Genomic DNA, 51,835 nt, shown 5'->3' with positions numbered 1-51,835 from the left:
TATCCTCTCATGCCTACAGAACACACAAAACTCTGTAACCAAGATTCCTTTAGACGTCACTTAATCTGCAAAAATGTTTTCCACTTGAGTGTCTCACACCATTAGAACACACACAAAAAAAGAAAAAACCTACCTGGATTTCCTTTGGAAGTCGGTGAATTTAAAACAAGATCTTTCCCCCTAAAACCTTACAATAGCACATACCAAATTATTTGGCTATATGTTATGCAATATAACTGAAACACTTAAGACCCATAAATCCTTCAAAATGTTTCTCAATTTACTAAACAATTTCCAGCTTGTGCGCCTATATCGTCAATAATAGTAGTATTAATTAACATCTATCATACAGTCCATTATAAAGATCTCAAAGATTAAGGTATCAAACATCCTCAATTACAATTCGTTCTTTACATAACTATCCCTTCTTAAGACAACACCTCTCATCACCATAATAGAGGTACTTGCCTTCCCATATTCCTAACGGAAGTTTCTTGTCATAAAAGTTGTATTCACAAGATCACTCCAAGTATGACTTCCGCTTTCAAATATTACTACACACTTCAACCACCATAATAGATGTACTTGCCTTAACATATTCCTAACAAAAGTTTCTTGTCATAAATATTGTCTTCACAAGATCACTCCAAGTATGACTTCAGCTTCCAGAACAGAACGTTCCATTACTACATCCCCTAGACCCTCAAAATCCCATCTACTCTCGACATAAATGCATCCTCAAATACTACGAATCAATAAAATTATATGCAATCACTTCAAAAGAACTCCCAGCTTGAGATCGAAATTTTATCCAATTTGTTTGTTGAAAATTTAACTATCCAACAATAACAACAACAAAGCCTTAGTCCCAAAATGATTTGGGGTCGGCTAACTGATTTAACTATCCCAATAAGTAAATTTGTGAACCCTCGGGTACGACAAAATTTAGCACAAATTCGTTCTTTCATCTCTCAAAAAAATCACCATATTCCTCAAAAACTGGAAATTTCAATCAAATAAACCCAAAGATCATAACACAACTACTACTACCACCTTAAACACACAAAACTTAACAACCAGGATTCCCCTTACTTCAAAAAGCTTCTCCACTTATACCTTCAGGACAACAAAAACTAAACAGTGCAGGTTCCCCTCAAAAGACCGTTAATACAAACCAAACTTTTTCCACAGAACTTAATAGCAACACCTTACTATTATTATCCTTTCAGAACAAAATCCCTTACTAAGCATACACCTTCTATCTTGTTCACCTATATCATCTAATATAGTCACTCATTTCATTCCATTCAAAAGATCTTGTTCCCTCCTATAGTCAACACTATTGCTTCCCACCACCTTCAGGAAAAGCAAAACTTAGCAATTCAAATTTCCTTTAATCTATAAAGAGGCAACCCACACATAGTATAATCTTCATACAATACAACTTCCAACTTGTCCACCTATATTATCCATCATTATAGTCACATGTTTCATCTATTGCATTCAAAAGTTCATATCAACTTCTCCATTCAATGTTATTCACGATATAACATTCTCTCCTTAAACCAGCACTTCAATATTATTAACCAAAATATCCTATGCAACACAAAACTATCATTAATGGAACTAAACTTCCAATAAACCTATCAAAATAGTAAAAAATAAACGATGTCTCAAAGACTTACTCGAAGTTTGATTTCCACGTTGGAAATAGAATATTCCTAAACCACCAAATATAACACAACTCCTAGAACTCAACTTTCACACATATAAATAGATCATGAAAATATAGACTAATTAATATAAACGTAAGTGGTTAAATATCAGAAAACCTGTAATCAAATAAAACCGAAGACCATAGCACAACTACCAACCACCTCCTCAACAATAAACAAAACTTAGCGATCTAGATTCTCTTCATGTTCCATAAAAGCCTTGGTGAAGGCAAAATACAACTGTCTTTTTTTTTTTTTTAACAGGACAAAACACAAAAACCTAGTTTTTCCTTTCAGAAGTTGGTTAATCTACACAAGCCTTTTCCAATTTAACTGTTAAAAGCACATTTCTTGGCATAATTTTCAGGTAATACACTACAACACGTCCATCATAATGCCCCTCTACTTAGTACACAATTTCCAACTTTGTTCACCCATATTCTTATAATATTATGCTTTTACATTCACTAATTCCATTAAAAGATGGCATAGCTTAAGGTGATCACAAACTCCTCCAATACAAAATGTTCTGAACATGACACTCATTCCTCTAGTCAACTCTTACCATAATTTTGACCCAATAAAAGCACAGAAAAAAACCATCAAAACATATTGGACTTGATCTCCCATGTTCCTCTCAAAAGTAAACATAACAGGCGACTCACAAGGACTACTCCAAGTATGTAGAACTTTCCATAAACCAGAAAATGAACACGACCCTAAAACCTCAAGAGCCCTACCTACGCTCGTCAAATAAATGTATGCTCCGGAAAAAAAAAATCAACGTAACCATAAGAAGTTACTCCAATCACTTGTAAAAGTGTCAAATGACTCAAATCAAATAACCCAAAGATCTTAAAACAACAACAACCCACCACCCCCGACTACAAAACTTAGCAACCTCGATATCGTTTACCTGAAAAAATTAACTTCTCCACTTGTACCTTTAGAACAGACATAACACAGCAATCCATATATACCCCTTAAAAGACAGATTCTTAGCAAGCTTTTTCCATTACCACCTTTATAACAGCACCTTGGCACAACTAACAAATATACTATAGGTAATTCGACTCCTAAAACTCTTTCCAGGGTAAAATCCTTAACTTATTGTACAGCTTCCAACTTGCGGACTATTCATCAATTCACTCACTGCACTCTTCCCATAAAAATGATCTCATCTACTCCTCCAATTAACTGTTTTCACAATATAACATTTCCTCCATAAGTCAACAATTCTCATAATTTGGACCCAAAAATCATGTACAAGAACATCATCCGACTTAAGGTACTTATCTTCCGATATTGCTATCAAAAGTGGTCTAAAATAAACGACCTCCCAATGACTTTCTAGAAGTATGCTTTCAACTTTTAAAATAGACTTTCTACCGGCCACAAAATGAACACAACTCCTTGAACCTGAAAAGCCCCATCTTTTCTCCAAGTATGATTTCAACTTTCAAAATAGACTTTCTGTAAACCACATAACAAACAAAGCTCTTAGAACCTCAGAAACACCATCTACTATCACAACATAAATATATCCCTTGAAAATATAATATAAATGTCAGTGGTCACTCCGATATTATTCCGGACAGACAGAAACCTATAATCAAATTAAGCCAAAGATCGTAACACTAGTGAACACTACCTTAACAACAAACATAACTTACGATTCGGATTCTCTTAATACGCAAAAAGATCTTCCACTCATACCTTTAGAATACGCAAACCACAACAACTTAGTTCCTTTATAAGACAGTTGATCTACATAAGCCTTTTCCAATAGACCTTTGCACATTTCCTGGCAGAATTATCGAGTCCATAACTTAGCTATTCGGATTCTCTTAATATGCAAAAAAAGGTTCTCCACTCATAGTTTTAGGATACGCAAAATACAACAACTTAGTTCCTTTAAAAGACAATCAACATAAGCCTTTTCCAATAGACCGTTGCACATTTCCTGGCAGAGTAATCTAGTTCATACACTATGTTTCAAAAATCCCTCAAACTTACTATATACCATCCAACTTTGTGCATCTTATCCACTAATATAATCTTGATTTCCATATAAAGGTCCCGTAGGCTTAAGGCATCACAAAGTCCCCCACTACACAGGGTTCTCACCATAAAATTCAACACCTCTCATCATTTTGACCCCAAAAAATCAGAGAGAACAAAAACCATCAAAATATAATAAACTTAACTTTCCTTACTCCCCTCCAAAGTTAACATAAGCAATGTTTCACAAGAATTACTTCAAGTATTAGTTTAACTTTCAAAATAGAACTTTCCATAAACCAGAAAATAAGCACATCCCCTAGAACCTCAAAATCCCTAACTAACTCTTGTCACATAAATGTATACTCCTCCAAGAATGTAAATCAACAAACTGTAAGTAGTCATTCCAGCATATTTCCCGCCACACTAATATATCAACCAAATTAACCCAGATTGACTTCACAACACCCCTTACTATGTAGACAACATTTAGAAGTTGGCTGAAAAAAACACCCAAGCTATTTCACGGCAAACCTTCTCACACACAAATACTATCCTAAAATATCGGCTATCATTTAGAACTTTGGCGACCATTCAAATAACTACAGAATTAGCATCAGTGTAACAACCAAAAGCCCATAAAGTGAAAAGTATTACTTGCTTTGCAGCTTCAAGGAGATATTCTCCACTGGGACGAGTATCTCTTCCCAGCAAGATCTCTGCTGAACGGACATTATCAAGCGGGATGATCTCCTTACTCACAAAATCACTAATAAGCTGTTTCGGAAAGTGAATTAAACTCAGCACAACCCACAACCAGCAAATTCTTGCTTCAAAATCAAATTTCTCACTTAAACAAGATGGTAGTAACAAATTTATACTCGATGCAATCCTATTTTCAACAATAGAATACAAGCAATGCAAGCGACCAACAAAATAGCAGCAATGATTCTATCTTATTCTTTGCCTTAAACAACCAGAAAAGAGAAAGATAGGTCCAACAAAATCAAGCATTACAACTTCCACAACCATGAGGCTGATCCACTGTTACCTGATTCGCTAATATGAGACTGGGTACGGGATCGCAATTCGTTACCTACGTTGCTAAGTTAGACCAAAATTGTACCATTTTCATGTTGTAATTCGTCTTTTCAGTTTGCTGTTTGTGGGGGTAATTAGAGAATTAGGTAACACTATGTTAGTAAGTACTAATAGTAAATTAGTAACTCATTCATTTCATCTCAAGCACCCGTATCAGGTCCAGAAGCACAAAATAGGTATCAACACTTAACACTTCATCTTGGACCAAAAACACAGATAGAAAGTGTCTTTCATAACTAGCCGAGTCTATTACTTGGACACATACCCGTGTCTGACACAAGTACTGAGTTCGAGTAACATAGAGATAGATGAAGGGTATTCTCAAAGACACTCCAATCTCAAATAAAACTTCAGGTAACATGATATTCATCAAACCCACAAATTAGAAGGTGCACCCGGTTGTATATAGTTCAAATCAAACCCAAATTCAAAATTAAAAACAATTGAACAGAATTCCAACATTGTGAGAATTGACAAAATAAACAAAACCCAAAACTCCAATAACTGTTGAAAAATGAAGGGAGAGAAACCTGAACAAGTTCAAAGGGATCAGCAACATTGGCAAGGGAATCAGCAAAGGGTTCCCAAAGCTGAGACAACATTCCACCATTTGGGTCAGCAATTTTGATGCCATTATCAGACACTTGATTATGGGAAGCTGTGATCATCAATCCAATCACAGATTTGGTTTGGATTGATCTTAAAGCAGCCAAGATTCCAACCCTGTACACCGTTGATTTTAGCAGGGTTGCATCTGCTCTGAACCCTGCTGTTCCATACGATAACTTCACCCCTGCATTTATTTTTTAATTGTTTGAATTGTTTGATTGATTCAAAAATGAAATCCACTGAAATTGAAATTGAAGAGAGGAGATCACAGAAAGATTGTACCTTCGGGTGGTGAGAAGTTGGAGGAAGATTGTAGAACAAGGGAGCTTTGTTCTTGGTTCATCCTGGGATTTGAAGAGAGAGAATAAGCAGGCAGCACCTTAATTGCAATCTGAAGATGTAGCAAGTGTCAAAACTTGTTGGGAAAATCCCAATTTTGCAATCGCTCAAATTTTGAAGTGGGAGTTGTCTGAAAATTTGAATTGCTATCAAATTGAAACTGTGTTTTAGGCATTTAGCAAATTTGGACTTTTTAAAAGAAATTAACTTTGGAGATTTTTTTTTTATTTTGGTATAAAAATTAGAAAAAGATTATTTTGTTGTTAGCAACATTGGTAAATTGCAGAGCAGTGAAAAGATACACTGGACCTGTTGTACAATAAAAATGGTGGTAAAGGTAATTTAACTATCTTTGTCCTTTTTGTAAACGGTAAAACCTTTATTGTGGCTCATTTGGATAAAAAAATACGAAGTAATAATAAGCTAATCAATTTAAGTTTGTGGCGTTTGGTTAGTCTACTCGCTTGCAAATTGGAGTAACTAACTAGTTAAAGTTTACGGCTTTAAATCCTTTAAACGGTTTCTCAAATCATGTAAGGTAATAATTTAAGGTCAAAAAACATGTTGTAAACTTTGAATTTCCTTGCATATCCCCTCCATGTTCCACTTTCGGGAGAATATGTGTCCAAGTGTTCGACACGACAATTTTGTGAAAAAGTTGCATAATTTTGGTCTAAAATGAAGTGTCAAAGTGTCCATATCCATGTCAGAGTGTTGAGGATCCGGCACAGATATTTGAGGTAAAATGAAAAATCCATGCAACATAGATCGTACGTATATTACTTGTTTAGTCTTTACCATTCCACGTACATATCATCAAAATCAGGCAATTGTAGCAACAAAGTAATGCAAGTCTAGGCAGGAAAAAGAGCAATTCATTGCTCTAGGAATTACTGCACCAGAAAACCAGCAGTTCAGCAATCCATTTGAGACTTCAGAATTACTTTCTTCAGAAGATCATCACAGAAAAGAATCATCTGAATTAAACAAAACTATTGCTATCTAGTAAAAGAATCACAATCTTATGATAGTCGTATATGAAATCGAGTCAAATAGATCACCTGTAAGTCTGTAACAGATACATTTATTCAAAAATTTCCACTTCACAACAGAAAAGAATAGCAAAAATTTCATCATGCAAAACAAAAGTCATTGTGTTATGTTCTGACAATCTTCTGAAATATTTCACTCTTCTGATTTCTGCCTTCCATTTTCAGAAATCAGAAAACCGCGATAATCTCAGGTTAAAACTTAATGAACTAACTTCCCAAGTTCTCCTCGGAAGTAGTCTAAAACAAATGACGTCCCAAAGACATACACCAAGTATGATTTTATCATTCGAAAACACCGCTCCTAAAAACCTCCAAAGCGCCATTTACTTCCACAACAATATTTTGAAAATAATATAAATTTAAGTAATTGCCAAAAAAAAAAATACTTCGTATATAAATTCAAAGTAGTCACTCCAAGTTCCTGTCAGGCCGTAGCCTGTAATAAAATAAACCCAAAGAACATAAAAGAAACTACTAAACACCACCTTCACACATAAAACTTAGCAACCGCCCTAGAACCTCAAAGCCCCATCTACTCTCGTAACGTACAAGTATACTCCAAAAATATAAATCAACATAAAATGTAAGCTCTCAGATTGCCACACCAGAATATTTCTTGTCAAGCTGATGCCTCGAATCAACAATCCCAAAGACTACACAACTTCCCACACCTTCATAACACACAAAACTAAGCAACCCAAGTTTTATATTCCGCAAAAAAGTTACCCACTCATACCAGCAAGTTGTGATTTTCCACTCCAAAATATTCATGTCAAATTGATGCCTTAAATCAGTAATTCCAAAGAGAAATCTTAACACGTTTACTTCCCAGCCCTTCAAAACATTCAAAACTAAGCAACTCAAAATTCTTATTATCTGCAAAAATAAGTCTTCCCGCTCGTGCGTTTAGAACATACAAAACTCTGTAACCTAGATTCCCTTTAGAAGTAAATCTGCAAAAAGATTTTCCACTCACAGTCTCACACCACTAGAACACTCAAAATACAGCTACCTGGATTTCCTTTAGAAGTCCGTGAATTTACAACAAGATCTTTCCATCAAACCTCGTAAAATAAATAACCCATGCCAAAATTATCTGGATATGGTGTTGTACAATATAACTATTAACACTTAAGACCCATAAACCATCCAAGCAACAATAGTACTACGTAAAAGATTTTATTTCTCAATTTACCGAGCAACAATAGTACTACGTAAAAGATTTTATTTAGTCCATTAAAAAAGATCTCAAATATTAAGGTATCTAAAATCCTCGAATACGGAGTGTTCTCCACATACTATCCTTTCTTAAGCCAACACCTCTAATCATTTGGACCCAGAATCACACAAAAACCGCCAAAACAGATGTACTTGCCTTCCCATACTTCTAACAAAAGTTTCCTATGCCAAAAGAGTTGTCTTCACAAGATCACTCCAAGTATGACTTTCTTCCAAAATAGAACTTTCCATCAACCACGAAATATTCATGCAGCACCTAGACCTTCAAAATCCCATCTATTCTCAACGTTAATGCATCCCTGAATACTACGAATCAATAAAAATGCAAGTGGTCATTTCAAAAGAATTCCCAGCTTGGAACCGAATTTTTATCCAATTTGTTTATGGAAAGTCAGATATCCCAATAAGTAAATTTGTGAATCCCGCACATAGAGTACGACAAAATTTAGCACAAAATTGTTCTTTCATCTCTCAAAAGAATCATCATATACCTGTAAAACATGAACTTTCAATCAAATAAAACACAAGATCATAACACATCTACTACCACCACCTTAAACGCACAAAACGTAGCAACCTGGATTCCCCTTACTTCAAAAAGCTTTCCGATTAAACCTCCGGAACATAAAAAAAACTAAGCAGAATAGGTTCCCCTCAAAAGACAGTTAATATAATCCACAGAACTTTATAGCAGCACCTTACTACTCAGTATTATTGTCCTTTCAGAACAAAATCCGACTAAGCATACAACTTCTAACTTGTTAACCTATTATCATCTATTATACACTCATTTCATTCATTCCATTCAAAAGATCTCAATTACTCCGTGTTCATAACATAACATTCCCTCCTATAGTCAACACCCCACGTCATTTTGAGTCAAAGATCTCATAATGAATTTTACATAAACCACAAAAGAACCTCAAAAGACCCATCTAATAAATGTACACTCAAAACATATAAATAACATGATAACTGCCACAACAACAACAGAAAAACCATAATGCACTTGGCTTTCCATATCCCTCTCAAAAGTTGCCTAATACAAAAGATGTCTTCACAAGATTAAGCCTCACGAACCTCAAAATCTATAAATTGAAGAAAGTCGAACACTACAACTTCCAACTTGTGCACCTATATTATCAATTAATACGTTCCATCACTCCTCCCAAAAGATCTCAAAGATTGAGGTACACAAAATCTTGCATTTCGAAGTGTTCTAAACGAAACATTCCCTCCTTAAATAAACACATCTAATCATTTTGACCCCCCTAAAAAAAGTACACAACCACCATCAAAAAATGTACTCAACATTCCTCTCAGAAATTGTGCGACATAAAAGATGTCTTCACAAGATGATTACAATTCTCACTACAAAACTTTCCATTAACCACAAATTAGGAACCCCTAGGAAACACAAATCCCCATCTACTCCACAAGATAAAAGCATCCTCAAAAGCTATAAATCAATAATACAACTGCTCACACCAATTACACCGAAACCCTTCTCCGCTCGGAACTGTAATTTTTATCCAATTTGATTTTTCTTATGGGGAATGTTGGCACAAAGTTGGATATCCCAATTAGTAAATTAATGAACCCTGCACATCAAGCTATGATAACATTTATAGCCAAAACTTTAACTTGACCTCAAAACAAAACCTCATATTCCTGTCAAACTGAAAATTTAAACCAAATACACCAACACGCTCACCTACCTTAACTTAGAAATCCAGATTCACGTCATTTGCAAAAAGTTTTTCAACTCATACCTTCAGATCACACAAAACTTAACAACACAGATTCCCTTAATCTACAAAAAGCTTTTCCACTCTTACTTCCTAACAAAAGATAATACACACTAAGACCTTCTTAATAGCACCTACATGTCATAATATCTATATTGTACACTATAACTAAAGCACTTGATACATATAAATACTTCCAGAATAAAATCCTCAACTTACCTAAGAACTTCCAATTTGTGCACATTCAATCTATTAAAATAGTTGCTCATTTCATTCCTTCCATTCAAAAGATCTCACCTGCTCAATTAATTACATTATGTTCGCAATTAACATTCACTTCTTTAAGTTCATAACTCTCGTCATTTTGATCCACAACACACACCAACAAAAACCATCAATTTCATAATACACTGAACTTGCCAATTCCTCTCACAGTGGCCAAAAATAGACGAAGTCCCACAATATATACTCGGAGTATGATTTCAATCATCAACATAAAATTTTCCAAAATCACAAAATGAACATAGCCCAAAAATCCCCATCACTCTCACACCATATAAATACCCTCACATAAATAATTCAATCAAATGTAGGTGGATCCACTCCAATTAACTGCTGCCAATCTGAAACCTCAAAATCAAATAAACCCAAAGATCATAACACTTGCCCCCACTTTCAGAACACAAAAAGCATACCAATGTGAATTCCTTTGAAGTACAAAAAGGTTTTCCACTCATACTTCGAAACACACAAAACCTCACTAGCCTAAATTTCCTTTCGGAGTTGGTTAATCTACAAGAAACTTATTCCACACTAACTGTTAAAAAATGACACTTCTTCAAAAACGTATCAAGTCATACACTATAAACCCTGCCAGAATAAAATCCTCAATTGACTATTCAACTTCCAACTTAGGCACCTTATACATTGATACAGTCACAACCTGAGATCCCATAGCTTAGCATATCACAAACTTCTCCCTTCATGTGCATTTTATAGCCTCCATCCTTATGTCAACACCTCTTATCATTTCGAATAAAAAAAACGCAAACAATAGAAACTTATCGAAGTACAATGACCTTAACTTCCCATATTCATTCTACATTTCTATTCAAAACATCTCAAAACATAACGACGACTCACAGGATTTTCTCCAAATATGATTTCAGTTATAGTAGTAACTTTCCATAAACCACAACATTGCCACATTTAATATATCCTAAAAAAAAATACTCGTAAATCTGATACCTCTAATGAAATAAGCTCAAAAAAGATCATAATGCAACTACTCCCACCACCTTCAGAACATACAAAATTTTAATTCAGATTTTTTTACTCAGCAAAAAGGTTTTCCACTCCTACCTCTAGAAGACACACACACACACACACAAAAGCAGCTGGCTTTCTTTTAGAAGTTGGTTAATCTACAACAAGATTTTTCCCACACAAACTTTTAAAGAAGCATATTACTCTGAACAATTATCAAAACAACAGTTATGACCTCTAAATACTTCCAGAATATTTCTCAATTTACTAAACAATTTCCAGCTTGTTCACCTATATTATCAATTAATATAGTCAACAATTACGTTCATTCCATTCAAAATATCTCAAAGATTAAGGTATCACCAAATTCTTCATTACTTTGTGTTCTCAATGTAACAATCCCTGCTCAAGTTAACACCTCTCATCATTTAGACCCAATAATCACACACACACAACCCTCAACAGAACAAATGTACTTAACAAATGTAATGTAGTTCCCTTCCCATATTTCTCTTAAAAGTTTCCTGCCATAGAAGATGTCTTCATGAGATTACTCCAAGTATGATTTCAGTTTTCAAACCAGATTTTTCCATTAACCATAATAATAACACCTCTCCTAAGTCCTCAAAATTCCATCTACTCTTGCAACATTAATGCAACCTCCAAAGCTACAATTTAATAGAAATGTAAGTGGCAAAAGAACTCTCAACTTGAAATTGAAAACTTCACAAAAACTGAGTTATCTTATAGGGAAGGGAAGTATAAAGTTGGGGGTATCCCAATAAGTAAATTATGGGGCCCGCACATTAGGCTACGTAAATTATGAACCCCGCACATTAGGCTACGGAAACATTTAGCACAACTTTTGTTCCTTTATCTCTCAATCGAATAATCATGTTCATGTGAAACTGAAATCAAATTAACCCAAAGACCATAACACAACTATACCCACCACGGTTGGAATTAAACAAAGCTACCCTAGATTCCCATATCAGAAAAAATCTTTTCCACTCATACAGTCATACCTTTAGAACATACCAAACTTAGCAACTTACTTTGTTCAGAACCATTTTATTCCACTAAGACCTTACTTGTTCCTAACTTGTTCACCATATGATCCATTTATATAGTCTTTCGTTCCATTCAAAGATCTCACCTACTCTTCAATCATGTTTCCCATTTGCAATATAACATTCCCTCCTTAAGAAAACAACTATCAACATTTTGACCAAAAAATATACTACGAAAACAATCAATACATAATGATTTCACTAGTATTCCTCCCGAAATTGGCCAAGATAAACATCGCTCACAAGAGTTATCCCAAGTATGATTTCACTCATCAAAATAGATCTTTCCACAAAACCACCAAATAAACAAAGTCCTTAGAACCTCAAAAGAGACATCAATACATCCACAAAAGGTTAAAAGCACTGTTATAAGTGGCCGTCACTCCAATATAATACTCAAACACGCTACACCCTTCCACAAGAAAATACTCAATTTCCTATTCAAAAGTTCCATAGCTTCAGATATCACAAACTCCTCCATTAAATAGTGCTCACAAGAGGTTAGCCTCTTTCCCCTCAAACATGGCTGCCCGGATTATCTCTGCCAAATACCTCTACAGTCGGGCTTGCCCCTTTAGCTTTAAGAAGGACTCTTTCATCTAGAGGGGTCTTAGAGACCCTTGGGACTCCTTTACTAAGTCTTGCAATTGGGTTGTGGGTAAATGGTATTTTGAAAATTTGTGCGTACCCCTCCGCTTTCTACTGTTAAGTCTATAGAATGCATTCCCATCCCTTATACCTATCTCCCTGACAAGCCAGTCACTAGGTATGTAAGAAAAGATAAATTTTGTTTTAAAAGAGCCTAGAATGATCTGTTTTGTTTGATGAAAATCGAGCAAAAGAGTTTAATTTAATCTGGAAGTGTCAGACTCTTCCTAACGTTAGATTATTCTTATGGCAAGCCTGGACTGGCCTCCTCCCGTCTAGGCAAACTCTTTAAGCAGAGGTTTTAACCTCCCTCCATCATGCCCTTTTTGCCCTAAGGTCATAAAATCCTTGATTGTGTTCACAACAAAATATTCCCACCTAAAGTCAACACCTCCCGTCATTTAGGCACAAAAATCACACACGACAAGAACTGCCAATTACCAAGACAAATGAATTCTGGCTTCCCATGTTCTCTTCAAAAGTTGAATATTACAAAAGATGCCTCACATGTTTTACTCCAAGTATGGTTTCAGTTTTGAAAAACAGAAACATTTCTTTAACCATAAAATTAATACAACCCCTAGTCCCTAGAACCTCAAAATCCCCATCTACTGCCAAAACATAAAAGCATCCTCAAAAAGTACAAATCAATAAAAATGTAAGTGGCCACTCCAAAGTAATCCTTGGCTTGTAACCGGAACTGTCATCCCGTCAGAGTTTGTTTATGGAAGAGTGTGGTATAAGTTGAACATCCCAATAAGTAATTTTTTAGTCCCACGGTTAGTCTAAGACAACATTTAGCAAAAGAAACAATTTTTTGATATCTCAAACAAACCATCATATTCCTGTCAAAACAAAAACCTCGAACTAATACAACCTAATGATCTAAACACAACTGATGCTCCCACCACCTCCATAACGTGCAAAACATAGCAGCTTTTTCCATTAAGCTTCAGAAAGCTTTCCCCATTTTTACCTTTACAACAGACAAAACTCAGCAACCCATATTCTCATTAAAAGTCAGTTAACATACGAGAGCTTTTTCCACTAAAACCTTTTAAGAGAGGACATTACTTGACATAATAATCAAGATATACACATTACTTAAAACACTTAAGGCCCATAAATCCTCCAGGAAAAATTCCTCAATTTACTTTAAAACTTCAGTTTGTGCACCTATATTTTCAATTAATATGGTCACTAATTCCAATCAAAAGATCTCAAAGATGGTAACACAAAATCCTCAATTTCATTGTGTTCCCGGACCCAACACCATGTACACAGTCAACGCACTAGTCATTTTGACCCAAAATAACACAAATTCGAACCTTCAAAACATATATAACTTCCTCTATTCCACTCAAAAATTAACTAAAATAAAGCTCTTCACAAGATATACTCCAAGTATGATTTTAATTTTGGGGAAAAAAAAAATCCGTAGGCCACAAAATAAATAGCCCCTAGTACCTCAAAGTCCCTTCTAGCACCACAATATAAATGTACAAAAACATAAATCAACATAATTGTGAGTAGTCAATCCAATATATATATCCTGTCAAACTAATACCTCAAATCAAATAAATGCAAAATCTTAGAAAAATTACTATCCACCATCTTTGGAACATAGAACACTTGCAATCCCGATTCCTGTGATGTTTTAGATTCACGTGTTTAGTTCATTCCATTCAAAGATCTCATCTACTTATCCATTCACTTCATTCCATTCAAAAGATCTCATCTACTTATCCATGTTCTATAACATTCTCTCTTTAAGTCTACACCTCATAATTTTGACCCAAAAATTATGTTCAATAGAAACCATTAGAACTTAATGAACTTAACTTCCCAAATTCCCCTCAGAAGTAGTCTAAAACAAACGACGTCTCAAAGATATGCTCCAAGTATGATTTCATCTTTTGAAAAACAGCTCCTAGAAACCTCTGAAGCTCCCACAACATAAATATATCTTGAAAATATATATAAAATAATATAAATTTAAGTAGTAACTCCAAGTTCCTGTCAGTCTGAGCCTGAAATAAAATGAACGCAAAGATCTTTAAACAACTACTTAGAAACCGCCCTAGAACGTCAAAGCCCCATCCACTCTCGTAACTTGCATGTACACTCCAAAAATATAGATCAACATAAATGTAAGGTGTCAGTTTGTCACTCCAAAATATTTCCTGTCAAGCTGATGCCTCAAATCAATAATCCCAAATATCTTAACACAACTTCCCACACCTTCAGAACATTCAAAACTAAGCAATCCAAATTCTTATAATCTGCAAAAAATGTTATCCTCTCATGCCTACAGAACACACAAAACTCTGTAACCAAGATTCCTTTAGACGTCACTTAATCTGCAAAAATGTTTTCCACTTGAGTGTCTCACACCATTAGAACACACACAAAAAAAGAAAAAACCTACCTGGATTTCCTTTGGAAGTCAGTGAATTTAAAACAAGATCTTTCCCCCTAAAACCTTACAATAGCACATACCAAATTATTTGGCTATATGTTATGCAATATAACTGAAACACTTAAGACCCATAAATCCTTCAAAATGTTTCTCAATTTACTAAACAATTTCCAGCTTGTGCGCCTATATCGTCAATAATAGTAGTATTAATTAACATCTATCATACAGTCCATTATAAAGATCTCAAAGATTAAGGTATCAAACATCCTCAATTACAATTCGTTCTTTACATAACTATCCCTTCTTAAGACAACACCTCTCATCACCATAATAGAGGTACTTGCCTTCCCATATTCCTAACGGAAGTTTCTTGTCATAAAAGTTGTATTCACAAGATCACTCCAAGTATGACTTCCGCTTTCAAATATTACTACACACTTCAACCACCATAATAGATGTACTTGCCTTAACATATTCCTAACAAAAGTTTCTTGTCATAAATATTGTCTTCACAAGATCACTCCAAGTATGACTTCAGCTTCCAGAACAGAACGTTCCATTACTACATCCCCTAGACCCTCAAAATCCCATCTACTCTCGACATAAATGCATCCTCAAATACTACGAATCAATAAAATTATATGCAATCACTTCAAAAGAACTCCCAGCTTGAGATCGAAATTTTATCCAATTTGTTTGTTGAAAATTTAACTATCCAACAATAACAACAACAAAGCCTTAGTCCCAAAATGATTTGGGGTCGGCTAACTGATTTAACTATCCCAATAAGTAAATTTGTGAACCCTCGGGTACGACAAAATTTAGCACAAATTCGTTCTTTCATCTCTCAAAAAAATCACCATATTCCTCAAAAACTGGAAATTTCAATCAAATAAACCCAAAGATCATAACACAACTACTACTACCACCTTAAACACACAAAACTTAACAACCAGGATTCCCCTTACTTCAAAAAGCTTCTCCACTTATACCTTCAGGACAACAAAAACTAAACAGTGCAGGTTCCCCTCAAAAGACCGTTAATACAAACCAAACTTTTTCCACAGAACTTAATAGCAACACCTTACTATTATTATCCTTTCAGAACAAAATCCCTTACTAAGCATACACCTTCTATCTTGTTCACCTATATCATCTAATATAGTCACTCATTTCATTCCATTCAAAAGATCTTGTTCCCTCCTATAGTCAACACTATTGCTTCCCACCACCTTCAGGAAAAGCAAAACTTAGCAATTCAAATTTCCTTTAATCTATAAAGAGGCAACCCACACATAGTATAATCTTCATACAATACAACTTCCAACTTGTCCACCTATATTATCCATCATTATAGTCACATGTTTCATCTATTGCATTCAAAAGTTCATATCAACTTCTCCATTCAATGTTATTCACGATATAACATTCTCTCCTTAAACCAGCACTTCAATATTATTAACCAAAATATCCTATGCAACACAAAACTATCATTAATGGAACTAAACTTCCAATAAACCTATCAAAATAGTAAAAAATAAACGATGTCTCAAAGACTTACTCGAAGTTGATTTCCACGTTGGAAATAGAATATTCCTAAACCACCAAATATAACACAACTCCTAGAACTCAACTTTCACACATATAAATAGATCATGAAAATATAGACTAATTAATATAAACGTAAGTGGTTAAATATCAGAAAACCTGTAATCAAATAAAACCGAAGACCATAGCACAACTACCAACCACCTCCTCAACAATAAACAAAACTTAGCGATCTAGATTCTCTTCATGTTCCATAAAAGCCTTGGTGAAGGCAAAATACAACTGTCCTTTTTTTTTTTTTAACAGGACAAAACACAAAAACCTAGTTTTTCCTTTCAGAAGTTGGTTAATCTACACAAGCCTTTTCCAATTTAACTGTTAAAAGCACATTTCTTGGCATAATTTTCAGGTAATACACTATAACACGTCCATCATAATGCCCCTCTACTTAGTACACAATTTCCAACTTTGTTCACCCATATTCTTATAATATTATGCTTTTACATTCACTAATTCCATTAAAAGATGGCATAGCTTAAGGTGATCACAAACTCCTCCAATACACAATGTTCTGAACATGACACTCATTCCTCTAGTCAACACTTACCATAATTTTGACCCAATAAAAGCACAGAAAAAAACCATCAAAACATATTGGACTTGATCTCCCATGTTCCTCTCAAAAGTAAACATAACAGGCGACTCACAAGGACTACTCCAAGTATGTAGAACTTTCCATAAACCAGAAAATGAACACGACCCTAAAACCTCAAGAGCCCTACCTACGCTCGTCAAATAAATGTATGCTCCGGAAAAAAAAAATCAACGTAACCATAAGAAGTTACTCCAATCACTTGTAAAAGTGTCAAATGACTCAAATCAAATAACCCAAAGATCTTAAAACAACAACAACCCACCACCCCCGACTACAAAACTTAGCAACCTCGATATCGTTTACCTGAAAAAATTAACTTCTCCACTTGTACCTTTAGAACAGACATAACACAGCAATCCATATATACCCCTTAAAAGACAGATTCTTAGCAAGCTTTTTCCATTACCACCTTTATAACAGCACCTTGGCACAACTAACAAATATACTATAGGTAATTCGACTCCTAAAACTCTTTCCAGGGTAAAATCCTTAACTTATTGTACAGCTTCCAACTTGCGGACTATTCATCAATTCACTCACTGCACTCTTCCCATAAAAATGATCTCATCTACTCCTCCAATTAACTGTTTTCACAATATAACATTTCCTCCATAAGTCAACAATTCTCATAATTTGGACCCAAAAATCATGTACAAGAACATCATCCGACTTAAGGTACTTATCTTCCGATATTGCTATCAAAAGTGGTCTAAAATAAACGACCTCCCAATGACTTTCTAGAAGTATGCTTTCAACTTTTAAAATAGACTTTCTACCGGCCACAAAATGAACACAACTCCTTGAACCTGAAAAGCCCCATCTTTTCTCCAAGTATGATTTCAACTTTCAAAATAGACTTTCTGTAAACCACATAACAAACAAAGCTCTTAGAACCTCAGAAACACCATCTACTATCACAACATAAATATATCCCTTGAAAATATAATATAAATGTCAGTGGTCACTCCGATATTATTCCGGACAGACAGAAACCTATAATCAAATTAAGCCAAAGATCGTAACACTAGTGAACACTACCTTAACAACAAACATAACTTACGATTCGGATTCTCTTAATACGCAAAAAGATCTTCCACTCATACCTTTAGAATACGCAAACCACAACAACTTAGTTCCTTTATAAGACAGTTGATCTACATAAGCCTTTTCCAATAGACCTTTGCACATTTCCTGGCAGAATTATCGAGTCCATAACTTAGCTATTCGGATTCTCTTAATATGCAAAAAAAGGTTCTCCACTCATAGTTTTAGGATACGCAAAATACAACAACTTAGTTCCTTTAAAAGACAATCAACATAAGCCTTTTCCAATAGACCGTTGCACATTTCCTGGCAGAGTAATCTAGTTCATACACTATGTTTCAAAAATCCCTCAAACTTACTATATACCATCCAACTTTGTGCATCTTATCCACTAATATAATCTTGATTTCCATATAAAAGGTCCCGTAGGCTTAAGGCATCACAAAGTCCCCCACTACACAGGGTTCTCACCATAAAATTCAACACCTCTCATCATTTTGACCCCAAAAAATCAGAGAGAACAAAAACCATCAAAATATAATAAACTTAACTTTCCTTACTCCCCTCCAAAGTTAACATAAGCAATGTTTCACAAGAATTACTTCAAGTATTAGTTTAACTTTCAAAATAGAACTTTCCATAAACCAGAAAATAAGCACATCCCCTAGAACCTCAAAATCCCTAACTACTCTTGTCACATAAATGTATACTCCTCCAAGAATGTAAATCAACAAAACTGTAAGTAGTCATTCCAGCATATTTCCCGCCACACTAATATATCAAACCAAATTAACCCAAAGATGTACTTCACACCACCCCTTACGAATGTAGACAACATTTAGAAGTTGGCTGATAAAAAACAAGCTATTTCACTCAAACCTTTCTTCACAACACAAATTACTATCCTAAAATCAACCTCTCTCTCCGATAAGAAGATAACATACAAGGATCCAATACACAAAAACCATCAACATACGTAAAGCTCAGAATTCCTAATTCCCAAAAATAACTACAGAGTACAACCTGCCATTCTGCCCAAGCAATCTGCCATATATTATGCTCCATAACAAAGTCTCAATCATGGAATCCACTACAACATCTATCTACCGACTAAATCAAAAGCTTCCTACTTCACTACTCCCAAAAGACAACTTTTTTCACTAAATATCAAGACAAATTGTAAACATGATACGAGTCATGACAGACTATAATAAATTAACAACACTCATATGTAATTCAGACAGTACAGCAAAAGGTACACTATTCATAATCCTAATCCAAAATTGCAAAAGATGAAGTACAAATTTCGCTTACCGAACTCCTAGTATTTCTTCTTCGTCGGCGTCTTCTTATCCGCGAACTTCTTCTTCTGCTACTAATTATTCTTCTTCTTCATCAACACCATAAAAGAAACTTCGATAAAAACCTAATTTTTCCCGAAGTGAAGACTTAGATCAACATCTTCACTTCGGGAAAAAGTAGTTTCTAAGAGAAATATCACCAGATATGCTCCAATGAAACACGTTGTCGTCCTTCGGAAGATTACTCCACTGTTCCGGTGGCTCAAACTAGTGAATGGATGAATCATCCCCAAATTGAAGAATCATCCCCAAATTGAAGAATCATCATCTAGGGTTAGGGTTGGGTTTTGATCGGAATTGTTAGAATCTGATCGGAGATTCTAGGGTTAGAGTTAGGGAAATTGAAACGAGAGAGAAAATTGACGGATTAGGGTTCTGTACGCAAAACTTTACCGGTGAGAGTGTTTTATGTAGATTTTAAGGCGGTGGTTTCGCGGAATATGGCGGTGGGTTGGAGGTTTGTAACGGTTTTTTCGGTCGTTTTTTTACAGCTCATATACGCGTCTATCTTTCATTATTTTTACTGTACACGTCTGTTTATTACCGAGTTACAGTTGTGCTTGATTTAATTAGGTCGGTTTCAATAAAAATACAGGGTGGGATTTTTCTAAAATAAAAATAATTTTCAAATGATTTTATTTTAGGTTTGGGATAATTGGAAAGAGTTATGGTGTCGCTAACTCTCGAAGGAACTATCATTATGTGAAAATTATTAGGTGTTTGTGCTCTTAGTTGCTTTTTCTTACCTTTTTTTAGTATGCATGATTATCTTTTCTGATTAATTTTGTTATTAATAATTACCTTGGTGACTTTATTTTATCCACTTTTCAAACTACAAAAAGTGGAGCATGATGATAATTTGAGGGGTTTGATTCGGCCAACTATAAGCACAACAAGTTCGTATCTTTTCATTTTACCTTAAAAATAAAATTATTTTTGTCCATTGCACCAATAACATGTTTTCATAAAGTTATCAAATTATTTGAATTGATTGATAATAATACAAAAATATCATAAGTTAATACATCCAATTATTGTAAGGATACGAGTAACGATCACATTTTAGACATAAAATTACTTTTCAAATATTTCATTCTATATACAATTGTGGTAATCAATTTGCATTAAAAACAAATTGTAGTATTGAAAACATTTATTCACATGATCTTTTCAATACGACTACACAAATTCTTATTTACAAGGGTTGTACAATTAATATTATACACCGGAGTAAAAGTTAACTCAAAATACTTAAAAGTTATCTATTTTTTAGTGATTTTTTTTATTTTAATAAAACTTATTTCTTCAAAAACACTAACAATATATAAAATTATTCATTTAACCCTTTAAAATATTTATCTATCAACTTTTTTTTACTAATATAAAAGTTAATCAAAACTAGGTTAAAGTTACTAAAAAATGAGTAAAAGTGATCTTGGTATACAATAAATTTATTGTACACCTTGTGCACGCAAGACCTTTTGATACAACTAAGGGGATTGACGAATATCCTGTCAGAACAAGGAGAATTGATGCCTGAATTGAATGAAATTAATCCGTTGAAACAAGATAAGAATGGGATAACCTACATATAAATCAAACTCCCATTGTAGGGAATCCAGGAGGGGGTGACAATGGAGGAAAAGAACTCCAACCTCAATCATAAACATTTCTCAAGTACAAGGTAAATCTTTTTGTTTTAGAAAGTTTTATCACTTGATTAGGATATGAAATAAAGTAATAAAACAAGTGGGGTTAAGTAGATATTTTAATAAGAAAAATAAGTGGGGACCATGTCATTTTAGGGAGTGGGGGTGGGGTGTAGATATATTATTTAATTAGATAGTAGGGTTGATAAGTTACTAAAAATGGCAAGTGTATCTCTTAAATAAATACGGCCGGAAAAGACAAGTGCATTCCTTAAATAAATACAGAGTAGAAGATTTGATATCGCCCAATAAATTGCAAGGGTGTGAGTTTGGTGTTATCAATTATTGTACATTCATGGATGAGATAAATGTGATAATGAATTGTATAATTCAGGAGGGCAATCAATATTGTGATGGAAATAAATAAAGATCCAAAACATTCCTTTAAAATGATGATGATGTCAAGGACAATAATAATTCAGAGTGCTTTTGCGAAAATTGAACTCCTCTTGTTTCTCCCCTTATAAATGTTCTTATCACCCCTTTGATACAAACAACGAAAGTATTGAACACAACTACACAAGATTCATGACTTCATGTGTTAGTCCCTTTGGCCATTCTGATCGAAGTTCTTGCTAAGCGCGCAGTTGGTGGAAATTGGTATGTTCTAGAGCTGATTAACATGGGCCCAACCCGGCCCGAAAATATTGGGTTTTGGATCGAATATTTCGGGCTGATTTTTGGGCATGGCCCGACCCCAACTTAAAAAAATTGCGGGCTTTGGGCAACGTAAAACGACAAATTTAGTTATAAATTTGGCCTGACCCGAAAAGCCCGCTATTTTTAAAAGCCCGCTATTTTTAGCTCGAAATAGCGGGGTTTGGGCACAAAAAACTGGCCCGGAGCTTGGCCCGGCCCGGCCCGACATAATGGACATAATTTTTTGTCCTCGGCCCGGCCCGAACCTGCCCCGACCCGCCTTTTGATCAGGTCTAGTATGTTCCAAAAGTGTCAAACTTCAATTTGTTAATGTTTCTGTGTCTATGTATGTTTGTAGTATAATATTTTGTGTTACTAAATTTTCAGGGAAGATCAATGGCTACTAAGCTTGCTAATGAAGAAGGAAACACACAAGTAAAAAAGAACTTAGACGGTTGGAAATTCCCTAAAATTTATGTTGACCAATTGTACAAGCGAAAAGTATTTAGGGTTTTCCCAAGCTTTATTGTAAAAGATTTTGAAGAAACCATAACCTTGAAAGCCATTGACCAAAATGTATCTCTTCAATTACTTTCTAGGGATGTCCTAAACTGCTTCATCAAGAGGCATCATAGGTTTTTGCACTTGGCTGTGGTTCAAATAGCTATCAAGCCTCTAATGAGAGACGGCTTAGGAGGTCCAATAGTTGTGTGTCTTAGAGACGCAAGGCACTCCAACTTAGAGAGCTCTTTGTTATTACCTCCGTTTCAGAAAATTCTTTACGCTTTGGAAAATGTGTCTAAAGTATAAAAACTTTGACCGTAAATTCTCGCCATTATATACATCAAAACGTTACATGTAAGATCTTGTTAGATTGGTCTCGGGATGTATTTTCAGAACATCAAATTTTTATAAAATTTTCACATACGAAATTGCATATATTAGTATTTAAATATTATATTGGAGTTCGTGCAAATAGTAACTGTAAAGATCTTTTTGAAACGGAGGTAGTAGCACTTATAGAATCGAATCTATCTCAGGGTCCATTCTATTTTAATTGCTTTCCTAGTTTTTTAGTTTCTTTAACAGATAGTTCTTCGTTCAAAGTCCTTACCCTAAATGTCAAGACCGGTGGGATACCTTTGGCATTGACATACAGGGTAGTGTGTAAGGCGATGGAGGATTTAAGCTCGGAGGCACTCAAAGAGCCGACTTTGGGAGAGACTACTTATTTCCAACCGACTACTGGGGCTCAAACCACGGTTAAATGGGATGAGGTGCAAGTCCCAGAATCATGGACTGATAAATCAGAGCCTGATGAAGCATGTCATGTCGAGGTTTCAAGTAGCTAGAACTTAGAGAAGATTTTGATGGATCCTAGTTTATGATGGAAGAATTGTTTTATTTATTTACTTTTATAATCAAATTTTGTATTGTTTTTAGAAGCTAGATCATGATACATTCAGATGGTATGGTAAATTGTCTTGAAGGATAGTGAAGCATGCATTAGTAGTTGTGTTTGACTTCTGATAGAGTTTAAGCAAAGAATTTGATTTCTGTCAGAGTTTGAGTAAAAAAAGGTCAAAGTAGCAAGAACAAAAAGAGACAAGAAAGTAGTATTGTGGAAGTGTGTGTTTGTCATATCTTTGCATATCATTCAGCTATGCTTTAAGACATTATAACTCATGATATGTTGCTATGTACAACTACTCAACTAGGCATTACTAATTTACTATGCCCCAATTTTAGGTGGTGGGGGTGGACCGGTGGAGGGGAGAATGGTATAGTTGTAAATTTAGATTTGGAAACATCTTCATTTGGATCAAGCCCAACTCTTGGCTGGCCTTATGGGTATTGCAAATAAGACTAATTCTTAGTTAACTCAGGGTGCATGTGTATGTAAGAAATTGTATGAGAACTCATCAAACCTCTAAGCTGGGGGCAGGGCCGTCTCCGGCAATTTGGAGGCCCTGTGCTAAATACAAATATTCGGCCCTATAAATTTTTACGGACAATTATTTAATGTAAAACACATAATTATTAGATTAATATTATTTTATTTATACAAAATATAGAGTCAAATTAATAATATGGTTTAACGTTTTATATGTGATGGTTTGAGAAAATTGATGAAAAGGGTTGATGGACATGAAAAAAGCAAATAAAAAGGGTGCAAGCGAGAATTCGAACCCTGGTGCTCAAAATAAAGGTAAGAAAAAAAGATCTTGGCTCTGGGATCATTTTGAGTTGATCATAAAAAATGGAGAAGAAAGAGCTAAATGCGTGTATTGTCCAACTGATGTTTGTGGTAGCTCTAAAACAGGCACATCTGTTATGAAAAATCACCTTCTTAGATGTAAAGAATACCCTCCTAACATCGATAAATCACAAAGGCTTCTTTCTTTGCAAAGTGAACAAAGTCAACAGAGTATGGGAGATGGCAGTGTTGGTGAAAATGTAACTGGGGAAAAAAAAGGGAAATTAGATTTTTGGAAGTTTAAGCAAGAGGATACTCGGAAAGCTTTTGCAAAGATGATAATAATGGATGAAATGCCATTTAGAGTTGTTGAGCGTGAGGGTTTTCAACTTTTCATGTCAGTTTGTCAACCAAACTTCCTCATTCCCTCACGTTTCACAGTGGCTAGAGATTGTTATCGTGTATTTTTAGATGAGAAAAAGAAACTGAAAAGTTATTTGAGCAAGTGTTCTTCTCGTATTTGTCTCACTACTGATACTTGGTCATCTTCTCAAACTTTAACCTACATGTGTTTAACTGCCCATTTCATAGATCAAAATTGGAAATTGCATAAAAAGATTTTGAACTTTTGTCCAATTAGTGGTCATTCAGGTGAGGCAATTGGTAAAGCGGTTGAAAAGTGTCTTCTTGAGTGGGGAATTACTAAGGTACTTACCATTACAGTAGACAATGCAAGTTCAAATGATGTAGGTGTCCAATATTTGAGAAAGAGGTTGCAAAGATGGAAGGATGGGACTGTTTTGGATGGTAAATATGTTCATATGCGTTGTGCAGCCCATCTTCTTAATCTTACTGTGAAAGATGGTTTAAAAGATTGTGAGGATTCAATCAAAAAAATTCGTGGTGCTGTGAAGTTTGTTAGATCTTCTCCTGCAAGATTACAAAAGTTTAAAAATTGTGTAAACCAAGAGCAAATTGAGTCAAAACGTCAACTTTGTTTAGATGTCGAAACTAGGTGGAACTCCACTTATTTGATGTTGGATTATGCTATGGTTTTCCGAAAAGCTTTTGATTTGCTTGAAAATTCTGATGGTGGTAAATACGTTGCTGAGTTAACAAAACAAGCTGGTGTACCCGTTGATTATGATTGGGATCATGCTTCTTCTTTTCTCCCTTTTCTTAAGATTTTTTATGATGCTACTTTGAGGCTCTCTGGATCTTTGTATTCTACTTCTAACGAATATTTGCTAGAGCTTGTGGCAATAAGCAAAATGATAAAAAGAAAGTGTGAGAGTACTAATAGTGGTGAGAGGTTAATGGCTTACAAAATGAAGAAAAAGCATGATAAGTATTGGGATAATGTGGATAACATTAATTTGATGTTATATATTGCTGTTGTGCTTGACCCTCGTCGTAAAATGTTCTATGTCAAGTGGGCTATAGATGATCAATATGATTTAGACAAGGCTTCGAAGTTGTATGGCATGGTCTCCGATGCTTTGACTTCTTTGTATGAACATTATGCTTCTTCTCAAACTCAAAATGTATCTGTTCCTTCGGAAGTAGTAGATTTGGCTTCTATGGATACGGATGTATACAATGAGCGTGATGTGGCAGACTATGAATTTGAGAAGCATGTTGGTGCACAAGTTGTTTTGGAAAAAAAAACTGATTTGGATAAGTATTTAAAGGATGATAGAGAGCCTAATATCATTGGGAAGAGCTTTGATCCTTTAGGATGGTGGAAAAAAGCCGAGGAGAGGTATCCAATAGTTGCTCTTATGGCTAGGGATGTATTAGCTATTCCGGTTTCCACAGTCGCTTCAGAATCTGCATTTAGCACCGGGGGAAGGATACTTGATCAATTTCGTAGTTCTCTTTCATCACTTATGGCAGAAGCTTTAATATGCGGACAAGATTGGTTGCGTGTTGCAAATCGCCCACTTATTATCGAAGAAAGTATTGCTGAAATGGAAAAGATTGAGGAGGGTAATATATATTTCTATGTTACTCTTTATTTATATTATAAATTTCTGCTCCTTTTGTGTACTTTTAGTAGTAAAATACTAACATAATGTTTATTTTTTTTGTAGAATTGTCCTCATTGGTGGAGCAACCATCGGTTTCCGTCGTTGATGATTATTTCTAATTATTAAATTTCACTTGTTTTTTATATTTAATGTAGTTGAAGACTTTTGTAAACGATTAAGCGTTGTTGTTGAAGACTTGTAATTTTGTTTTAAGACTATTAAGTATTATGTGTTGCTTTCTGTTGGGATGGGTTTGCATACCTTAGTTGCTGACTTGTTGGCAGCACTGTGTTTTTAAAGATTGGGATGAAACAAATCCTTCCTGATTTATGATATTGTTTATAGGTATTATTTAAATTGTGAGCAAGACTGCAGAAGCTTATTTCTTAAATATTTTTTGTAGAAAATAATTTAAAATGATACAGGATAAAAAAAAATGACAGGAGCATTCCGGATATTTGATATCCGGATTATCCGATCCGAAAAATTCGGATATTCGAATATCGGATATCCGAAATTTTCGGATCGGATACGGATAACAAATTTCCAAATATTCGGATACGGATATCCGATCCGAATGTTGATTTCGGATCGGATATCCGATCCGTGCTCAGCCCTAGTCTTGGCTACTACACTTATGAGTACTTACTAACTAGGACAAAGATTACATAATACTTCCTCTATTCTTTTTTAAATGACACAATTATTTAGGCACGTTTGCCAATACACAATTTCAAACGTTAATATCTTTTATTATGGATAAGAAAAAATTATAAAAAGTTGATATTTAAAAAATATTTATTGAGACGAATCTAATAAGATCCCACACGACTATGTTTTTTCTTATGTATAAATCACAAAAGTAAGTCAAATGAACATGTGTGAATAGTGTCGAAAGTACAATCGTGTCATGAAAATAAGAATGGAGGAAGTACATAACAAAGCAGTATATAATAACATTTTTTGACAAGATAATGTTCTTTTATACAAGCAAATGCATCCATGAACACTTTTTTTTTTGTTGATGTCACCACTGTTATTGAAAGGAATAACTTGTTTCTGTTAAACTTTGGAATAAATAACCAAATTCAGTTATACTTCTAAACAAGAGAAAAATGATGGGAAAAACAAAAACCAGTGGGTCAAACTTCAAAGTAGTGACTCATTCATTGTGAGCTGCCAAATCCAAGGAACTGATCTACAAGCTTTGCTACTGAATTAGCTAGACTATCTGTCTCTTCTTGAGTGGCAGCTTCTGCATAGACCCGAATGACGTCCTCTGTACCCGATGGCCGGATAAAACATCGTCCATGACGATACTTTGCTGCACTCAACGGAAAAAGAAACACGTTAATGATAATGTGATCACTTAGAGAGTTATAGATGGGTGGTTTTCTTATAGAACCGTCAAACGAAAACGGGAATGATTAAAGCTAGGGGTGTTCACCGGTCCAAACCCGGACCGGACTCGGACCGGTTATGTTTGGACCAGACCGGAAAAATGGGTCCAAAACCGGACCAAACTGATTTGGACCGGTTGCACGCCTATATCTATATATTTTTATTATTTTTCTACAAAATATAATAAAAAATAAAAAATCTCATAATGTAGTAATATTTCCAACATATTAAAGGAGGAAATTAACTTTTCAAAGAAAAAATCGGTCTGGTCCAAAACCAGGGACCGATGAACAGAAAATAATATTTCTCAACTCGTCCGGTCCATTTTTCTGGTTCCAGCCGATTTTTGCACACCCCAAATTAAATCTACCCAAAAATATACAAATTCACTTCTTTTTCACCAACAAATATAAGATTTTGGTTCCAAATAAGTAGTGAGGTTGTAGATTTTACCAGTTGCAGTGTCAATTGCTTCTTGGATGCCAGCAGGCTGCACAACTACAGTCTCAGCCTTTGCAGTAACAACTGCTGTTCTGTCGACTACCTTAACCTGAAACTCCGACAATAAAGATGATGATTATGGAAGCACATGGTTAGAACAGATAACCTGCACTTGAAAGAAAGAGTACACTACACAATTCACAGTAAACATCTCTCCAATATCTCTCTCTCAAAGAAGAAAGAAATTAAAAAAAGAGTAACATGAAGCTTCTGATGGGTTAAAATCAAAACCCAAAGTCACTTTAGAGGTTGTCTTAGAACTAAATATGCCACGGTAACTGCAAAAGCAGGATTGGCAAAGACTACTGATCTATCTTGATTTGCTTTATAATTTCAGCAGTAATCAACTGTAAGAAACGTACCTCTCTAAGAAAGTATACAAACCACTTTGCAAGTTTTTTTCACACAACACACCTGCATGTCCCTTAGTATGTATTCCCTCCGTTTCGAAATGATAGGGACATTTTGACTTTTGACACTATTCACAATTTCAATTTGACTATCACTTGTGATTTATGAGTAAGGAAAAATATAGTCGTGTGGGGTCTTGTTTGATTCGTCTCAATGTGTACTTTCGGGATATCAATTTTTTTTTATAATTTTTATGAATAAAAAATTAGAAATATTAATTTCGAAAAATTTGCATTGCAAACTTGAAAATGTAAATTGTCCCCATTATTTCGAAACGGAGTAAGTACTATGTAGTGAAAGCTCAGTTCAGAACTTCTCAACCAGAGAAGTCGCAACAGCAAACTATATATACCAATAGGACTCTGCTCTTCAAAAGAAACTTTCAAATGTTGAAACAAAACCAGCAAAAAATGGGATTTTTTGGCACTAGAAATTTCTACTAAAGAGAAGCCCTTATGTCAAAAAAATGCTAGGAAGTCTAGGACTAGCAAAGGACAGAAAGATACTACGTACTAGGCAAACAGGGATGAGGGTTCTGTCAACGAGAATGGAGTTATTACTTTTATAACTATGAAAAATAAAGCGAACTGCCAAACCTTAAGCTGTCTGCTAGGTAGATCTTTGTAGAGTTCATTCCATTTCTGAATTGACCATCCTGTATGCAGTAAGATGGCTTCCACCAATAGCAATCCACTCAAAGCATCACCAACAGCCTGATTGATCAATTTACTGACAGCTAATAATCTCAACGCGGCCTTGTGCTTTTCCGAGCCTGAAAAAGGAAAGAAAATTGATTAGGAAGTCTAATTATTGGTAAATAAAAGAAGTAATAAACAAAAGAAATACTTCCTCCATTCTTATTTACATGACACAATTGTGTTTTGGACACTATTCACACAAGTTTAAGAAAAAACATTTTCGTGTTGTGGGGTCTTGTTAGATTCGTCTCATTAAATATTTTTTAAATATCAACTGTTTATAATTTTTTCTTATCCGTAATTGAAGATATTAAATGTTTGAAATCATGCATTAGCAAACGTGATTAAATAATTGTGTCATGTAAATAAGAACAGAGGAAGTATATTTTAACTGACCTGTACAAGCAGAAGAGAGCTCGCTATTTCTATCCTCCAACCAAGATAGTACAGTATCAGAAAACAATATGGTGCCATGGCCATTTGCTTCAAAGTATATACCAATGTCATATTCAGAAGCTTTTTCATGTAAATATTTCACTCCAGTCGGAGTTAAGACAACATCCAATCCCAAGTTTTTTAGGTATGCGGTTGATGCCCCATTAGCATAGGCTGTTTGCACTATGCCTAGACGTGGATGATAAGGATCACACGGTTTTTCAAGTTCATTGTCTTTTAGAGCATCCAATTGCTCTTTAATAAAATGAGCAAACAGCGATAGTATCTTGTCCCCATCAACAAGGTCAATTAATTTACTGTCTGGTTGCACAAGAAAATATACAAGCCTATCCGCATCCCCATCAAAACTCGCACACCTGAAATGCTAGAACCATCTCAACAGTTAGCTTAGCTTCCACATGGGATCAATTTCCTTAACATAATCGAAAACTTCAAAGATGTAACCAGAAATCATTGCTATCACAAACACTAATTAAGTAATTAGTTGAAATTTCAAATTGAAAATCTAGTCTGAAGACACAACAAGAGAATTAAAGTTGGGCTTCATGTCAGTCATGAAGTATAGGAATATAAAACTACTCAGAGTACAGATTACTTTCAAGTGAAAGGATAGCTTATTCAATATTTCCTGTGTGGTTCAGTTATAGAATTGTAACTTGAGATTTGGCTTTGTTTAATCCATACCAAAGTAAGAAAAAGGCAGCACAGAAGAGGGGTCCTGAAAACCATATTTCTTGGTTGCCATCCAGCAGAAACATATACGTAGTACTTTTTTCCACAAAAAGCTTGAAATTCATTTCTACATGAAAAACCTATTTTAAAATCCACAAAGTTCAATCTATTTCAGCCAAAAAAAGTGCTCCTGTACTTGAATCTCTATCTACACCTGGGTGAGAATTGAAAATTTGACATTACCAGAATTTAAAATCAAAAAATATATCTCCAGTTAGATGAACCAATCAATAGATATATCCAAACTCCCTCCAAAATGTTAAAAAGCCAAAATTTCATGCCTGGAATTTAAGGTTGTGATCAGATGTCTGTCATCTGCATCAAAATTTAGCACTTGACCAACACACGTATTTCTCATGTAGTTAAAAGGAGGCTTCATGTTCCAGGACAACCACCAGACAAGAAAATAATCAAGAGATTATAGTACAAATATATAATACTAATGATCAGAAGTTCAGAACAAAATGAGAAAGAGATGACTAACCTCAGCCCAACATCACTACGGCCAAACCCAGACGGCACAACTTTCTCTTTCTGCACAAAATCAGCTCCAACTCCTTTGTTCAGAACACCTTCTCCTTTGCTGGAATTTCTTACTTCTATTGATAGATCACCACACAACTCTCTCAAAATTTCAAGTTTATCACCTCCTACACCATTAGCCCCATCAACTACCACAATATCATTGGATTTGCTCACTTTTTTCTCATCTGGGATCAATTCAACTAAGCACCTAAACCAGTCAACAACATTATTAAGTGCGTGATACAAGAAAGTAATTGTTCAGCATTGTCGAAAAGACAGTAGAAAAACATAGTACAGACTTCCATGGTGTATGTAAATATTCTATAGACTTGCATGGTGTATACACTAACCTGTAGGAATGTGAGAGTTGCTGAAAGTAATCATGCTCAGTTGAATTCATACCCATATTCCTAGCACGGACCATCCAATGTAATTGTGGGGTGGTTAAAATTCCCATATCATGGTAAATCGCACCTTTTATTGAGCTGATACCCTTGAATGGAATACGGAGATCATTTAGAACTTTGGCGACCATTCAAATAACTACAGAATTAGCATCAGTGTAACAACCAAAAGCCCATAAAGTGAAAAGTATTACTTGCTTTGCAGCTTCAAGGAGATATTCTCCACTGGGACGAGTATCTCTTCCCAGCAAGATCTCTGCTGAACGGACATTATCAAGTGGGATGATCTCCTTACTCACAAAATCACTAATAAGCTGTTTCGGAAAGTGAATTAAACTCAGCACAACCCACAACCAGCAAATTCTAGGTTCAAAATCAAATTTCTCACTTAAACAAGATGGTATTAACAAATATATACTCAATGCAATCCTATTTTCAACAATAGAATACAAGCAATGCAAGCCACCAACAGGATAGGGGCAACGATTCTATCTTATTCTTCGCCCTTGAAGAGTTGGAACAACCAGAAGAGAGAAATGTAGGTCCAACAAAATCAAACATTCCAACTTCCACAACCATGAGGCTGAACAGTGAACAGCATACACAATTACAATATGAGCTAATATTAGACAACTATGTGTCCTTGAAATGCTATGTTAGTAAGTACTCACTCATTCATTTCATCTCAAACACCTATATCAGATCCAGAAGCCCAATATAGGTATCAACACTTAACACTTCATCTTGGACCCAAAACACAGATACAAAGTGCCTTTCATAACTAGCCGAGTCTGACACAAGTACTGAATCTGAGTAACATAGAGATAGATGAAGGGTATTCTCAAAGACACTCCAATCTCAAATAAAACTTCAGGAAACATGAAATTCATCAAACCCAAATTCAAAATTAAAAACAATGCAAATTGAACAGAATTCCAACATTGTGAGAATTGACAAAATAAACAAAACCCAAAACTCCAACAACTGATGAAAAATGAAGGGAGAAAAACCTGAACAAGTTCAAAGGGATCAGCAACATTGGCAAGGGAATCAGCAAAGGGTTCCCAAAGCTGAGACAACATTCCACCATTTGGGTCAGCAATTTTGATACCATTGTCAGACACTTGATTATGGGAAGCTGTGATCATCAATCCTATCACAGATTTGGTTTGGATTGATCTTAAAGCAGCCAAGATTCCAACCCTGTGCACCGTTGATTTTAGCAGGGTTGCATCTGCTCTGAACCCAGCTGTTCCATACGATAACTTCACCCCTGCATTTATTTTTTAATTGTTTGAATTGTTTGATTGATTAAAAAATGAAATCTATTGAAATTGAAAGAGAGGAGATCACAGAAAGATTATACCTTTGGGTGGTGAGAAGTTGGAGGAAGATTGTAGAACAAGGGAGCTTTGTTCTTGGTTCATCCTGGGATTTGAAGAGACAGAATAAGCAGGCAGCACCTTAATTGCAATCTGAAGATGCAGCAACTACCAAAACTTGATGGGAAACCCCAATTTTGCAATCGCTCGAATTTTGAAGTGGAAATTGTCTGAGAATTTGAATTGCTATCAAATTGAAACTGTGATTTAGGCATTTAGCAAATTTGGACTTTTAAAAAAAATTAACTTTGATTTTTTTTTTATTGGTGTAAAAATTAGAAAAAGATTATTTTTGTTGTTAGCAACATTGGTAAATGGCAGAGCAATGAAAAGATACACTGGACTTGTTGTACAATAAAAATTATCGTAAAGGTAAATTTAATTATCCTTGTCCTTTTTGTAAATGGTAATGCCTTTGTTGGGGCTCATTCGGACAAAAGAATACGAAGTACTGAAGTAGTAATAATTAGCTAATCAATTTAAGTTTGTGGCGTTTGGTTAGTCTACTCGCTTGCAAATTGGAGTAACTAACTAGTTAAAGTTTACGGCTTTAAATCCTTAAAACGGTTTCTCAAATCATGTAAGGAAATAATTTAAGGTCAAAAAACTTGTTGTAAACTTTGAATTTCCTTGCATACGGATACAAATAAATCATCATAAATTCTTACTACTACGTAGCATAAATAACTATTCCCCTCCATGTTCCACTTTCGGGAGAATAGTAATTGCGCTATCCCGTACAAATATGTGTCCAAGTGTCCGACACGACAATTTTGTGAAAAAGTTGCATAATTTTGGTCTAAAATGAAGTGTCGAAGTGTCGATGTCCATGTCAGAGTATTGAGGATCCGACACGAGTATTTGAGGTAAAATGAAAAGTCCATGCAACTTAGATTGTACGTACATCACTTGTTTAGTCTTTACCATTCCACGTACATACATCAAAAACAGGTAATTGTAGCAACAAAGTAATGCAAGTCTAGGCAGGAAAAAGAGCAATTCATTGCTGCACCAGAAAACCAGCACTTGAGCAATCCCTTTGAGACTTCAGAATTACTTTCTTCAGAAGATCATCACAGAAAAGAAAACAAAACTATTGCTAGCTAGTAAAAGAGTCACAATCTTATGATAGTCGTATATGAAATCGAGTCAAATAGATCACCTGTAAGTCTGTAACAGATACATTTATTCAAAAATTTCCACTTCACAATAGTAAAGAATAGCTAAAATTTCATCATGCAAATCAAAAGTCATTTTTTGCTGTTCTGACAATCTTCTGAAATACTTCACTCTTCTGATTTCTGTCTTCCATTTTCAGAAATCAGAAAAACGCGATAATCTCAGGTTAAATCTGCAGTCATTTTTCAGATAATTGACTACAAAAAAAAAATCTCAGCAGAAAAAATAACTATGAAGCTGTACAATGCTGCATACTACATGTTCAGAGACCCAAAAGTTTTGATAAAATCATCAGCTTTAGGTTGACTAACAATCTTCTCAAACATATTCTTGGTATTTTCATGATTAGTCATCTCTTCCAAAACACAATCCTCAGAAACCACCCTCAATCCTTTCTTCTTTTTCTGCACAGTTTCCTCCTCTGAAGAAGATGAAGATGAAAACAACAGCTTTGAAAACCGTTCTTTTTCAGCCTGTCTACGAAACTTCTCTTCTTCCAAAGTACCCGAAGTAATAAGCTGATAAACAAACACATCCTTCTTTTGTCCTAGTCTATAAGCCCTACTTATAGCTTGTCTTTCAACAGAAGGGTTCCAAACAACATCAAGTAACACCACTCTAGAAGCACCCACTAAACTAATCCCTTCACAACATGCTTTAGTTGAAGCTAAAAGTACTTTAGCCTCACTTTTAGGGTCATTAAAAAGACTAATTGATGATTGTCTTTCTTTCATATTCTGTTTTCCATCAATATAAAGAAACTCTTTCCCTTTATTCCATTGAAAAAGGGTTTTCAGTAATTCCCCTATGAAGTTTAAGGGTGAAAGACATTGTCCAAACACCAAAACTCTTTCCCCTTTACATAGCTTAATAAGCTCTATAAGAAACCATACTTTAACTCCTGCTTCAACATCCATTTTATGCTTCTTCAACAACAATTCTTGTTCTTCATCAATGAAAAAGCCGGGTTCTTCTTGTTCATAGAAGATTGAGGGATGAACAGAAGTTACAGAGATCAAGTTATCGAATTTAATGAAATGTCTTCTAATTGTTGCTAATATGTCGAAAAACATCTTTTGCAGATCAGAAGGTTTTAACACGACTAATGAGTGAAACAATCCTCCAAGAGTATCCCTTAAAATCTCACCATTATGAACATGAACAAAGGGTTTGATCTGTTTCCTTAACTTCTCGATTTTCCTATCATCATTTAAGTGATTAAAAGAATGAACACCAAAACCAAACTCTTCTCGAACAAGGGCAATCGTGTTATGAAGTTCCTCAAAGTTATTCTGAAACGGTGTTCCTGATAAAATCACTCTCTTCTTTGTTACAACTTCTGACAAAACCTGAAATATTCCACTCTTCTCATTTCTGGGTGTGTGACCTTCATCCAATACTAATAAACCAGGACATTTTAGGAAAGCTTCCCTAAACTTCTTATTAATAGAAGACTTATTACCATGATCACCTGCTAGTGTCTGAAAAAGTCCATAACTAATAGCTAAAACACCTTTCCCCATAAACCAAGTTTGAAGCTTAGCAATCCTAATTGTATTCTCATCTTTTAAACTTCCATTACAGGCTTTAATCACATTCTCATCTTCTTTCCCTGACAATTCCTTTTCATTGAAGTTAATTAAAGGAATGTCAATGTCATTATCAACTTTCCATCGAGAAAACTCCTCTTCCCATGTACGAAGCATGCTATAAGGTGCAAGAATTACAGGCCTAGATTTAGGGTATAGCTTCATGTATGATTGCAGAAAAACAATGGCTAATCTGGTTTTTCCTGTACCTGGTGCATGGCATATGATGCACCCTCCTTTACCAGATGATTCTGTAGATTTAGTAAGTTCATTGATTTTTATTCCACCTGCAATATTTCTCCATATGAACTCAAACCCATCTCTTTGATGAGGGTGTAAATTCAGTAGAGTTCCTGGAACTAGGTCCCACACTGTACCCGGAATATGATCAACTGAAGGTTCACCTCTGATGTCATCATAGCTTAAATCTGGGAACTGAAACTTGTCAGAAAGTCTGATGTCATTGTAAGGGAATTGTGTGTATCTTTCTTTGTCTGTTATTCCGAATGGATCTTTGGCCTAAACAATGCAAAACAAAACCATAATTTCAAGTCATAAAGGAAGTAACCTATGATGCAAATACATCAAAATCAATCTTAAAATGGACATTCAACTGCTAATTTCATACTGATGTAATCAAAACTCGCGCTGTTAATATGCATAATATGAAGCTACATGATTTATGTAAATTACTAATTAAAGATGACGATCTTTGGCCTAAACATGCAAAAACCACAATTTCAAGTCATAAAGGAAGTACAAGTCTGTTAACCTATAATGCAAATACATCAAAAGCAATCTTACCAATTTTATACTGATGTAAAAAAAGAAGACCACACTATCAGGCTAACAAAATTCGCGGTGTTAGTTTGCATAATGTAAAGCTACATGATTTATGGTAATTAGTTGATTAATGATGCTGATCTGACTTGCTAGATAATTTTTAACACAATTAAATCATAATAGTGTACAAAAAATAGTGAAAATTAGAATGGTTTTGTGACTAAACATGCAGAACCACATTTTCAAGTCATAAAGGAAGTACCAAGTGTAGTAAACCTATAATTGCAAAAGCAAATCTTAAAATGGACATTCAACTACCAGTTTCATTCTGATATAATCAAAAGATCACACTACCAGACTTTACCAAAATTCGCGCTGTTAATATGCATAATATAAAGCTACATGATTTATGTACATTATCAATTAAAGATGATGATCTGACTAGATATTTTGAACACAATTAAACCATAATGTGCAACTATAATAAGCATGTATTTTTCCCTTCTCAACTTCTCATAGTGTTACGGTAAAAGCATGTTCTAATGAATACAAAATATAGTGAGAATTAGAATGGTTTTGTGACTTACAAAATCAGGTGTGACATATTTCATCTCAACTTTCACAATTTTACAGAACTTGCACTTGATTCCAATCTCATCATCATGAATCCAGTAGTGTTTTCCTTCAACGCAAAGCTTTTTCTGCATATTCGCGCTATGACATAGAACAGCATTGTCATCTTCATCATCATCCTGCAAAGTGATTCAGAGATGTCATTCAATTTCCGAGTTTAAGGGTGCTAAAACACAAATTCTACAGTTCTTAGTGTTAAATCTTCCTAAAAGGTAAATGAAAGAAGTTCTGTTTCACACTTCTATGTACTCATACAATGCCATTCTCTTCATTGCAAAAAAAGCACAAGAATATAACTAATTACAGAATGATATGTCATTTTTTTTGCCTTTTCCTTTATGTATACAGTAAGTACTCCATAACTATTAACAACAATCAAGTCAAGAAACACCAATGCATTGTTTCAAAGGCAAAGATATCATTATAATAGAGAAAGTTCATACGTAATAGTTACTACTAAAGAAAACTAGCATGGCTCGAGTATTACCTAGTTAAAGTATAACTCAAAAAACTAGTATAAAGTAAACAAACAAATAGAAGAAAGGAAACCTTACCTTAACAGAAGCTTGTAAACCAATATCACAAATTCCAAGAGCAAAGTCCATATCCATGAAGAGACCCTCTAATTCTTGTTCATCTTCTGATTTTTTTGGCACAACTTTCTCATCACCAAACCTAAACTTAAGAGGAAGATATGCCTCACTAATTCTTGACAACCCTTCATCATCATTTCTATTGTTTAAAATCCCATCCAACAAAGCATTTTGAATCTCACTAGTTTGTTGCCTTTTCTTTACTCTTGACTTCTTCCTAGGCATTGTATGCTCTAACTCATCATCTTCATTGTTTTTCTTCAATGGCGGTCTTCCTCTTTTTCTCTTCCCTCCACCATCCTCGACACTCTTCTCATGACTCTTGCACTTAAGCTCATCCTTCTCCTCCTCCTCCTCCTCCTCCTCCTCCTCCTCCTCCTCCTCCTCCTCATCTCCCACCACCTCCTCCTCCTCCCCCACCTCCTCCTCCTCCTCGCCATGAGATGAAGATGAGTCATCTAAATCAATGGTGGTAGGGCAATCTAGGGTTTCAAATTTAGTCTTCTTCCTAGGGAAATTAGGCTTGTAATGTGACCTTGTTCTTTTTCCAATGAAATTATTGTCCAATTCATTTGTTGGCAAAACCAACCCCTCAAACACTCTCCTATGACACTTGACTTTAGGAACACTCTCCTCTATCTCATCCTCCTCATCATCTTCCTCATCCTCATCACCATCACCATCATCCTCCTCCTCCTCCTCCTCCTCCTCCTCCTCCTCCTCATCATCATCATCATCATCATCATCGATATGAGTATCAACATTCTCATCATCAATAATACGAACACCATCATCAATATCATCATCATCATCAAGAATAACAATGTCATTCGCATCATCATCCCCATCATCTACATTATTGTCAACATGAACACCATCATCATCCTCATCATCTACATTATTGTCAACATAAACACCATCATCCCCACCACCACCATTGCTATGAACATCAACAGCAGCATCATCATTGGCACAAACACCATTATTCTCATCATCATTCACATTTCTCTTACCCTTATCATCAAAACCCAGAGGAATTTCACCATGTTCATCATAAACCCTACTCAAATTCCTATTAATAGTAATATTTTTCTCAAACCCCACATCTTTTCTTGCAGAATTCCTTTCAGAATTCTTACGACTACTCGTTTTTAAGAATTCAGATTTATCAATTACCAAACATGCTTCTTCATCATCGTCGTCATCACTCGAAATAACCCCAAAACTATCCAAAAAACTATCCCTTTTTAGGGCTTTTTGAAGCCTAGTTCTCTTCCCTACTGGAATATACTCCATATTTTATAAACTCGGTATCGAAAGAAACAGAGGCAAAACATAGGAATACAAGAATCAATAAAACCCTTTAAATTCTTCGTGAAATCACCATTAATTAACAACCCATGTTATCAATTCTTGTACATTGTAGTTCAATGATGACAGAATTCGTAGAAAATACTGTGATTGAGAAAGATGAAGATGGGGTTTTAATGGCGAATTGGTGAGTTGCAAGAGAGAAACAGAGTTGTGGAGAATTGAAGCGAGTTATGAAAACTTTTGCAGAGCGCCAAGAAAGGAAAAACAGAGAAAAATGTTTACTAGGGTGTGAAATGTGGGAAGCAATAATTTATTGACTTGGCAAATATGGAAAGGAAAATTATTGGTGGGTTTTTAATTTTTATTAAAGATTTTGATAAAATATTCTGCTTAACCTAAGTTTTCATGTTAGTCCGTACTTGGTGGTTCTTCTTTACCTTTAATTTTAATTTTAATTTAATTTTAATTACAATTAAACATTTATTTTAATTACAATAAATTTTAACTTATTTTTAAATCTATAATGGACAACTTTTTTCAAGCTAATTTATTAAAATCGCACACCCATTCCTTGATTTTTTTTGCAAATTGCAAATAAGTCCCTAATTAGATTTTTAAAAAAAAGTTTAGGTTGTTTAAATGCTACATTAATATGGGCAACTAGGGTAATGGCAAACACAAATTCTTATTTACATGGGTGTGCGATAAATATTGTACACCAAAGTTAAAGTTAACGTATTACCCTTATATGTGTAAAAGTTATCTATTTTTTAGGGATAAAAAATTTCATTTTAATAAAAATAATTCTTCAAAATCACTAATAATGTAAAAAAGTTATCATTTAGCTCTTTAAAATGTTTATCTGCTATCAACTTTTTTAAGAATATAAAAGTTAGAGAAAATTGGGTAAAAGTTAGAGAAAACTGGGTAAAAGTTATGTAGGCTACACTTTATGCATGCAAGACCTTTTGAATTTCAAATTGAACATTAATAAAGAATTTAGATTTCCAATGGCATCATTTAAAAAAAAAATAGGGAGTAAATGCAACAACAACAACAATAATATGGCCACTTCATAACTTACTCCACAATTAATAGTTTAAGGTCTTTATTATTTCCAAGAACATTAATTAGTGGTTGTACTCCGTACTTTAGCTTCTAAAAGAGACGTGAGGTTTTGATGGAAAAAAATTGCACTTTAGTATAAGATAGATACTACTCGTATGAACAAGACCTTAGCTAGTTTAACTAAATCTAAGATGTGAATGTTGATTACTGGAGAAAAAAATTGCGCTTTAGTATAAGATAGATACTACTTGTATAAACAAGACCTTAGCTAGTTTAACGAAATCTAAGATGTGAATGTTAATTACTTATTTGTAATGGTTTGTCGGTAATTGTTAAAGAAGATTTGTAAGATATACCCGTACTCCCTTTGTTTCATAAAGTTTTCACTTTTGCTTTTGCACGGTTTCAAGTGCACTACTTTGACCATTACTCCGTATTTTATTTTGAGCTAAAACATTACTCCGATATTTTAGTGAAAATTATAAAATTATAAATAAAAAATGAAAATTTGTCTTCAAATAAATCCAATAATATCTAAGAAGACAATGTACTTTCTAATATTTTAACCACTAATTATAGTCAAGTTTCAAATTTGTCGTGATTTTTTTTTAATAGTATTCTTGCATTATAGGCTTATAGGTATCTTATCTTCTTGTATAAACTTGGATACAAACTAGTTTAAAGATTTGTGCCACCAATTACGGTGTGTTAGCTTTAAAGAAGCAAGAAATAAGTAGATCATTTTATAAGTTCGTGTTACTGACAAATAATTTTAGGATAGAGACCTCCTCTAAACTTAATTTGTATAAACTTTCCTTTACAATAGTGGCCATGACCATTTAACAATTGGTGATAAAAAAAAAAGTATCTGATTCACTTTACTTTACTTTCAAAGGGCAGTCTTGGTACGGAGTATTTGTTAGGCCATGTACAACGTTATTCCTTGAAAGAGTTAAAGCAATGTTGAAACACCCCTTTAAAAAAACAATTGAAAAGTGATTGCACTGTCTCGAATGTGTTACATATATACCTGTCAAAAATCGACCTAACCCGAAAATTTACCCGAATCTGTCCCGAAAATATTGGGTCCTTAACAAGATCTTGTAACCCGTAACCCGATTTTATCCGACCCCAAGCAACCCGAAAAATAATGGGTCAAAATCCGACCGAACCCGTTTTGGACCCGAAAATCATTGTATTTATAGTAATAAATGAGATTATGAAAATATTTAAGCATAATAAACACGTTCTTTTTACTATTGTTGTGTATAATATGATTTTAATTTGAATTATACGTCATTTTATGGTTGAATTTGATTAAATATAAACTTGTGTAGGAAAATTTGTTAATTTGTGCCCATATTTTGCATATTTATCACCTAAATTAATGAAAATATAATGAGTGTTTTAAAATCTTTCAACCCGTTGGGTCGACCCGAACTCGAAAGTGACCGATCCGATTCAACCCGAACTCGAAAATAATTTTTTACAACCCAACCCGACTGCCCCGTTTGACAGGTCTAGTTACACAAGCCTATAGGCCTCGGACAATTCGTTGTCTCAGGGCTGGTTGTATGTGGACCGGATCGGGCCGAGGTCTGACCAGACCCGACACGAAAAAAGCACAGCCCAGCACAACACGAAGTTGTGGGCCCAGGCCCTGTTTTTATATCTTTCGCCCCGACCCAGCACGATGAAGAGTGGGTTTGGCATGGACCAGGCCGTCCAAGGCCACATCCCATAGGCTCGGCCCGAAACCACAACCCGGCCTACATCAATCTTTATGTGCCTGTTGAGGAATCAAGCAGAGCATGACATCTCTTATCCATGTGGGCTACCATCATCTAACAAAGAGTACATAATCTTGAAGGTAACTAACCCAAAACAAACACATAATGTTTATTACCAACATTAAATTAACAAATATCCACAAGACCAAAATCCAAAACAATTTCAGATAAATCACTGAATTAAATTTATTAACTTATAAAGAGTAGATGCAATACAATACTATATGGTATAATAATTCCGTTCCCCATCACAATCTCATCAAACAATCTAAAGGTCAAGTATACAAACTGGCAATGAGTGAAGGTGAAGAAACCCAGAAAAATAAACAAGAATTGAATATATTTTTATAAAAAATAATCTCAAACCTATGTTTATAACTTTATAATAATTTTAACTAATGAGATGACCCAGCAGCTAAGACCTTAATAAACCCAATAATGTCTATGTTCCCTAAAGGGAATATAAGAGCAACAGCCAATATTGCTACCACTAACCACCATGCCCATTGTGGTATCCTTCTCTTACCTCGGTTTCGGAGAGGAGCAGGGAGAGAAGAGATTGATTTAGTCGTCTTTACCTGCTTCGTGTATAACGCGGGTTTATGGGACTTCTTCACTGTTGTTACGGGCTTTTCTGTAACTTCAAGCTCCCGTACTGTCTCGGATAAGGATTCTGGCAGTTCAGCAGGTTCAGTTTCAGCAGTTTCTGATGATCCCTTCTTCTTTCCTTTCTTCTTTGCTCTCTTCTCCTTCTCCTGCACCAATTGATAAATGACAAGAGTTGGAAAGACATTTTAGGGTGCGTTCTATTCACCTGATTTTCACTTATTTTTTCTAAAAACGTATCTTATTTGATCTTATCAGAACTTATCAAAGCTTATTTTAGTTATAAATTATGCTTGGTCAACCCTTATTTTTCCTGAACTTATCTTATTTAAACTTATCTGAACGACTGAACTTAACTAAACTTATTTGAACTTATTTTTCCTGAAATAAGTTGGAATAAGGTGAGCAAAACGGAGCCTTAATATTTAATCACATTCTAGTCCTATTTCAAAAACAGAGCCATTTGGCGAGACTAACTAGTTTTGAATTGTGTTTTTCAGTGAAAAAGTTTTCCATAAAAAGTTATTACACCAATTGAAAAATGACAAGGGTTAGAAAGACATTTTAATACTTAATCACATTCTAGTCCTACTCCCTCCGTCCCTTTTTTGTTCTTTACGTTTGGTATCATGCACGCGATTTAACAAATAATTAATGTGGATAAAGATTCTCTTTTTCTTTAACTCAAACAATGTATTAAGTTTATTAATAATATTTTCACTTTTATCAAAATTCTGACATTGGAAAAACGAGAAAGATTTAAGGTTCCAATGGGAAAGTGTGAGAGATTTAATGGTTAAAATGACCCAATGAATCCGACTGGTTGAAATAATCAATTGACACGATTTTCGACAAAATATTAAGGACTTTTATGCTACAATATAAAAGGAAAGATTGTAAGTATGAAGATTAAAATGGGACACTAAAAACAGAAAGCATGAAAAATAAATTGGGACAGAGGGAGTATTTTAAAAAAACATAGCCATTTGGTGAGGACTAACCTTCTGCTTTTCTTCAGCTTCCTTTCGGGCTTTAAACTCAGCCCTCGCTTGGGCTTTCTCTGCCATTTTTCTTTTTCTCTCCAGTGCTTCTTGAGCTTTAGCTTTCTCCTCTATTCTGCGCTGCTCCCTCAATCGGGCAGCCTCTTCTTCTTTTCTTTTTTCCTCCGCTTTCCTCGCCAACTCTTCTTCCTCTTTCGTCTGTTTGGGCTCTTCTTCTTCCTTTTCTTCTATCTCCATTCTTCCAGAAGGTTCTGCTAAGCTATTTTTGGATATAGTTTCAACCCCCTTTTTGGAAAGGACTGTCTTATTATTATTCTTCTGTTCAATTACTTTCTTTGATGATTCAACTTCAACAGTTTTCGCTATTACTGGAAAATCTCTTTCTAAGGTTGAAACTGTCCCAACAGAACTGAGCTTGGCTACGGTATTTATTCTATCATTAGGGAAATTTCCTAATGACGGGGGCTCTTCATCAGGGCCGAGGGCTCGGCCATCCTGTGTTCTCAATCTCCTCAATGTACTCCTCATGTTGCATCTAACATAATCCTTACGGAACTCGTCATTTTTATTCCATAGTTCCATGAACTTCTCCACCTAAAAAAAAAATATATATATATATATATATAAATCAATAGGCATGTCAAAGAAACATGAAAACGAATGGTAAAAGATAGCTATAGCTTTGTGTCATCATGTTGCAGTATCACAGCTCTTCTCACCTGGTTTACACAATGTTGTTCGAGACTCTCCTTTTCACCAGAAACTGCATATTCATGTGCTGCTTTGGCATCATCCTTGTAATTGTAGAAAAGCTTGTTCTGCCATTTAAAACTTAAAGGCTCAATAACTTTTGCATGAACTTAAAGGCTTAAACTCAAAGAAATAGCTAGAAATGAATCTCTCTCATACATTCCATAAGTCGTGAGTGAAACACAAATAACATTCACCCACGTGAACAATTAAAATAATGAGCTCTCAGCTCACATGACATCTCTCAAAATCATCTACTTCTATTTCTGCTTAAGTTCACACTTCCATCTTTGGTTTAAAATGCCTTGAGAAATAATTTGTTGGGAACTACTTAAACAAAATAGAAGTAAAATGCACTACGACAAGCCAAAAACCAGAGTGAGTTCCAAACACGAGCAACAGATTTGCTACACTACACTCAATCTCAACATGGAAGAGTGAACCTTTCAAGTGCCAAAGCAGATGAAACTGACTGGACCATTGCTGAAGATCAACTCTAGCAACAAACTCAGTCAAGTATGAATTCAAATCAGAAAATAAATTAATGAATTCAGAGCAGAAAATAAATTAACAAAGATTTGAGTATTTGACATTCAGTGGCAGAGTACGTATTTATAAGGAGCAAATACTTTTTTGAAGGGTGAAATATATATAAGAACATATTTTCAACATTTCTCAAATATTGTGGAAGGCTCACAGCTCCTACCCGTCCCCCTTTAGTGCTTCCCTTGCCTCCACGACCTCTATCACATTGACGATATGAACACTAGTTTCAATCAAGTCTATTTTCTTTGCTCTTATATCATTTCAGAAAAATAAAGATCATTAGATAAAGACAACTAACCTTTTCAAATGCTTGTTTCTTTAGGGTCTGGAAATGTACATATGCTTTTTGTCGAACGTTATCAACAGATATGAATTGGTCTTTTAACTCATTTAGCAAGGCATTTTCTGCATCGTGTTTCTTCTTAGCAGCTCTGAAACTTTCTTCGAATTTGGCATGGCTGTCTCTGAGAGCATCCAATTCTTTCTTCAAGACCTGTATTTCAAGGGAGAAAAAAAATCAGGGATTTGCATAAAATTGAATTTATAAAAAAGATTGAAATAATAATAATAACTAGATCTACCTTCAACTGTTCCTCTGTTTCAACTCTGCGGTCCAGAGCCTGATGTAATTCCTGCTGCCTCCGAGAATCAGCAGCGAGTTGTTCACGCTGCTGGTTCAACTGCTTTATTTCCCGAACCAACCTTTTTTCTTCAGCCAAAGCCATGGTTTCATGTTGTATTTTGCGTTCCATACTAAGTATCTGTTTACGCACAGGACATAAATTCTTGTCAAAAAATTTTAACACACAATATAAACATTGAAGAATCACACAGAAACCAATGCCTACCTGACTATCAACATCTTCAACTGTAATTGCATTCCTTGCAAGGTTAATCAAAGACTGAGCAGAGTCTATTTCCCGCCTTTTGGCAATAATCAACTTATGTGCAGCTCTCTCTTCAAGTCTAGCGGCTTCAAAAGTTGTTTTAAATTCCCAATAGATGGCCTGTTCAAAGAAGCAAATTGTGAATAAGTAAGAAGAACCCAGAAGGGTGGGGGGGAGCTATGAGATCAAGCAGTGGTCCAGTATGTTTCACCTTTCTCTTCTGATATTCAATCCGAACAGCATCTCTATTTCGTGTCTTTTCTTCAATTTCCTTCTCACTAAGTCTAATCTGCTCACTGAGCTTCACATCATCAAATCTCGGGAGCCTGATCAAGTAGTAAAATGGCCTCCTAACCAAATCAGGATTGATATTTTGTCCATCCGAAGAATCAGCTCCAGATTCTTGGAGAGGAGATGCCGAAACCTGATCAATATTAACCTGCTCTGGATTCACCACACTGGCCTCGGAACTTTCACCAACAACTTCTGATTGGTCGGTAATCAGTTCAGTTGATCTATTCAATACGTCAGTGTGAGTATTAGTATTATCAGGGTGTGAGAAAGGTGAAGTGCATTCAAAGGAACCAAAACTGATCTTAGGTTTCGAAGTGTCCTCAGAATCACAGTTAGTCTCGCCTGCCACATCAACCTCACCATTCACAGGTTCAACTTCCAATTCGGTACCATTAGCAATGTTTGCATCAGTGCTGTTTTCTAATTTGGGCTGGGAACTAGACTCATCGCCATCACCGGAGCGGTTAATGCAGTTATCACCAGCATAAGAGCCATCATCGACGATTCCTTGTTCTTCTGTTATGCCGGAGTCACAAGGAGCAGGCAAGTCCACCTCACTAGCAACGGGTACAGTTAACTCCTCATTTTCAGATCTCAAACAACTTCCCGAATCATGGGAAGACTCAGAAACATTAACTTCATTTCCTGACACACCATCTCCAACATGACTACCATCCAGATCTTTGCTTTCCTTGTCTACAGCTTCCTCGTTGGAAGGTTCTGGTTCTGACGGGTTGGTTGCTTCCACAGCATTTATGGTATTTCCAAAGCTAAGATCTTCTGAAGGGACTTCCTTGTCAATTACATCCACCAATCCAGTATTTTCTGCTACCTCTTCTTGAAAAGAAACCTCTTGAACTGAAGATTCTAAGCTTCCTTCCTCTTGAGCAATCAACAGTTCTTTTCCTTCTCCATGGACCCTATCCTGCTCATGGTCAACTACAGGCTCATCAGACTTTTCAGAATGCACATCCACTGTTGAAGCTTCAAGATTCCCATTGACTTCTGGCGAAAGTTCTATTTTGGTTTCATCACATTGACTAGAACTGTTCAGTACTGTACCATCCACCTCTGAGGCAGCTGCTCCTGCAGATAGATCAGTACCAGTTTGTGAATCCTGACATTCTTCTGATTCTGTGGTCAAGTCTGAAGCAACTTGATCCTTGTATTCACTCTCATCACTCCTCTGCTGCTCACATGCAACAGCCTCTGAACCCACAGAGTTAAGGACCTGACTTTCACTCATCCCAGGTGCATCTAAATCACCTTGCTTCTTAACCTCAACCTCAACCTCAACCTCTTTTTCAACTAGATCTAGTTCTTTACTGTCAATAGGTTGCAAATCTTGCTGCTGACAGTCTGCTGACTGCTTCTCGGTGATGGCACCATCCAGCAACAATTCCGCAACCTCACTATCTGGGGCCTTAACATCACCATTAGGTAGCTGTATATCTACAACACTGTCCTCTTGAGGATGAGACTGATGTACAACATCTTCCTCAACAGGTTTTGTTTCCGATATGATACCATCCACTGGATCAGATTCTGCGACTTCCTCCATGTGAGGACTAACATTATCCTCAACCACCTCTGAATCCCTTACCTCATCCTCCAGTTTCTCAGGTTCTTTGACATGATTCTCAGGTTCTTTGACATGATTCTCATGCTCCACAGATTGCTCAAGGTGCAGTTGCTCCTCAATTCCAGCATGAGGTACCTGAGGCTCAGCCTCTACGACTGTAGTCCCATTTGGCACCATATCAGTACCACTATCTATATCCGGCAAAATATTTGGTTTATCATCATCATCTAATGAAGGCAATGCATTGCAATCATCTTCTTTCTCAACCCCTGATTCCTCATACTTAACCTCATCAACAGCAGACTTTGGATCTCTCTCTTCCACAACCTCTAAATCCCTAACCCTAACATCAACCTTACTATCGGTATCATTACTATCACCACTCTCAACTATACCCCCAATCTCTGCCTTGATCTCTTCTTCCAACTCTGCAACATCTACATTAATATCTCTCTCCTCTTCCACAACGATCCCATTTTCAAGCTTTGATTCTCCGCCATTTACCTCAACTACGTTATCTAATTTACCCTTGGTAACTTCACAATTTTCCAATTGATCACCTCCGTTAACATCACCTTCCACTTTCCCCTCAAAATCAGCATTCGGTTCAGACACAATCAGCTCCCCATTACCCTCAACTACGACATGATCATCTGAGGCGGTATCGCTGCCATTAACAAAGACATAATCATCCTTGCTATCGCCATTACACTCACAAACACCATCACCGACACTCGTTGGAGGCAGATCCTCACACGACGAACTCATCACATCCAATCCGCACTTCTCTCCCTCAATCTTACCCGCGGTATCAACAGTCATTGCAGCAAAAATTCACACAAACAAAACTAACTCCCACACAAAAAGATTTATTCAATTCGTAAAAAAAAATCAGGTAAGATTACGATCAGATCACAACCAGATCACCAAAAAAAAACTCAATCAAAATTCACAAACGACGTAAATTCAACCACAGATCCTCGGTAAAACGACGCAAATCAACAATTACGAATTTAACAAAAAAAAATCTCAGAATCAATCAAAAACTGCAATGCGAAGCTGTTAAGTCGAAAATAACTCACAGGAAGCGCGAAAATCCGAAGAATTGTCAGGTTTTTAGCAGAAGATCAGCAAAGGAGCTGCAGCATTGTTGAGTGAATTTGGAGAGAAATTGAATTTTAGGGTTTGAATCATAGAGAGAGAAAGTGAGACGCGGTGAGAGAGAGAGAGAGAGAGAGAGAGAGAGAGAGAGAGAGAGAGAGATTTGATGGGAGATGAAATAAGGAGGAGGTCAGGAAGGAGGAGGAAGACGTCGGTTTTGCAATTTGACTAAATAGCGCTGTTAATTCATAATTATACTCTGTTTCGGTTTTCTTTGTCTATTTTTCCTTTTTTTGAAAAATTAAAAACCGGATTAATACGGAAAGAAATAAATAAAATTATATTAAATTATATTATACTCTATCTTTTTGGGCATTTTACAGAGTTGTCTTCCTCAATTTCAGTTGAGGGGTGATTTGGATATTTTACTCTAATTAATTTTTATTTTTATTTTTGGGTTTTGGATTTTATAAATAGAGTTAGAGGGGCCATGAAATCAATGTGAAAAAAGGGGGAAATAAAAAGTGGGGAAGGGGGTGTTGGGAAGGATTTAGGGACTTTTTTGCAATAAAAACAAATTTGGTGATGTCAATTATCTAACAAATTTTTGAACAGAAAAAAAAGGTAATTGGATATTATATTTTTAATATAATCAGTTGTTTAATGAGACAAAACTAACGTTATAGATAAATATCATGTAAAAAAAATATACAATAGTAATATGTAATTATCTACTCGAATATGGTAAGTAATATTCATGTAGATCACAAATCATTTTATGATTTGGATATGTAAAAAATATATCGTGGTTTTCCTTTAACAAAAAGTCTTGCGCGTACAAGGTGTACAATAAATTTATTGTACACCAAAATAACTTTAACCCATTTTTTTTTAACTTTAACTTAATTTTGATTAACTTTTATATTAGTAAAAAAAAAGTTGATAGATAAACATTTTTAAGGATTAAATGATTAATTTTATGCATTATTAGAGATTTTGAAGAAATGAGTTTTATTAAAATAAAAAATCTATCACTAAAAATTAGATAACTTTTACATATATAAGCATAACTTTTAAGCATTTTGAGTTAACTTTTACTCCGTTATACAATAATTATTGTACAACCATTGTAAATAAGAATTTGTGTGTTCCTTTAAAAAAAAGTCATGAATACTTTTAAAGATGTAATGAATTATTATTATCCTGATTTCTTACTTTTTCAGTCATTATTTATATCTTGATTATCTTTTACTCCATAATTCTCTCTTTTGTTTATGGAAAGTAAATCATTTATTTTTCTTGAGTATATCTTGGACAACCATAATATTATAATTACACAATTAGGAATATTTCTTCATAGTAATATTATTTCTCAATTAGAAGATATTTTTATATATCCACTTGATTTTTTTCATTTCTTCATATATCTCTTGATTTTTATACTTTTTTGACACTATCCATAAGTAAATCTTTGATTTGTTACTCTTTTAGTCATTATTTTAATATACATGTTACTCCTTTAGTCATTACTTTGATTTATAAGGATTTTAGTCATTGTTTATAATTTGCAAATGAGACAAATAAGTTAAAATATTAAGGTTTTAGATGTGAAAATATTATCCAAAAAAAATATTGGAAAAAAAAAAATGATTTTATCTATCTTTTAAAAGAATTTTCCGATAACAGTTGCATCCTTTCTAGGAAGGCACACCAGGAGTAAAAACTAAAAACACCCAAATATTAAACCAAATATTGAGTTACCGTTATTATTAGTACTATGATGCAACTGATTTTTTTCTCGGGAATAACATATCTTTCATTGTGAAGCATAATAATATCGAGTTAAAAAGATCCACATTTCTATCCTAAACGTAATATTATGTCTTAATTTTTTTCATCTTGTGCGTAATTTTTTCACAATTTTAATCATAGGTAACATAGGAAACATACCCCTATACAGTATCACTAATATCTTAAATATGTCTTAAATCTTCTATTTTAAAAAATATCGTTGTCTAGAAAAAATATCGTTGTCTAATTATTTCGTCCTATTAATATTATGTTTGAATTAGGAAATATTTCCATCCACTTATATATCTTTTCGAGTTTTATACTTTTATTGACATTTTGCACTAGCAAATCTTTGAATAATAAAAATTGAAAAAAAAAAAACAAGTTGAAAATGTTGAATATTGGTAGGAGGTTGGGGACTTTGGGTTGCACTACCACTAACCACTCATAAGCCACTTAAAAGCTACTAGAAGCTCACATGGGAAACTAGGTAGGACCCGGTTTGAGTATTTGACACCCTTGTTACCTTAGAAAGTCAAACTACTCATCAAATCTAATCTCTCATTAAATGCTTAAACAAATACGGACTACACCTACTAAAAGTTCCCAACATAAAATATTACAATACCTATTTATTACAAATTAGAGAGGATCAAAATTGAAAACGGGAGGAAAATTCATTGCTCTCTATGAGTAGGAAGAAGTAAAAACCCCGGTCTGTTATGTTTTTATAAAAATATAATAGCAAAAAAATTCAATGAAATGGTACATGTTTTAATCGAAATTGTACTTTGTCTTTAATGAAATACTATGTTTAACGAAATGGTACTCTTTTTTTAATGAATGATTCTTTTTTTAAAAGAAATGGTGCATGTTTGGCGCTGTGATGTGTTTGCTCACACATCACAGCATGCCGCCTCTCCGTCCTCCTATGAGTAGAGGGTAGAGACGGCTTTGGTCTGCGTCTTGTGGTGTGACTTGTGTCATGTTTTATGATAAGCTGATGTGCTGTATATCGTATTGTGCTTAATTTTCAAAATATAGCCAAGCCATTTAGGCACGGTTACGGGTTGTGTCCTGATGTAGTTTCGTGTCTGAGTCAAATTTTTCATTTTATTCCTATATATATTATCATATTGTGTCTAGCTAATTTTGTATTTTTCCTGAAATAGTGTCTCCCATAAAACTTTTGTCCATTTAAGTTACTTAGTTTTTGTGCTAGACCATGCTACAAACACATGTCAGCCTGACTAGTGACATCTTTAGCTACAGACAAACTTTCGTCTAAGGAAGGCGATTCGGGGGAAGGCGAGACACTGCGAGTTGGGTAGTTTATCTGGGGCGGATGCCTCCTCAGGAGTAACAGAGGTGTGCGAAGGTAGGCTCAAGCGTCTATTCTGCTCGATCGTGAGCGTAATGGTATAATTA

At 35.0% G+C, this 51,835-nt stretch overlaps 4 protein-coding genes across 7 annotated transcripts; all 4 read right to left on the bottom strand.

Annotated features, from left to right (window-relative positions):
* Positions 1–4,287: 4,287 nt before the first annotated feature.
* LOC130462481 (phosphoacetylglucosamine mutase) lies at positions 4,288–20,315 on the bottom strand. Of its 3 annotated transcripts, none has more exons than XM_056830769.1 (4): positions 19,769–20,315; positions 5,709–5,770; positions 5,348–5,610; positions 4,288–4,493 (listed from the first exon to the last, which is right to left on the bottom strand). In XM_056830769.1, exons 2-4 carry the CDS (start codon positions 5,767–5,769, stop codon positions 4,311–4,313), a joined length of 507 nt encoding a protein of 168 aa, XP_056686747.1. In that variant the 5' UTR covers position 5,770; positions 19,769–20,315; the 3' UTR covers positions 4,288–4,310. The 3 variants fall into 3 exon arrangements, with proteins under 3 accessions (XP_056686747.1, XP_056686746.1, XP_056686745.1); XM_056830768.1 differs by having other exon boundaries at positions 5,709–5,895; positions 19,769–20,312; XM_056830767.1 differs by having other exon boundaries at positions 5,709–5,817; positions 19,769–20,308.
* Positions 20,316–27,339: 7,024 nt separating this feature from the next.
* Positions 27,340–33,116, bottom strand: LOC110781520 (phosphoacetylglucosamine mutase). 2 transcript variants are annotated; one of them, XM_056831185.1, is made up of 9 exons: positions 32,885–33,116; positions 32,529–32,791; positions 31,713–31,832; positions 31,465–31,607; positions 31,074–31,322; positions 29,798–30,213; positions 29,264–29,475; positions 28,245–28,341; positions 27,340–27,714 (listed from the first exon to the last, which is right to left on the bottom strand). In XM_056831185.1, exons 1-9 carry the CDS (start codon positions 32,943–32,945, stop codon positions 27,557–27,559), a joined length of 1,719 nt encoding a protein of 572 aa, XP_056687163.1. In that variant the 5' UTR covers positions 32,946–33,116; the 3' UTR covers positions 27,340–27,556. The 2 variants fall into 2 exon arrangements, with proteins under 2 accessions (XP_056687163.1, XP_056687164.1); XM_056831186.1 differs by having other exon boundaries at positions 29,300–29,475; positions 32,885–33,115.
* An 895-nt stretch (positions 33,117–34,011) lies between these two features.
* On the bottom strand, positions 34,012–39,293 carry LOC110781501 (SNF2 domain-containing protein CLASSY 4). The gene is made up of 4 exons (XM_056833580.1): positions 38,305–39,293; positions 37,639–38,058; positions 37,039–37,203; positions 34,012–36,187 (listed from the first exon to the last, which is right to left on the bottom strand). The coding sequence occupies exons 1-4, from the start codon at positions 38,971–38,973 to the stop codon at positions 34,334–34,336; spliced, it is 3,108 nt and encodes a 1,035-aa protein (XP_056689558.1). The 5' UTR covers positions 38,974–39,293; the 3' UTR covers positions 34,012–34,333.
* Positions 39,294–42,000: 2,707 nt separating this feature from the next.
* On the bottom strand, positions 42,001–48,831 carry LOC110781527 (uncharacterized). The gene is made up of 7 exons (XM_021985680.2): positions 45,851–48,831; positions 45,601–45,759; positions 45,334–45,513; positions 45,051–45,245; positions 44,176–44,274; positions 43,457–44,050; positions 42,001–42,604 (listed from the first exon to the last, which is right to left on the bottom strand). Exons 1-7 carry the CDS (start codon positions 48,335–48,337, stop codon positions 42,245–42,247), a joined length of 4,074 nt encoding a protein of 1,357 aa, XP_021841372.2. The 5' UTR covers positions 48,338–48,831; the 3' UTR covers positions 42,001–42,244.
* Between the last annotated feature and the right edge of the window lie 3,004 nt (positions 48,832–51,835).

The sequence above is a fragment of the Spinacia oleracea genome, chromosome 6 (genome assembly GCF_020520425.1).
Source record: "Spinacia oleracea cultivar Varoflay chromosome 6, BTI_SOV_V1, whole genome shotgun sequence".
Classification (NCBI taxonomy): Eukaryota; Viridiplantae; Streptophyta; class Magnoliopsida; order Caryophyllales; family Amaranthaceae; genus Spinacia; species Spinacia oleracea.
Note: the sequence above shows the minus strand (reverse complement) of the source record. Positions and strands in the feature narration are given on the sequence as shown.

Coding starts and splice junctions, on each gene's coding strand:
- LOC130462481 (XM_056830769.1), bottom strand. CDS start 5,769: ATGAACCAAGAACAAAGCTCCCTTGTTCTACAATCTTCCTCCAACTTC. Junction 5,611..5,708: donor CAACTTCTCACCACCCGAAG/GTACAATCTTTC, acceptor AAATAAATGCAG/GGGTGAAGTTATCGTATGGA. Junction 4,494..5,347: donor ATCCCTTTGAACTTGTTCAG/GTTTCTCTCCCT, acceptor TTTCCGAAACAG/CTTATTAGTGATTTTGTGAG.
- LOC110781520 (XM_056831185.1), bottom strand. CDS start 32,945: ATGAACCAAGAACAAAGCTCCCTTGTTCTACAATCTTCCTCCAACTTC. Junction 31,323..31,464: donor CAACTCTCACATTCCTACAG/GTTAGTGTATAC, acceptor TGACTGGTTTAG/GTGCTTAGTTGAATTGATCC. Junction 29,476..29,797: donor GCTCTCTTCTGCTTGTACAG/GTCAGTTAAAAT, acceptor TTCCTTTTTCAG/GCTCGGAAAAGCACAAGGCC.
- LOC110781501 (XM_056833580.1), bottom strand. CDS start 38,973: ATGGAGTATATTCCAGTAGGGAAGAGAACTAGGCTTCAAAAAGCCCTA. Junction 38,059..38,304: donor AGGATGAGATAGAGGAGAGT/GTTCCTAAAGTC, acceptor GATGAGGAGGAG/GAGGAGGAGGAGGAGGAGGA. Junction 37,204..37,638: donor GTTTACAAGCTTCTGTTAAG/GTAAGGTTTCCT, acceptor ATCACTTTGCAG/GATGATGATGAAGATGACAA.
- LOC110781527 (XM_021985680.2), bottom strand. CDS start 48,337: ATGACTGTTGATACCGCGGGTAAGATTGAGGGAGAGAAGTGCGGATTG. Junction 45,760..45,850: donor TTGAATATCAGAAGAGAAAG/GTGAAACATACT, acceptor TTCTTTGAACAG/GCCATCTATTGGGAATTTAA. Junction 42,605..43,456: donor AAGCTGAAGAAAAGCAGAAG/GTTAGTCCTCAC, acceptor CAATTGGTGCAG/GAGAAGGAGAAGAGAGCAAA.